General features: G+C 33.1%; 1 protein-coding gene and 1 pseudogene across 7 annotated transcripts; one reads left to right on the top strand and one right to left on the bottom strand.

Moving 5' to 3' along the window:
- Nucleotides 1–22,631: 22,631 nt before the first annotated feature.
- On the bottom strand, nucleotides 22,632–45,868 carry LOC107847707. Of its 7 annotated transcripts, none has more exons than XR_007046930.1 (3): nucleotides 44,268–45,868; nucleotides 31,815–32,100; nucleotides 22,632–22,926 (listed from the first exon to the last, which is right to left on the bottom strand). XR_007046930.1 is itself a non-coding variant. In XM_047399123.1 (3 exons), exons 1-3 carry the CDS (start codon nucleotides 45,489–45,491, stop codon nucleotides 31,816–31,818), a joined length of 366 nt encoding a protein of 121 aa, XP_047255079.1. In that variant the 5' UTR covers nucleotides 45,492–45,868; the 3' UTR covers nucleotides 31,478–31,815. The 7 variants fall into 7 exon arrangements, 2 of the variants coding, with proteins under 2 accessions (XP_047255079.1, XP_047255078.1); XM_047399123.1 differs by lacking the exon at nucleotides 22,632–22,926 and having other exon boundaries at nucleotides 31,478–32,100; nucleotides 44,268–44,331; nucleotides 45,475–45,868; XR_007046932.1 differs by lacking the exon at nucleotides 31,815–32,100 and having other exon boundaries at nucleotides 22,693–22,926.
- A 4,550-nt stretch (nucleotides 45,869–50,418) lies between these two features.
- LOC124888934 lies at nucleotides 50,419–51,452 on the top strand (annotated as a pseudogene).
- The last annotated feature ends 20,637 nt before the right edge of the window (nucleotides 51,453–72,089 follow it).

Genomic DNA, 72,089 nt, shown 5'->3' on the forward strand with positions numbered 1-72,089 from the left:
TCAACAAACACATAATAACCCTCATTCCTAAGAGTAGTTTCATAAATAAGGCTAATCCAAGTTAAGACTCTACCCAATGCACTAGCCATCATCAAGAATGGGATTACTCCCAAGTCATCATCAGGGTCAAATACAAAGGCATGTCCTAAACAAATGGGCACACATATCACATGAAATGTCATAATGAATTGATCTAACAAAACCAACCAAGAATCACATAAATGAAAAGAAGAGTTACTACTATATTCATCACATAAAGATGTTACCTCCATTGTATTAGAAAAACCCAAGAATTAGTATGAGTCATGTATACATACTTCCTTTGAAGGAAATTAAAGCATTAACTTCATAACAAACCATTGCACCATGGATCCTATAAATCAAACCACTACAACTTTAACACTCACCAGTGCTAAAAGAGAATGGTACCCCAAAATTAAGAACTATCAAAAGTATATCATTACACATTTCTAATAACATCATTAAGTAGTAATAAAAAAAGATCAAATCAGTGCTACGAAAAAGTTCAAGAGTATTAGATTTAACCTTCATGGCTTTTGAAAGCTCAAGAATAAGTACAAGTCATAAATACATACCATCTTTAGTCTTATGAACATATAAAGCAATACATCGGATTTGTTCTCAAGGTGTCTTATTCCATTGGTCTTCCTCTTCAAGAATATACCTTTGATAGGACTTCACAAACATATTAAACATATAATAAAGTCAATCAGGAGAGAAAATTGTATCCTTAAGATCATTGGTCCAATGCCAAGCTTCAAGTAACCTTTCTCCACCATTTAGGTTTGAAGTTTTAGTATAGTACACATCAAGTGAATGATTTTTTACCTTCTCATTGTTCCCCTTCTTTGAAGAGATTTTTTATTTATTGAAAATTTTTCCAATACTCAACTTTGGTCCATCAATAGGATTGTAAACCCTCAATAAAGACTTTTTTTCATAGGCAAGGGTGCCAACGACTTTACTCAAGTCTTGCTTGTCTTGACCAAACTAATCACCACAATTCAAGTGGACACTGGGGTTAAATGGGAAGAATATAAATAAACATGGGTAAAAGAAACACCCATTTACCCCCAATAGTACTCCTATAATAATAAGAAATACTCTCTACGCAAGTATGAGCATTTTTATATGCAAATAGAGTGTAAAAAAAGGTGTCACATAAATTAACTTCACCTGAGGTGTCCTCATGTATATTCTCACTATTAGATTTAAGATCATCATCAGGAATAGTTTCAAGAATTGAAACACATAAAGAAGAAGTATAAAGTTGAAAGAAAAGAGTACCTTTTTTTCAACATTCCATTGTGAGTTATCATAAAAGATATAGCCAGCAAGAAGAACTATATTACTTCACAATTCATACCACTACGAATCACAAGTGAACTTATCATCATTGAACAAGACATTGTACTTAAACATAGATCTATCAATCAAAGATAACAAACTAAAGTATGTATTCTCATTCTCAATAAGTTCATATTGATTTCAATCTCATGAGTTCTATGAGGAAAAAGTACTAGAATCTTCTACCAAAGACATGCTTATAAATCACTCTTTTGCAAATTATCAACTTTATTAATTTCATCACCAATTTGAGGGTCATTAATTACATTACAAAATTTCTTAATTATCATATTAGAATCTTAAATAAGTTGATCAGAACAAGTATCATGTGATAATGTACTATCAATCATATCACAAACGTCAATACTAGGCAGACACAAATTGATCTTACAAGAAAAATCAACTTGGTCATGAATAGAATCAACTAGAGCATGAACACTCTAATCAAAGACATTATCATTAAATAGTAAAGAGCTACATGATAATGTACTATCATTCAAAATACAAGTGTCAAAACTAGGTGGATACAAATAAATATTACAAGAAGAATAATTCAATCATCAATATGATCAACTAGTGTACGAACACTCCCTATCAAGACATTATCATTACATGGTAAACAATCATTAAGATTATATGAATACAAAATATCACTCACACTTTGATTGTGGAGAAACTTTAAAGTATTAAGTTTAGCTATTTTACCTTGAAACTCGTAAAAAAGATACTCTTTACATTGGGATGAAACTCCCTCAAAATGTAGGAACATACTTTAAGTTGTTTGTACAAGGAGTCAACCACAATCAAACATACTTTATTAATAGTAATCTCCTTGTTGGGATTTTATTTCCCTCCGTTTGCCAATCTTATACCTACATAATTATTCTTACAATGAGAAGGACAAATAAGAAGGTTAGACTAGTTTTGTCGTGATCCCCTTATTTCACTTCTCACATCCTCTATTTTTTCCACTCTAAGATTGACACTTTGTACTCTCTTACTCCTCTTAATTTTTTGTCTCTCATATTCATATAACTGTAATACGAGTTTTTATTTCCTTAATAAGAATTTGGAAAGTAGATGGCAAGATATGTTTTCCCCTTTGGTCTATGGCATACTTAGACCATTTTCACTCATTTACAACCCCATACTTGTTAAACCAATTGACTTCCAAACATAAGTGACAAAAGTCCATGGAAAAATATATCACACTAAATCTCCTCATAGTATTACCATACGAAAAGGAAATCTTTACACTCTCAGTAACTCAAAATCCCTCCAGGTATATGAATTTTGCTTCAGCACACCAGTTATCTCAAGTATTCTACCATAAAAGGAGTGACATAGTTCTTATATCACCAGTCATCAAAGACAAAATAGAATCTAAAAAACCCACAAATATCCACCTTTGTTTTAAGAACTTGTCTCCTTAGTTATCATTATAAAGCTTCATGTGTTGTTCTTACTTATACTCTTTTGGTACATATCAGAATCTCACAAGTATCTTTTATGCACTCTATGTTTGGGTTTTGCCATCATAATTATTCTTTTGAAATCCACTCATGGATTCCCACCGAGCAGAAGCAAATCTTTCAAATTGTCCAATAATATATGTGACTTTTTTGTACTATTGTAAAATTAGTAGTTTGAAATATCCATTCAAATTGCAACTCCCAATTAAGGTAAGCTTTAGGATAACTACCTCCTAATTTCCACCTTAATTCTCATATCTTGACATATGTTTATTGGAATAAAAAAGATAAGATGTAGTAGCTTTTATACATTGGAAATGCACACTCTATTCTTCTCATTAGATGACTTTAGCTTGAACTAACAAAGCCACACACACCATTTTGATAAGCATAAGAAACCACAAGGCATCAAATATGAATGTAAGCTATATTGATAGGTGTTTTCATTAAGAGACGTATATGGTTGTATACTCGGGAGTACACCCTAGATGCCATATGATGGTTACAGTCACAAGTGACCACAACCTAACCTATGAGCCAGTACCTGCTATGAGCACTAAAAAAATTGCTAATACAAGATACATATATAAGGAATAACTGAATTCGCCATAAGGTTTTAAATCCAAAAACATTTCTAAGTCATAAATCTCAAATCAACTACCGAAAAACATTTATCTAAAAATTGCTAAAATAATGGCAAACTGATTAACTTACTGAAGTGTCTGAAAGCCTCTAAAACTGACTAACTGTGGAGTTGATGGGACAAATCCCCAACTAACTCTGACTGACTAAATAACTAAACTGCTGACATAATTGAATATAAGATAAACTCGTCCTAGAAGTATGAGGACTCACTGTGAATGTTATTGCTGATGTATTGAAATGTCTAAGTATAGTCAGGAACCTGAGTGTCCAAACCAATGATATGAGACATCATAGCACAAGAAATGAGTATTCGATCAGTACTTTGAATGTACTAGTATGCTAGATAAGGTTAGGCTGTTATGCATAGGTTATGTGCATGAGTAATAACTAACCGAAAATGAGTAGCATGAGGTAAGTGAATAACAAATATAAAAGCATGAATGTTGTAAAATCTGAGAATGCATGACCAAGTATATAACATGATTCTAAAATAGTCTATAAACTAAAATACTGAAATCTAGTATCTGAATAATTATAAACTGTATGCTATGATCAAGCAAAATTGAACTGAATTCTGTACTAAATATTGAAACTAAAACTGTGAGAGGTATCAACAAACTGACATGCCCCAAAACTGAGCTGATCGGGGTCCAACCTGTGACCCCAGTTGGAAGGGTACTAGTACTGTGCCACGGGTACTAACAATGGTTGTGTCAACCCTAAACTAGAAGGAAGACATCTCAAAACTACATTGGCTACATAGTTCTATAACTCAGGGATTGGTACTAAGGGTCAAACCCTATACTAATAGGAATGCTCGCATCCTTGGGTTCACTCGGTGCTGAATCCTACTCCCAACTGAATTGACACTGATTATGGGACTGAACTAAGTTTAATTAAAGAAGGAACTGACTCGAATTACTGAGCTGATCTAAGTTTAACTGACATGATAACTGGCTAAACTGATAATGCTCATACATGTCTGAAACCATTTTGAGAATACTGAGACAAGGTAAACAACTAAATTTTGGGTACTCATAACCCCCAGGACTCGATAGAAATAACAATAAAGACACATAAAAGCATTAAAAATCATGGAAGGGAAATCATTGTTCACAATTATTTGCTAAAGCATTTCATCAAAAACACATGGGAGACGTGAATTTAAACATGGGAATACCTTTAAACACGATAAGATAGCACGATCACATGACAAGATCATAAACTGAGGAATTATTCTAAATTCTCATGAACATGATATAAAAACGACCATATTTAAAACATTCTATAATGCATTCCACTTGAAAAAATTTATAAACTTAACTTGAAATTTAAATGCTAAGAAATTCATAGACTTAAGCATGGGAATGAGTGAAACATATGGGAATAGCATAATTGTAATACTAAAACCATACTTGGGGATTTAACAATGAAATTTAATGCTTCAAACGTGTAAGGGATGCTTTCAAAGAAAATTGATTATAAGCATCATGTATAATCAAAATTTATAAAGCTTCATGGAGATAAATCATTATAAACATGTAATTTCATAATTTAAAAATAAAATATGGATTCTTAGACTCCATGGATGAAAAGGGCCTATGGATGAATATCTAACATACCTTAATTAAAGAATTCTTAAAGGTTCTTAGTGGTTTTCTTGAACTTGAGCTTGAATCTTGAAAGGGCTAAGGTTTGTTCTTGAGAAAGAATTACTTTCTTGGAGATAAATTATGAATAATGGGGCATATAATGCCTCTTTATGGTTTTAATTTTGTGTTTTGAACGGATTTGGGTGAGGCAAAATAACAAGACTACCCTTGGAAAATTAAAATTCATAACTGGAACCCAAATTGACCCTCACCGCGATGCATCAAGGCTATCATTACAATATTCATCGCGGAACTAAGATAAGTTAAGAGGCCAAAAATAAAACTAATTTTCCAACACTTACCTAAATTTTTAGGTTCTAAGTCTCTTATGCTTGCACTATGAGCTGAACTAAGCTACGAAAAGTACGGGGTATTACAATATCTCCCCTTTGGGAACATTTGTCCTCGAATGAGACTGGTTAGACTGAGAGTACTGATCTAAGGCAACTGAGATCACATATTGAACATGCTTGACTGGGAACATGATTACATGACTAAGTTTGAAATATCTTGACTGACTGAACTGATTTATGAATGCATATAATGACATAAAGGTGAGTATATGACTAAGATAGAAATAAGAGAGTCAACTTATAAGTGACCACCACCTCATGCTGGATCTGGTTTTGTGAAGAAAAGTTGAGAGATTTAGTACATAAAAACTCAAAGGTGTTACAACATCTCCCCCTAGGGTTAGTTTGTCCCCCGAATGATACTGGTTTGATTAAAATACTAAGGAAAGACTAAGATAATGCACAGGACTCTTACGAACTGAATCATGACTGAATATCTAGAATCTAAAACTAAGATTTGAGGAATAGAGGTTCAATGACATGAATTCATTAAAGAGGTTTGAACTTATGACATGAATCTAAATTTCATTGATTATTAAGAGTGTAGCATGAGTACTAAACCTGAACATACTATAAATCATGAGTACATGAGTCATGAGCTACATGACCTGAATTTGGAGTTCATAAATTTATGAACATGATCCGTACTGCTGAGCAAACTGGAACTTCTTATACTAAAAATTGGAAGAGCATATAATTTTTTATAAGATGTACGAATATGAGCTATGATCATAGAGTTGACATGTAAGGCAAAAGTAGATATCGTGATAACTAAAGTATAGATACTAAAATAAGCATAGGTCGGGCATCTTCCTCCCTAGTGTTGTTCTACAACACACTGGCATCACTACTAGAATCTGAGAACCTGACCTGGTTTTCTTGTTCTATCATCTCTCCCTTAGCTTTAAGCTATTACTCTAAGTCTATGGTACTAGACACTAAAAAGGGCTCTACTAGAGTTTCAGAATTGATGCCGAATTTAACCACTATTTAGGAGGTCACCAAAAGGAAGTGAAGTTTAAGGGTCTACTAAAACATACACACGAATATAAAAGGCTTATCACGTACCTGTAACCACATCAGGAGAACTTTCCTGATCATGTCGGGACTGGAGTGCATAAAGTCTGTTCAAGCATTGACCACTGATGGCACTGAAAGTGGTGCCCTGCTGAGTCGGGTAACCTACTGGAGCTGGAGGACGCTGTGCTGAATTCGTGGACCAACTTTAGGATTCTATAACTCTGTGGACTGGGCCGCCACATCCAAAACACATATCACTGCCATCTCTATACATATATTTATGATTCCGACCACATTGACCGTAAAATGGATGGGTACAACCACTATTCCCACTAATCGGGTCTTAGAACCTGGCACCCCATCCCGATTGTCATTCCTGAACTTTGGTAGTAGATCACTAGCTGGAGACGAAATTGGGACTAAAAACTTTTGACTGAACTAAAAATAGCTACCACCCTCTGACCTTGGTTGAGAAAAATTAAAACTACATGTCCTATCCCTCTTATTCTCTCTTTCCTTCTCCTTAGCTTTCTCCTCCTCATTCTGCTGAGCATGAACCATGAGCCTAAACAAGTCCATCTCCTAAATCAATATAGTAGTCCTACACTCCTTTACTATACTATCAGCTATACCAGAAATAAACTTACTCATTCTAGAACAGTTATTTGACACCATATTAAGAGCATACCTAGCCAACTGGGTAAACTTAAGCGAATACTCCCTCACACTTATATTACCCATATTTCAAATTAATAAACTTCTACATCTTATCTTCCCTTAACTCCAAGGGAAAAAACCTATCTAAAAAGTTTGTAGAAAACTTCTCCCACTTAACAGGTCCTACATTTGTGCCTCTATCTCTCTTTCACTACTTATACCAGGTGTAAGCTACATCCTACAACTAGTAAGCACCTAAATCTACACTCTCACTAGAAGTCATACCCATAATGTTAGTTACTTTCTGAACCATGTCGAGGAACTCCTACAGATCCTCAGACTTGGATCCCAAAAACAATTGAGGGTTCATTCGGGTGAAATCTTAAATCCTAGCTGCGTCGGTATTAGCCACTGGATTGGTTGGATAGCAGCCTACTAATTATTCTAAGTTGTTACTTAGTGAGCTAGAGTGGTAAATACAACTTTGAATTCAGCATAAGAAATATGCTCGTTCAGGGGATCTTCCTAAACAAATAGAGGTGAGGGTTGATTTATTTTTCTCCTTCCTTTAGTCTTTCTGGGAGGAATGTTCAATAAATGGGAAGAAGATTGAGTTATAAAGAGAGCTTAAATTGAGCTCATGTTAATTCGCACGACATGAATGTTGAATAAATGGAAATTTTCCTAAAGCATTTTGTAGCCTCTTGTCCATAAGTGTGGTGCGCTTCACACCTATGAACAAGACTCTACTCAATGCAGCTTTCAGACTCCCTAGAAAACTTTAAAACCTTAGGCTATGATACCAATTTTGTAATGCCTCGATAGTACACCCTGGATGCCACATAGTGCTTGCGGTCATAAGTGACATAAGCTAACCCATGAGCTGGTACCTTTTGTGAGCACTGAAAAAAACTGATAATAAAAGACACACATATGTGGAATAAATGAATTCACCATAAGGTTTTAAATCCTAAAACATTTCTGAGTCATAAATCTGAAATACTGCCGAAAAACAACTGTCTGAAAATTGATAAAAATAATGGCAAATTGATTGACTATCTTAAGTGTCCAAAAGCCTCTAAAATTGACTGACTGTGGAGTTGATGGGACAAACCCCCAACTAACTTTGACTAACTAAATAAATAAATTACTGACATAACTGAATATAAGATAAACTTGTCCTCGAAGTATGAGGATTCACCATAACTGCTATTGCTGATGCGCTGAAATGTCGAAGTGTGCTTGGGAACTTGAGTATTCAAACATATGATATGAGACATCATAGCACAAGAATGAGTATGCAATTAGTACTTTGAATGTATTAGTATGCTAGATAAGGTAGGCTATTATGCATAGTTTATGTGCATGAGTAATAACTGACTGAATGAGTAGCATGAGGTAACTAAATAACTGATATAAATATGTAAATATTGTAAAATCTGAGAATACATGACCAAGTATATAACATGATTCTGAAATAGTTTGTAAACTAAAATACTGAAATCTTGTAACTGAATACTAATAAATTGTATCCTATGGTCAACCAAACTGAAATGAATTCTGTACTGAATACTGAAACTAAAATTGTGGGAGGTTTCATCTAACTGATATGTCCAAAAGTTGAGCTAATCGGGGACCAAACTGTAACCCCAGTTGGAAGGATTCTAGTACCGTGTCATGGGTACTAACAATGGTTGTGTCAACCCCTAAAATAGCAGGAACACATCTCATTAACCCTAAACTAACAGGAAGACTCATAAGATATCTGTCAATCCTAAACTAGTAGGAAGACATCTCAAAAATACACTGGCTACGTGGTTCTATAACTCAGGGATTGCTACTAAGGGTCAAATCCTATACTAAAAGGAATTCTCCCATCCCTGGGTTTGCTCAGTGATGAATCATACTCCCAAATGAACTAACACTGATTATGATACTAACTAAGTTTTACTAAAGAAGGAACTGGCTCAGATTACTGAACAAATCTAAGTTTGACTGACTTTCTAACTGTCTAAACCGATAATGCTCATACGTATTTGAAACCATTTTGATAATACTAAGACTAAGTAAACTACTAAATTTTGGGTATTCATAACCCTAATAACTTGATAGAAATATCAATAAGGACACATGAAAGCATTTGAAACCATGGAAGAAAAATCATTGTTCACAATTATTCACTTCAACATTTCATTAAACACATGGGAGACATGAATTTAAACATGGGAATACCTTTAAACACGATAATATATCATGATCACATGACAAGATCTTAAACTGAGGAGTTATTCTGAATTCTCATGAACATGATATGGAAACCACCATATTTAAAACATTCTACAATGCATTCCACTTATGCTTACAGTCATAAGTAACCACAAGCTAACCCATAAGTTAGTACCGGCTGTGAGCATTAATCAAAACTTATAATAAAATATACACATGTAGATTAACTGAATTTGCCATAAGTTTTTAAATCCTAAAACATTTCTGAGTCATAAATCTGAAATCAACTGCCAAAAAACAATTGTCTGAAAACTGATAAAAATAATAGCAAATTGACTGACTGTCTGAAGTGTTCGAAAGCCTCTAAAACTGATTGACTGTTGATTTGATGGGATAAACCCCCAACTAACTCTAACTGACTAAATAACTGAACTACTGACATAACTGAATATAAGATAAACTCATTCTCAAAGTATGAAGGCTCACCACGGATGTTGTTGCTGATGCGCTGGAATATCTAAGTGTGGTCGAGAACTTAAGTATTCAAACCTATGATATGACACATCATAGCATAAGAAATAAGTATGTGATACGTATTTAAATGTGCTGGTATGCTAGATGCAGTTAGGCTGTTATGTATGGGTTATGTTCATGAGTAATAACTGACTGAATGAGTAGCATAAGGTAACTGAATAACAAATATAAATGTGTGAATACTGTAAAATCTTAGAATGCATGACCAAGCATATAACATAACTCTGAAATAGTTTGTAAACTAAAATACTGAAATCTGGTAATTGAATACTGATAAATTGTATGCTATGGTCAAGTAAAATTAAACTGAATTCTGTAAAGAATACTGACACTAAAACTGTGGGAGGTATCATCTAACCAACATGTATCAAAGCTTATCTGATCGGGGTCCAACTTGTGACCCTAGTTGGAAGGGTACTAGTATCGTACCATAGGTACTAACAATGATTGTGTCAACTCAAAACTAGCAAAAAGACATCTTGCTAACCCTAAACTAATAGGAAGACTCATGAGATATATGTCAACCCTAAACTAACTGTAAAACATCTCAAACCTATGTTGGCTACGTAGTTCTATAACTCAGGGATTGCTACTAAGGGTCAAACCTTATACTAACAGGAATGCCCCCATCCCTGGGTTCACTCGGTGCTGAATCCTACTCCCAACTGAACTGACACTGATTAGGGATTAAACTAAGTTTAACTGAAGAAGAAACTGACTCAGATTCCTGAGCTTATCTAAGTTTGACTGATATGATAACTGACTGAACGCATAATGCTCATACATGTATGAAACCATTCTGATAATACTGAGACTAAGTAAACAGCTAAATTTTAGGTATTCATAACCCCAGAACTTTATAGGAATAATAATAAGGACACATGAAAGCATTCAAAACCATGGAAAGAAAATCATTGTTCACAATTATTCACTTAAGGATTTCATCAAACACATGGGAGACATGAATTTAAACACGAGAATACCTTTAAACACAATGAGATAGCACGATCACATGGCAGAATCATAAACTGAGGATTTATTTTGAATTCTCATAAACATAGTATGAAAACCACCATATTTAAAACATGCTATAAAAAATTCCACTTGAAACAATTTATTCTCCTAACTTAAAAAATTAAATGGTAAGAAATTCATGGAATTAAGCATGGGAATGAGTGAAACATATGGGAATAGCATAATTGCAATACTAAAATCATACTTAGGGATTTAACAAAGAAATTTCATGCTTCAAACGTGTAAGGGTTGCTTTCAACGAAAATAGATTGTTAATATCATGTATAATCGGAATTCATAAAAGTTTCATAGAGATAAATCATTATAAACATGTAATTTCATAATTTAAAATATAAAATATGGTTTCTTGGACTCCTTGGGTGAAAAGGGCCCAGGATAAGCAACTAACATACCTTAATTGAAGAATTCTTGAAAGTTCTTAGTAGTTTTCTTGAACTTGAGCTTGAATCTTGAAGGGGCTAGGGTTTGCTCTTGAGAGAGAATTACTTTCTTGGATAGAAACTATGAATAATGGGGCATATAATGCTCCTTTTGGGTTTTAATTTCGTATTTTGCATGGATTAGGGTGAGGAAAAAATGACAAGACTATCCTTGGAAAATTAAAATTCATAACTGGTGCCCAAAATTGACCCTCATCGTGACGCGGTGAAATCACGGTGACTTGCTGGAAGCTGACAATTGTCATTTTGGACTTCACCATGACGCGGTGAAGTGACCACCGCTATAGCCACTATGACGCGGTGTAATCGCGTTGAGCTACTGATTTGGAAATCCAAACGTGGTCTAAACCTCATTCTAAAAATCTAAAACTTACCCAGGATACGCTACTTACACCCCTGAACATGAATTAACTTAGAAACCATAGTCTCGGGGTCGAAAAGGTCACTTTAAAAATCATCAAAGTTAAGAGGCCAAAAATAAAACTAAGTCTCCAACACTTAGCTAAATTTTCAGGTTCTAAGTCCTTTATACATGCACTATGAGCTGAACTAAGCTAAGAAGAGTATGGGGTATTACAATGGTATGTAGGAGAAAGAACTCAAGTCATTTTTATCCTCATAGTGGGAAACGTAAGACCCCTCACATGCTCCATTAAGAATCATCACAAGGCTCTTTAATATCTCCATCCTCATCATAAGATTTATGATTATCGTTTCCTAATATTCTCCTCCAGAATATTAAATCTCATGTCCATATAGATAATGATCATGTTTATTGTCATTACCTACATAATCATCATCACCATCATACTTATAGCCTCCATCTACAAGTATAGTCTCCTATTTCATAGTCATAAGAATCTAAAACTATTGATGACATTCTTTCTGATAATTCATTTGTACCAACAAAATGAGCAAACTAGGTTAATAATCCACTTATATTTCTCACCTTTGATTGCCTCAAAAATTGACATGGATAATATTGATGATACTTCAAATCCAATTTTATGCAAGGTGTCAATTATTGATCTTGGACAAAGTGAATCTTTCTCAAATAAAATAACAGACAATTCAATTAAAAACTAATAAACTTGAATCACGAAATTAACAACGAAATTGAAAAAGAAAAGCTCACAAAGAACTAGCATGAATATATGATACACTCAAGAACTAACCAACAACCAATAGGTCAACTACTAGTTGAGGATTAACGTAGGACTCAAAAAAAGGATTATGAATCAAAGTAATGAAACTAGGAAGTTAGAACCTAAGATTCATCAGAGAGAAAAAGTCTTCTTATCTTATTTTGTGGAAGGAGTTTGTTGGTCATGTTTTAGATGTGAGTCAATCTGTGTGAAAGTGGGTCTAGTTCATTTGCACACTATTTTTGGATGCATTACAAATTACGGCAGTAGGTTGGCAAAATTGGCGTATTTTAATTGTGGACGCTACTATGCGAGATAACCTAGACTTCTGATTTTTGGTACTTTTGACTTTTTGTACTTTATTCCCGTCTAGAGTTGTCCTTTTTACAGAATATTCCTTGTACCAAAACTTACATACTTTATTTTCACTTCTCTTTTAGTTCAAACACTAGTTTTTAATTTTCTTCCTTAACAAGTTATACAGAATACCAAAAACACCTTATGAACTTCAAATTTTGGAAATTCTTCAAATCAAATTGGATTGATCCCAAATTTTAGCTAGCTTCTCCTCAAGTTAGAGAACAGATCCCAGTAAAATATTAGGATCAATCAAACACCAAATCGAGAAGATCCAATTTCTTGTTCTTCAAACCTCCAAAGTTGAAAAATGGTAGTTCCTTCAATTCAATTCTAAATTTAACAATTTTTAAAATTCAAGATCCCCTAGATATGGAGAACAAACCCCTATACATTTGAAGCTTCAATTACAACATAAAATTTTTGTATGTAGGAACCCACTTGTTTGTTCCTCAAACCCTTTCACCCAACAATATGAAATATTCAAATTTTGTCCAAACAAGATGAAATCTTATATCTAGACTCAATAAATACTAAGAAATTCAAATCTAGTAAACTTCAAACAAGACACAATTCAACCCTATTTTTGAGATTTTTTATTTTAATTTTTTAAAACATTTTCCTCTTTTTTTGTAGTAACAAATTCCAAGATAGATTCATGAAAACAAATCTAAACTCGGTTGTCATACTAATTTGATGCAATATGAAAATGGAAATGAAAAGTAATGTGAAAATTAGAGATACATAGATAGAAACAAGAAAATAAAACTAAAAGCAACCAAAGAGTATATTAAAACCTAAGACCTCAATAAGTTGATTCAAATCAAGAACCAATATCTTACGAAGACCAGTAAAAGAAATCGATTACCTTGCAACCCCTTTTTCTAAACAAGATTTAAGAGAAGATTCATCAACAAGCTATCAACTCTCAACAATGAGAATAATTCAACACCCATCAAAAATTAAGGGATAAAAGACCTATTCTAGATATTCATATTCTATTCTAATTAATAAATAAAAGGACCCAACGTGACCTTTGCAAAAATACCCAAATAATCTGTTCGGCCCATTATTGGGCATTTTATAAGTATATATGGTTGTGTATACTAAGGATGCCCCAGTCATTATTATTTTACCTTTCTCCTCATCTATCTTGACCTTTACTCATTATATATCTTTATTTGAGTCATTTCAAGAATCTCCAAAGATTTCTTCTTCATAAACATAATTTTTAATTCTTAGCGTCTTGTGACTTGGCTACATGTGAATGATTTTGAGGTGGTTGTTCTGACTAGAGTCTTATCATAATCAGTAACCACATTATATCTTGATAATATGTCCTTAACCAAGATATTATCGGAATTAGTAGCCATACCATATCTTGCTACAATCTCAACCATTGAAACTTTTTGTTTCCACAGTCTTTATAGGAAAATGATATCTTAATTGAAACTCCCTTGACTCACATCATATTATAGAACCACTATTTTAGTTCTCTTTGTCTCATCACCTTCTATTCACTCTTCATGAAGAACCTTTCTAACTTTAGAGGCAATCCACTAAGGATAGTGCCACAAATCTCCTGAATTAACAATTGTCAATTATGTGCATATGTAAGCAACTATATCACTAGGAAAATAGTAATGTACAAGAAGTTGCTTCTAGTTACCATTCTTTATTAAGTAGCTTAAATCTACAATTCTCTCATCAAACTAAAAATTGGTAGGCAAAACCTAGTAGGGGCTAAGCCTGGTTCAGTTGTCAAACCACAAATAGAAGAACCAATGTTAGGTTCCCACCACGACCCCTTCTCTATCTCAACTCGAGTTGTCGATATCCTTTTCCACAGTTTTGACTATCCCTTCCTTTGAACTAGTGTTAGAATATGCTTTTTACTATTCTAATTCCACATGAAGTTGGTCCATAGGGTTGTAATGGTCCTAAATTCTCACCAAGGTTTTATATAGAGAGATTTAGAGAAATCAAACAGAGATCTAAAGCCTAATCCACCTTCTGCTTTAAGGTAGCAAATTTTCAAACATTTAATCCAATGTCTAGTCTTACTCTTTTACTTATTACTCTAATAAAACTTGACAAACATCTTGTGTAATTCATTGATATCTTAGTGTACGTAGTAGGTTCCAGAGCTGATAACATGTAGATAGGCAATTTTGAAGCATACTATTTATGAACACAACCTTATTACTATATGAAATAAGCCTTCCCTCCAAATTTTGAAGCCTATCTTTAATCTTTTTGATTATACTATTATAGTAGGCTTTCTTCTTTCTGATGTGAAAAATAGGACAACTTAGATACTTTAATGGGAAATTACTTTTTACAAAGCTAGTCTATTGTGCAACTTCATGTACCAAAGCATTAGAAACATTTATGAATATGTGTTTGCTGGTATTGCCCTAAAACCTTCTAATATTAATTTAAGTCTGTGTATAGCCAAATCAATTGATTACTTGTTAGCTATTGTAACGATAATAGTATCATCTACATAAGCAAGATGATTTAGTCTTACATTTCACTAAGAAATTTCATAATCAGTCTATGATAGGAACTGTACTATAGAATCTAAGGATTGATACAAAAAAGAAAGGATAATCAATAAAGATAGATAATTAGATACAAGAAAAAGAATTAATTAAGAACAAAAGAGTATCTTAAACTCTAATACCTTAACTACAATCTTAATTAAACATCTAATTCTTACAATGACCAAGAGGGAGATGATTATCCTCAAAACGATGTTTCTAAACCAAGTTCTATACAAATTTACCAATTCTCTATCTCAAAGGATAAACAATCATCAATAATAATAAAAACCTAGAAAATAAGCTAGGCTCCCAAGTATTTATAGTTTAGGGCTAATTATTACACATTTAGGGGCCCAAAAGTGACCCAATTACAAGAAAAGTCCCATCCCCTTGAGCGGGTTTAGAGTAGATGAGGGGGAACCCAGGAGCAACTCAAGTGCAATACAGATTATTTTGACCTACTCTTGAAATGCTAGAGCAGGTCCGAAGTAAATCCAAAGTGCCTTGGGCGCATGTTCCTCCCTAGGGGATTTCTAGCCCCACTTTGCATTCCCTCAACTCCTCCAACGATCCTTGGTCCACTGTGTGCAATCATAAAATGACACCCGCTTGATTGTAAGAAGACTTCTTTAAGTACCTCTTATTTCATGAATAATCCTTGGATTTTTTGGAGCTCTCGGGCTTGACTTTTCGTAAATGGCTTGGAGCTAATTCAGATTGTATCATCCTCTCCACCTTGAGAAGAATTTGACATCAAATTAAAGGGTTGATCAACTTCTATCATGTCAAATAGTGAAATATCGCACACATTTAAGGTATTGTGCCCTTGATATTCTAGAGGACGTTCAATCTTATAGGGAGTTCAATAATGAAAAGAATTTCAGCTTGTTAAATAGCTAAGGAAATCTGGGACTGCTTGAAGATTGCTCATGAGGGAACTGGGATGTGAAGGATTCTAAAGTTGATATGCTGACAACATAGTATGAAACCTTACTATGAAAGAAGGAGAGATAATATAGGAATTCATACAAGATTCACTTCCATCACAAATGAGCTTTACTGCTTAGGAGAAGTGATTCCACTATATAAGCAATTAAGGAAGATTGTTGGTGTTCTTACTAAGTCATGGTAAAGTAAAGTGGATGTCATAACTGAGGCAAGAAACCTGAAAACCCTCACTATGGATGAACTTATTGGGAACCTGAAAACCCATGAACTGAAAAAATAGTAAGGAGAAGAGAAGAAAGAAGTAAAAAGGAAAAAATCTTTGGCTTTAGAAGCTTAAAAACTAGAGCTAAATAAAGAAAACACTGATGTTTCCTACTTTTCAAAAAGAATTGTTAGAGCTATGATGAAAAATGGCTAGTTCTAAAGAAATGGAACTAGCAGCAGAAAAGGTGTCACTATAGAGGTGTATCACAAATTTGTAAGTCCTAAGCATTTCATTAAGAATTGTCCAATGCACAAACTAGACTATCATGAATATCTCAAGATAGGTGGTGACAAAGGAAAGAATAGGGACCAGGTCCCTGCAAAATTAAGCAAAGAGATTGCAGCTGCTTATGCAGTAAGCCAGGCCTTAAAAATATGGGGAGATTACTCTAGTGAATTTGAGGAAGATAGGAAGCAGGAAGATGCTTCCATGCTGGCAGTGGAGGATGAGAAAGTGACCTTTGATTTCTTATTTTATTTATGGTAAACACTGAAAATAATGAAGAAAATGAGGAAACATTTTCTGATATTATAGAAAACTTAGAGAATTACTCTTCTAGAAAGATAAAAAGGCTTACAAATGTATTGATTAACTCTATGTGTAAATGGATGAGAAAAAATTTTATCTAGAAGAAAAAACCATCCTTGTGCTCATTGTTTCCTTAAATCTTGTTGTATCCACTCCTTCTCTTATCAAAAAGGAAAATCCTAATCCCAAATAGGCCTTCTAAGAAAAAGAAATTCTTGATGGTTTTAGCTTTCCTATTCTTATGTCCTTTAAAGGATTCTGAGCTTAGAATAGTTAAAAATTTCTTCTCAAACCTTCCTTAAAAACATCCTTCTTCTCTTAATCTTCCAAATCCTACCTCCTTCATCACTCAACCTACTGATGAAGAATCATCCCTGAATCCTTAAAATTGTTCTGATGAAGTTGTGGTGGATGAAATCTGGGTTTCTGAAAACCTCATTTTATTGTCAAATACCCCAAGAAAGAGCATAGTTGATCACAGGAAAAACCAATGTCAGTAAAACACTAAGAATTTTTTAAAATGGTCTAGAAGTTTTACTGAGAAACTACTGACACGTGAGGGACTTGGTCCCTTAAAACGAAAGTAACTAAAAAAGAATATATGATCACTTATACTAGAAGAATGAATGGGGAGAACAGTAAGGTGGTATCCAAGGAAGTTAGAAACAGTTCTTGAAAAATCAAAAGGTGTTAATTGGAAGGATTTTTAATTCAAATATACTAACAGAATCTGGTATGATGGAACTAGTTGAGTTGGTAAAACATCAAGGTTGGATGCATCTCATGAAAAGACCTATTCCGACTATTTTTGGTGAGATAATCAGGAAATTCTATTTTACTTTGGAATTCTCAAAAGATGGGTTGAATCTAACTACACAAGTCCAAGGAAAAAAAATAAAGTTAAATTAAGAAACACTTAGAAGAATTCTAGAAGTTATTATATATGGTGTGAGAACTTCTCAAAGTAGTTACCTTTAATAGAATTCTTATTAGCTAATGCATCAAAGCCAAAGGAAAATTTATGGCTACAGTCAATAGGAAATCACTCAAGAGTGAGTTTCAATTGGTCTTTGACTTTGTGAACAAGGTGTTTCTACCTAGATCATAAAAGAAAAACATTGCCTCAGCCAATGATTTGTATGTGATAAATGCCTCAGTAGCTTTGAATTCATTAATCTACCTGCTTTAATGATGGAATACATTTACAAAGTGGTTCTTGAGAATAATAACATGGTATGCCTTTTGGATATTAGTTGAACAAGGTATTTAACCAATTTGGTATTATCTGTGAAAATAAAACCTAAGGGACTATGCAATAAATGCTTGGCATGAACACATTAGTCAAAACTGAATATGTTAAATTAGGTAGCAATTCTCAGAGGGAATTCAACTAGGAAATAGAAGAACTGAAGTTTAACCTAATTGTCAAGGATGAAGAAATTAACAAACTCTAGGTGACAATTCCGTATCTCTCCAAAAAAAAAGCCCATGTGTCTCTGAAATGCTCAGAATTGAGAATGTTGAACTGAATAAGAGGGTGTCAATCTTAACTGATAAGGTCCTTAGCGTGAATATAGAGATAAGGCATCTTAACAATAACCTAACCATACTCCTTCAAAATCTTTTTCAAAATTATTCAGTTGTTAATCCTTCTTGATTCCTGATTCTTTTTCCCTAGAACATTTAAATTATTCACTATAATGATACTTATACTCTACTTATAAATGAATCTTTGCTTTATGTTTTCTATTTGTTTCCTTTAAATTACAAAGTTATTCTTCATATTAATGTTGCCCCAGTATCCATAAGTTAACTGATTAGTGCTTATTTTACTCTTGATTTACTGTACTCACTTTTTAATGATGCCAAAAGGGGGAATACTGAGTTCATATAGTAGGAACCAGGTACCAGGCACATATATAGTACAACTGATGAAGTGCTTATGATGAGTTGAGTTACAAATTTTATGAGTTGCAGATTTAAATAGCATATTGATACTGGAAAGTAAGTGGTGTGCTAAATAGATGAATGAAGAAAGGCAGAATGACTGAGAGAAGTATGTAAATGCACTAAATAAATAATGGTGCATAATGACAAAGGGAAGCAACAAAGAAAATGTGCCCATATGATCAGAGTTTTTGCTGCAAAATAACAACAAGGGGCCAGGTCCATATGTTGCATAATGGTGAAAGCTTGATAATAGGGAGAACATTTATCTTAAGAGTGGTAATCACACTAATTAAATATGATGGATGTGTATTGATGATCAAAGCTTTGTAGTTGGTTTGTCATCATCAAAAAGAAGGGAAATTGTTATATGTAGTTTTGATGATGGGCGGATAACTACAAGGGACCAGTTCCCTGGATATTCAAAATAATAGTACAATTGGCACACGTCTACACAGCCTTGTCCATTTGTGTAACAAACTAGCAGGTGTTTCTTGTACTAATTAGTACACCTGGTCTAATAATATTTCAACCCTAATCATCACTCATCTATAAAAGAAAAAATATGGTTCTTCGTCAAATGGGTTTTAGCATATTCCAAATGCGAGAGCTAAAGAGAGAAAAAGGCAAAAACCTAAGTTTAACTCAAGTTTTTGTTTTTATGCTAAATTATAGAGTATATTGAGTGAATTCTAATTTGTAAATGAATTTCTCAGTCTATAAGAGTAATGAACTTTTCTCTTTGTTTAGAGAGTGCTTAGATAGAGTTGTCTATGTTTGATACCGATTAGAGTTAATCAATTTAGAGAGTGCCATGGCAGAGATGTCAAGATGAGCTTGGTAAAGTTATTACAAGTAGAAAGAGCCTAGAGTTAGGTTCATTCGAGGCTGTAATCAATAGTTTAATTATAGTGAATTTGGAGAGCTTGTGAGGATAAGCCGTGGTTTTTCTTCCTTGAGCAAGGGGGTTTCCACGTTAAAATCTTGTGTTTTTATTCTTTATGCACTGTCTCTTACTTCTTGGTTTCTTTATTGTGTTTTGTCTGTGATTGACTTTGAGAGACCTGGTCTCTCTCTATGTGGTGCAACCCTCAGGGTTTCTATATGATTTTTCTCAAGGTGAATCCTCATGTTCTCATGCATCTTCTTCATGTCTTCCACCCTCTTGTTTCCATCTAAGCTTATCACAGCATCACTAGGAAAATGAGTGAGATCTAAAGGGGTAAGGGGGTTAAAATCATAAGCACATTCAAAGGGATTCATAACAATAGTTAAATGGATAACACATTATAAGCAAATTCGCCAAAGGTAGGTGGTCCTTCCGAGAGGCCAATTTCCATCAAACTAAAGTGCGTAACACAGAACCCAAGGTCCTATTTACCACCTCCATTTGACCATTAGTTTGTGAGTGGCATGATGTTGAGAAAGGAAATTGGTGCCAAGCCTACCCCACAATGACTTTCAAAAGTAACTAAGGAACTTGCAGTCCCTAACACTAATAGTGGTCTGAGAGATTCCATTCATTTCAACAACATGATCAATAAATAAAGAAGCCACAACAAAAGCATCATCACTTTTATGACACGGAATGAAATGGTCCATCTTAGAAAACCAATCAACAACAATAAAAATGCTACCTCTACCCCTTTTTTCCTTAGCAAACCTAAAACAAAATCCATAGATATGTCAAGCTAAGGCCATTGGGGAGTAAGAAGTGAGATATACAGTCCAGGATTTCACTCTTCTACAATCCATACATTGGCCACAAATTCTAGCAACATCTTGATGTATTTTGTGCTAGTAAAATTATTCCTCTAGTATTCCAAGGATCTTGTCATTAAAAACTGATCGATCATACCTTCATCATGTGCCACTCTTACAGATAATTCTCTCTATAAACCTAGAGGGCACACACAACTTTCTTCCTTTGAACAAGAAACTATCAAACTTGGAATATGGCATAGAATCATTAGTTGAAACACTCTGGGTTTTGGTCCTTGAAAAAATTTTAAGCTCACTGCCCTGACTACGACTCTCTCTACGGGCCATAAGGTGTCATTATAGGTCATAGGACCCAAGTTTAAAGGTAATCAGTGGAGGTTGCCCTTGGTTTTTGCTACGATTACAATTGGCCCCTAGAGAGTCGTAAAGACTCATTATGAGTTGTGTTGTAGAGGTCGTTGGGTGTCCACTATTTTCCCAAATAGTTTCTGTGTTGACTACGACAGGACTCTATAAGTCGTAGGGTCTCATTATAAGTTGTGGGTCTCAGGATGTAAGGTCAATAGTATATGAGCCCGGGGACATTATCCAGCCTACGACTCAATGATATGGGTCATAGGGTGACCCTACGAGTTGTAAGGTCACCCACAGCAACTGGGCGACAAATTTTAATTTTTTATTAAGGGAACTTTTGACATTTCCCCTTTTCCCCAAATTATAACCCATGACTTAAAACCCTTTTATGGTGTCATTATCACTCCAAAAACAATTGAAATAGCTTCTTAAACTTTATCAATTCTTCAAGGTCAAGATACTTAGGGTTTTCAAGAAGTTGATCTATTAGGGCTTCCAAGGGAAAATTCTCTCCATAACTCTTGATATTTCAGGCATGTTACTATTCCCGAATTATTACTTTATCAAAAAAATGTGTTTATAATTGTACCTATGTGATTATATTATGGGTTGTGAATATGAGTTTGAGGGTTTTGGAATAAATATATCTTGAATTGATTTCCCATGGTTTTAATACAATTGTTCATGCTTTGTTTTCATGTTTTGAACTAGTGGGGTGCATGGGTGTGGGAATTGGAATGGGGGTTGAGGGTTTCCCCCAAATTGATGTTTTAAACTTGGAATTGGTTTTGAATAATTATGTTCCCTTAACCCACTTATGTAATTGGCCTTGAATTATGAAATTGTCACTTGGTTTAACTTACTCACTAATGAATTACACTGCATAAATAGTTTAACAATGAATATGGATTTTAAAAGTTGTGTTGGCTATGTTGGATTTAATAAACAAAGAGGGTCGAGGCATTCCCCCAAGAAAATGTGTTTGTTATGGTATAAAGATAAGTTTCCAAGTATAAGGGTATGACGATACCTAGGGTGTGACTTAAATTTTGATTCCTTGGATAATAAATGAGCTATGTGAAACTTGTTATACTTTGGGCTTAATGGTGGTTATGTAGCTAAGTCGTAAAGGTGTAGGTCTTGAATGACTTATATTGGAAACTCTTGTTTACCAACATGAGGTTTGGTATTGATTACCATGTGCACAGTTCACACTAGTGATATATATATATATATTTGTATCTTGGATTGACATGGGGTCAAGGCATTCCCTAATTGTAATACCTCGAGACTACCTCTTAGACGTCACAAGATGCTTAGGACCACAAGTGACCCCAATCTAACCCTTGTACTGGTATAACTCATGAAAAACTGAATAAGATACATAAATCTTAAAGAAATTAGTGAAAGAAAAGTCTTTAGCTGAATATCTTCAAAACAAAACTATTAAAATGATTAAAACTCTGGTTATACAAGACAAAACTAAAATCAAATACATTAACTCTACTAACTATTTATGAAGCCTCTACTAGTATTGACTATAGGTAGCCGGGACATGACCCCAGCTATCCCGAATCAATAGGACTAAATAAATAAAACAAGATGTTACTCAAACTATGATTGAATCAAGCCCTTGAATCAAAAGGGACTCATCACTTGATGACTGGAGGCTGCAAACTGTCTGATTATGATGTGTCCGTTACAACTTGTACCTACATTATGAGAAAATGTAGCACATAGACATATATATGGATTAGTACTTCTGGAATATACTGAGTATGTGGGGGTGAATGCATAAGTAAAATAATAGCATAATATATTCATAGTTTTCAAATAATTCATTCTAAGTGTAAGTGACTCACCTTGGGCTTGAATAAAACTGAAAGTTGAAAAATCATAAATTATGAATAATAAAGCATGCTAAATAAACTTTGTGAGCTACACACTTAGTTTCTAAAAGCTTTACTTTTAATCTTTCTTAGGAAGGTTCTTTTAACCGACATATACCATGTGAGCTATCATGGAGTCCAGCGTCTTACCCCCGGAGGGTAGAACTCTCGCTGGGGAAAGCTGTCCTATGCTTGCTATTGGAATAGAACCTAAACTTGAATGATCACTATACTGAATCCACTTATGGGTATTAAAACCCACGGTGGCACGTAGTTATGAAGTATGGTACCTTGGAATCATACACAACTCGGTGCTAAATACTACTCTCTTACTTATACGCTCATACTATAGGAAATCCACCTTAAAATAGCATAAGGGTTTATAATGAAAACTAGATATGCTCTTTTTTTCTTAAACTGAAATCAAGATAAATAATCGTGGATTCTATCTCTTAGCTAAGGATCAAAAGATCCATCTTTCTTTAAATCTTGGTATAAAACCATCAAGAAACTTAAGATCATAGTCTTCTTGAAAACTCAACTCATTCTTGATATAAACTTTTCAAATAAAACTTAAGAGCATGATCGTCTTGAAATCTCAATACTTAAACTTAGGGCTTAAAATACATGCTTTAATCTCAAGTCAATACATAACAAAACTTCATGCTCAATATCAATCTTGAAATAATTCAACAATATCAAGTCAAGATAGTGCAATCTCATGCATGATAGAAATCTCATAAGATAAAACATAAACATAAGCGCTTTATGATCAACTTAAAGCTTTAAATTTCATAATAATGACATGCTTTCAAGAATATGTAAACTTGGGTATAAACCCTACTTCAAAATAAGGAAATAAATCTTAAAATCGTGCAATTTGGGCATAAGGGTAAAAGAAAGCCCTTGTTTATAAGCCCACATACCTCATTAGTCTTAATTTGATATAGAAACTTGACTTTGAACTCTTAAAAATGTCCTTGAAGGCTTTTTATTAGAGTTCTTGAATTTGGAAACTTAGATTCTCGATTGTCTTGAAAAGGATGCAATGGATTTTTGAATTTCTTGGAATTAGGTTAGGGTTTATTCAAAAGAAATTTGATAAAGAATGAGGGTATCATGCTTAAACCGACATTTAATCTTCTATTTTTATGACTTGGGGTGAGGGTAAATAACTTAATTGCCCCTCTGGAGAATAAAGTCGCAACTGGAATGTCGTTTAGGGGCTTGGCATGATACGATGACATGTTCATCGCTATACTCGGTGCAACTGCTGGAATTGAAATCCAAACACAACCAAACCCTCATCTAAAAATTTAGAAATATACCGAGACATGCTCCTTACACACCTGAACATGAATCAACTCAAAAACCATCATCTTGGAGCCCTGAAGGTTAACTTAAAAGTACTTGAAGTTAAGTGGTCAAAATAAGGCTAAGTCTTCAACACTTAGCTAAATTTTCAAGCTTTAAGCCCCTTATGCAAGCACTAGGAGTTGGATTGAACTAAGGATAATACGGGGTATTACATTAGTATTCCTTGATACCTCTAGTTCAACAACTAACACTCACTGGGTCAATTTTAGTAGGGTCTAAACCCATATAGCCTGTGGGTGACTATTTATGACAATTGAGCTATATAGTCTAGGATAAAGTTTTAATTTATGTTGGGGGAGCTAAACCCATTTAGCCTGTGAGTGCCTATTTATGATAATTGAGCTACATATTCTAAGATAAAGTTTTAATTTATACTAAGACTTGTTCCCTTTCCCAGCATGACATGCATATATATACACATATGATTATGTACATTGGTTTTGGAATGATTTTGAAATGTGGACCATGGACTTATTTTATCCTCTATCCCTAAGTTACATGCTAGTGCTCAACCCACCAACTGTCTCTAGACATTGTATCCCTATATAATGCAGGCATCGGAGATACTTCTACTTTTTGTGTGCAGTGTTAGCTGGATCGATTTAGTTCACTAATTATTTGAGTGAAAAGTTGAGCTTTCATTCTTCAAAAGACCTGATCATTCCATCGATTTCCTTTCATAAACTATAATTGAAGAGTTCACATTAACATTATCATTGGCATTATCATTGTTAGAGTCAGGGGCTTGTCCTGACCTGGATTGTTTTTCGAATTAGTAGAAGCTTTGTGGATATTACTGTGCACATTGGTATTGGTGTTGATATTGGTTATTAGCATCGATTGTCGAATATTGATTTGTCTTAGATTCTTATAAGCTTTTATATCCTATTTTATTATATGTTTAAATTTTTACCATTGCTAGGTGTGTTATATGTTGTTTGACTAGGCAACGGGGGTGGTCTTCCATCCTCGGTGGACTTGAGATACCCATCACGGCCAGGCCCTAGTTCAGGTTGTGACAAAGTTAGTATTGAATACTAGTTTTAGTGTTATTGAGTGTCTACAAAGTCATGTCGAGTACAGTCTTTTCTATGGGTGTGTAGTGCGCCACACTTATAAGAGAGAGGCTTTGAGACATTTAGTTAGAAATGTTTTCCTTTCTTGTTATTGACTTTTGGGATATAGAGTCTATGGTGTTGAAACCTCCTCTAATTCATGTTTGTTCACTTTTCAGATCTTGTCTCCCAGAAGATCTGACACTCGTGAAAACTACTCTATCCCATCTGAAGACAAAGTGGGTGGGGGACTCGTCCTACTCATGGAGTTCAGACCTGATCTAGGGTTGTTACTTTTGATTGCCCTCGTGGAGTTCCTCCAATCCCCACTGATCTTTCTCACACTAGTTTCATCCCTGCCCAGTCACCTCTAGGAGATATTACTAATGCTTAGTTCCGTCATTCTATTTAATTATTGACCCAGTTAGTGACATCTTAATCAAATCAGTCAGGTCCTGCTGTAGTTGCTGTGAGTGCTTCTAAGGCCACTAGAGTTGGCCAGTTTATAAGGTTGAACCCTCCGATTTTCACTGGTACCAAGGTTAAGGAATATCATCAGGGGTTCATTAATGAGATAGAGAAAAATATTTGTAAGATGAATGCTACAAATATGGAGGGTGTGGTGTTCGTTGTATATCAGTTAAAGGATGTGGCATATTAATGGTATGAAGAGTGGGATCAGTCTAGGGATGATGAGGCTGAGTCAATTTTATAGGATAATTTTTTGGGTGCCTTTCTGTATTAATTCTTTCCACAATAATTGAGGGGGGCAAACGTTGAGGAGTTTGTGAATCTAAAATAAGGTAGGATAATGGTGAAAGAGTATGCCCTATAATTTCATCAGTTGTCCTGTTATGCTCCAGATCTAGTATCGAGCATAAGAGCTACGATGAGAAAGCTTGCTTTGGGCTTGTCTCAAGACTTGATGTTGGAGTGCAAGGCCACCTTGCTGAAGAGTGACATCTATATTTTGAGGCTTTTGGTGTATATGCAATAGGTCGACGAGGAAAAGAATAATCAAGCAGAGATGGGGAAAAGTTAGAGTAAAAAGATGGTCTAAGAAGAAGTGGGGCAATTCTGGTTCCTATTCTATAGCTAGTACTCTATATCCTAAATCGTTTGGTTATCTCTATTTCTAGAGAAACAGTGGATTTAAGGCACAAGGTTCCTAATTTCAAGACAGTGGGGCTCAATCAGCTCTATCCTATTCTCTTTGTAAATTTTATGGACAATTGTACCATGATTTTGCGATGAGAGGAGGAATAAGTGTTTTAGATATGGTCAGCCTATCCATATTCAGGGGAACCATTCTTTAGGCAATGTTATTATTGGAGCTAATAAGGTCCTGGTTGCTGTTTCTTCAGCTTCTGCCCCAAAGAGTGCTACTTCCGGCTCTAGCACTGGTCAAAATCATTTGTATGCTCTTGCTACCTATCAGGATTCAGAGGCATCTCCTGAATTTGTTACTGGTGTGCTAAAACCTTCTCTCATGATGTATGTTATCTGCTTGATTCTGAGTCTACACTTTGTTATGTGACCTCTTATGTGGCTATTCATTTTGGTTTTGGTCCTAAGTGTATTCTTGATGCTTTTTATATTTTCCCCCCGGTGGGTGACTCTATTGTGGTTTAAAGAGTCTAAGGGGTTATGTGGTATCTGTCTTTAGTAGGGAAACGCTAGTGGGTCTGATAGAGTTGGACATGTTAGATTTTGAAGTGATTTGGGGAATAGATTAGTTGCACTCATGCTATGATCCTCTTGATTGTAGGACTCAAAAGGCCAGTTTCCAATTCTCGAATGAACTATTGATTGAGTGGGACGGTAGTACCTTAGTGCCTAAGGAAAGGGTCATTTCTTATCTTAAAGCCCAAAAATTGATTTCCAAGGGGTGTCTTTATCATTTGGTTTACAAATTCTAACTTGGAGAGTCCTTCATTATTGTCCATTCCCATGATTAATGAGTTTCTCGAAGTGTTCTCTAATGATCTTCCAGGTGTTCCTCCCGATAGGGGAACAAATTTTGGTATTGATCTCCTATTGGACATTCATCTTATCTCTATCTCTCCTTATAGAATAGCTCCGAATAAGTTGAGAGAACTTAAGGAATAGTTGAAAGATCTTCTTGATAAGGGTTTGTCCACCCTAGTGTTTCCCCGAGGGCTGATCTGATGCTCTTCGTGCATAAAATAGATGGGTAATTTCGGATGTGTATAGATTACCACTAATTGAATAACGTAACAGTAAAGAATAAGTATCCTCTTACTAGGATTGATGACATATTTGATCAGCTTCAGGGAGCTAAGTACTTTTCTAAGATTAATCTTCAGTCGGGCTATCATCAGTTAAAGATTAGAGAGGTGGATATCCCTAAGACTGCTTTTCGAACTTGGTATAGTCATTTCGAGTTCTTGGTGATGTCTTTTGGTTTGACTAATGCCCCATCGGCATTTAGAGATCTAATGAACCGAGTATTTCTATAATTCCTAAATTTGTTCATAATTATATTTATTTATGATATTTTAGTGCGCTCCAAGAGTGAGGTGGATCATGATGATCACCTTTGCATTGTGTTTCAACCCTTGAAAGATCAGCAGTTGTATGCAAAGTTTTCTAAGTGTGAGTTCTAGATAAATATTGTTACTTTTATGGATCATGTAGTTTCTAGTAAAAAGGTCATAGTGGATCCACAAAAGGTCTCCACAAAACAAAGCTTGTATGGTGTGCCCTATTTGGTAGTGGGCAACTTTAAGAGTTCAACCATGGTAGCACTTGCCACATTAGCACAACTCCCACTATCAATGATTAAAGAGAACACGTTGTCCTTCATACGGCATTTAACATGGAATAGATTTTCCCTTTGACTAGGATCATATATTGCCTTACTAATCACTGCATGCCTCATAACAAAGTTAGAAACCTCAAACTCTCCATCTTGAGGCCAAGCATCTTCATTTATCTTCTTTTTCTTGTTTACCTTCTTCAGACCCCTCTATATTTTAGACTTTTTCATCATTCTTATCTTTCAATCCCACCTCTTTTCTAAGGTAATACTACTTTCCTTCCTAAGGATCATATTTCTCCGATTGGGATATTCACTTGCTTTAGGTCCCATCCTTGACATTTAAAACATTGAAAACCTTTAGGATTGAGAGTAGGATATTTGTTACCTTCATTCCTTGGTGGGTACTTTGGAGTGGTCTTCTCTACGGGGTTCTTGTCATTGTACTTGTAGTATTTGTTCTTGTTCCATATCGATGAAGATTTATCTACCTCTTTATTCTTACTCCAAGTGTTGGTAGATGAGTGCCCCTTTGGTTTGTAAGTTACCCTATCCTTGATATCCCTCTCAATTTTCAAGGCCGCTTGGAAGATTTCTTCTATGGTTTCAAACTTGTGGATGGCCATACATGAAGAGATTTTTTTATTCAATCCAACCTTAAAGCGTATGATGTGATCGTTCACGTTCTCACGATACTCGAGCATCAAGATCAATTATTGAAATTCATCATAATTGGCTAAGACACTCTTTCTTCCTTGTCTCAAGTTATATAACTTGGCAAGTAACTGATGTATATACCTCTTTAGCATATATTTTTGTCTCATCAATCCTTTCAATGCATCCCATGGGGGTGGTTGTCCGTCATTCAATGCATTTCCAAACCTCTTGGAATAATTCCACCACGTATTGGTATACCCTTTAAAGTGGTTTATGTCTTAGCAACTCTTATTCTCATAAGAGCTATGATTGACTTGAAAGATCCTTTCATAAGAAGACTCCCATGTGAGATAAGCTTTGGGATCACTCTTACCTTTGAAAGTTGAAAGACAAACCTTGATTGAATTGATATCCATATCTCGATCCCTATTACCTTGTTGGTTTCCCTAATCATAAGCTTGGGGTAAATTTTTCAAGTTTCGTCTTCCATTACCACAATGTTGGTTTCATTGATTATGACCTTGGGGTTGGTTTCCCAAGATTTCTCAACCATTAGATATCGGACCAAATCTTCCTCCTCGACCTTGATAACCTCTTTGATCCACTGGTCTATCCCTTATTTCACCTACCAATATGTCGTTTTCATCGAATACTTCAAACTCCTCTTGTTGTTGCTCCCTCCCTTCATCTTTTATTTGTATGGGTTAGTTTCGGTTAAGGGGTGTTTGGAATAGGGGAATTTGGTTTAGTGGAGGTTCAGGTATTCAATTTTAGGATTCATCTTGTAGTGTTTGGTTGAATTGAGGTTGGAGAGGTCGAACGGGATTTTGGTTTAATGAATATGTAGTGGATTAAGGAATGGAATCATGTTCTTATATTGGTGGATTGATCATTCGGTGAAGATTTTTGGGGAAATATGAACGGAAGGATTTAGAGCATGCCCACTAGTCAAGTCATAATAGTGTTAAGGTGTGGATTGGGATGAATTTAGTCGACCTTCCATGCTATCCACTCTTCCGCCTATGTTGGAAATACTCCCTTTAAGTGTATCTATCTTACGTTCAAGTGATTCCTATCTTAGCGTCCATGGACTCAATTTTATGAATGGGAGTTTCAATGACTGCTAAAATAACATTTGTTGAGTGTTTTTCATGATTTGTGAAGTTTATCCTTCCATAGCCATTGTACCTATGAAGAAATATACTCACAAAAAAACAACAAACACGTTAGCGTTAGAGAAACTAACCTCACAATTCTTCACACCTCTGTTTACCTCACACTTGGTGCACTAATGTTGAAAGTGGTTTATACTCCATATAGTAGTCGAGGTGTCAAGTGCTACTCTTGATCGGATTGGATTCTTGTTTAAGAGACTAAAATAAATATGTAAGGATTTGGATCAAGAACTAACAATGATATGAGAAAGAGAAAATCTTGAAAAAAGTAGGACATTGAAAGAATTCAAACTTAAGAACTAATCAGCCAACTTAGTAGGTGAATTACTAGTTGTTGAGTAGTTTTAAGAATCAAGGAATGAATTTAAGAATCAAGGAATGAAACTAAGGAATCAAACCTGAGCAAAGAAGTAATTAAAGTGTTAAATAAGTTTGGAGACTTGAATCAGTGTTAGAAAACTTGATATGCATTGGAGGTGGGTTATCTACGTTGAGTGGGCTAATCTGTGTTGGCCAGCCTGTTCTAGCAGGTGTGGCACATGTCCAAGGTATCCTGGATGCAAGAGGGATACCCATCTACTGGTTTGACCTGCGTTAGAAGGTCTGGAGCAGTTGCAACGCAGCTTGGGCACAGGTCACACACAAGTTGGCTGCCCCTCCCTCTTGAATGGTCCAAATTGCCCTTCTGGAGGTTCCCCCATGCCCTCTTCTCTTAGAATATCCTTGGAATCTTTTGAGATGCTCTATTACAAACACTTTTTGCTCTTTATTTTTCATTCTTTTAGGATCAAACAACCAATTTAGCTAAAAATTCTTCTTGAATATAATAATTTCTTCAAGAACACCAACTTTTCCAACTTTTTCTTCTTAGCTCAAAATAAGTTGAAATTTCTAACCTAATCACTTTTCAACATTCAAAACTCATTCCAAACATTATTTTGCTTACATTCTTCACCAAAATGTTCCAGTCTTGCAATCCACTTCAAACACTTCAACCTAAGCTTCCAACAATAGTAGAATCCTCAATATAACTTCAATTTGATTCAATTTTGATTTATAGACTCTTATAGTGTTAGAGAACACAAATCTAACACTAGAAATACAAGAAGACTCAATAATCAAAAACTCAAACTTGAAAAACCCTAAAAACACTTTGGCACTCTTTTTCTTTTCTTTTTTCTTTTTTGATTTTCTATATAACAAACCCAAGACTAGAATCGTGGAAAAGATCCTAAGCTCGACTATGATACCAAATGGTAGGAATCAAACTATGAAAACTAAATAATGATATGAAAAAGTAAAGATAATCGATAAATATAGATAATTAGACATAAGAAAAAGAAGTAATTAAGAACAAATGAGTATATTAAATTCTAATACTCTCAACTACAATCTCAATCAAACGCCTAATTCTTATGGTGGCCAAGAAGGAGATGATCTCCCTTAAAACCAATGTTTCTAAACTAAGATTCAACACAATTTTACCAATTCTCTCTCTCAAAGGAGAAGAAATCATCAATAATCAAATAAAACTAAGAAATAAGCTAGGCTCCCAAGTATTTATAGTTTAGGGATAATTATTACACATTTAGGGGCCCAAAAGTGACCCAATTGCAAGAAAAGACCCACATCATCTGCTTGAGCGGATTTGGAGAAGATCGGGCGTACCTCAAGTGTAATAGGGACTGTTTTGAACTGCTCTTGAAATGCTAGAGCAGGTCCAAAGTAGATCTAAAGCGCCTTGCACGCATGTCCCTCCCGAGGGGCTTCTAGCCTCCTCCGATGATCCTTGGTCCAATGAAATTGCAATCATCATTAGATGACACCCTCTTGATGGTAAGAAAACTTCTTCAAGTACCTCCTGCTTTATGAACAATCTTTGGATCCTTTGGAGCTTCCGAACTTGACATCTAGTAAACAGCTTAGATCTAATCCAGATTGTATCAGCGTACACCTATTATCGAAAAGAGAATTAAAATACCTTGTGAAAACATCGACAACTAATACAAAGAAGATTGGAAAGACGGTCACTTTTCTTAATCCCCCGACAGAGTGAAAGTAACTTTATCCAATGAATAACACTGAATAACAATTATTGACAAAACAATATCCAAATTTGGTCTGCAAAAATTTCTAAGAACCTTATTTTTCTACAATATTTGATGATTCACGAATTTATTACCTAATATATACAAAGGAATTTAAATAGTTAACCTTGAAGAATAAAAGGGCTTGGACAAATACATCATTATAGCTACTTTAAAATTCTAATACAAAATTTATGATCCCAAATATACTTTACAAATGTGTTAGGAAAATTACAATTATATTAATATATACATGGAATTAACAATAGTATTAAAATAATCACAAATACTGTGTCGTGGCAATCCACTGCCTTGAAAGCAATTTGGATTTGACTCTAATGCAAATCCTTCTAGTCGGTCGCTCCCCAAGGTTCCACAGCTACTTTAAAACATGTACCCTCGTGGATGAAATTTTGGAGGTTGCCCAAAATAATTCAAGAAGAGGAAAAGAGGAAGACTCTTTTTCTTTTCCTTTCTATTTGTTGTATTTCCTCTTTTTGGTGTGTTTTTGTTCTCTAAAGATATATGATTCTATAGTGATATCAAAAAGTGGTTTGTAAGATGAGAATTAATGGTATTAAAGTACCATTAAACCAAAGTGCAATTAAATCAAGTGTTACAAATTTTTGTTATTTTCATTTGGAACGGATATGTATGTTCATTTTATTTGAAACATACTTCTTTATTTATTGCATTGCACAAAATGCTTTAAGAAGCATTAACTCCATAATCCCCCACTATTGCAAAGATAAAGAATATGAATAAATTTGGGGAAAAAGGAAGGAACATGTACTTAAGTGTCAATATCTTTCTATTTGAATTGACAAGTAGTGATATGAGGCAACAACAAATATCCAAAAAGTGAAGTACTCTTGAATTAGATGGACATAAGTTGAGACCCTCACAACAAATACCATACACTTGATTTTAAGCAACCTCTGTGATACTACAAAGTGCTTTTATGGTCATGCATACAAACCTTGGGTCTCATGAGTGCTCTAGAAAGATAACCCAAGCCTTTCATAAAAAGGTGACCAACCTTTTACACTCACGTAGGTGATCCATCAAGTCTATCTTATAGACCACCTTAAGGCTATGGATTATTAAGAGGAAAAATAAGCTCAAACTTATAATAAACTACCTCACGCCATAAGGATATGATATGTAGTGTTTATTGAAGGCCTATATGGCTTCGATTGACCACAAATAGGTATCCATCATATTATCTCAATCCATGGGCTTTAGCCCCATCCCCCTCGATGATTTAAGGACTATTTTTCTTGTCAAAGCCTTGGTCATAGGATCCGCCAAATTTCTTTCAAACCTTACATATTCCAAGGAAATAACACCATGTTTCAACAATTGTTTAACTGCACCATGTCTGATGCGAATATGTCTCTTTTTACCATTGTATACTCTAATTTTAGTAATTTCAATTGCCACTTGTGAGTCATAATGTAAAGAGACTGGTGACACTTGTCTTCTCCATAAAGGCACATCTGCCAAAAGATTTCTCAGCCACTCATCTTCTTACCCTGCTAACTCGAGAGCAATGAATTCATATTCCATGGTAGAACGTGCTATACAAGTCTGCTTTAAAGACATCCATAAAATAGCACTTGCACCTAAAGTAAATACATAGCCACTGGTAGAGTTAACTTCATCATTGTCAGTTACCAAGTTTGCATCACAAAAACCTTCTAAAATAGCAGGAAATTTATTAAAATACAAACACCAATCTATAGTACCTGGCAGATACCTTAAAAAGCGGTGAAGAGCATTCCACTGTTCACTACTGGAATTACGAGTATATCTACTCAATCTACTAATAGCATAATCTATATCAGGCCGAGTATAGTTCATGAGAAACATTACACTCTCAATTATTTTAGCATATTCAGTTTGAGAAACACCAAAATCTCGATTATTTTTTCAAGTGTATGTTAGGATCATAAGGAGTTCTCACTAAAATTACATCAAAACAATCAAACTTTTTCAACATCTTTTCAATATAATGAGACTGACATAAAGAGAAACCATTAACAATTCTTTTGATTTTTATCCCTAAAATCACATCAGCTTCTCTAAGGTATTTCATTTTAAATTTAGAAAATACAAATTTCTTAGTCTCATTTACAACATGTCATCCACATATAAACATATAATCACTCAATCTGATCATATTATTTTAGAATAAACACAGGTATCAGATGAATTAACAACAAAACTATTATTCATTAATATGAAATTAAATTTTTCATACCACTGCTTAGGTGTCTGCTTAATTCCATATAAGGAATTTCTCAATTTGCATACTTTATCCTCTTGTCCTAAGACCACAAACCCCTCAGGTGGAGTCATATAGATTTCTTTCTCTAAATCACCATTCAAAAATGCAGTTCTGACATCCATTTGGTGTACAACTAAACTATGAATAACAGCTAAAGTAATAAGAGTCCTAATGGTCCCTATTTTAAACTCAGGAGAATAAGCATCAAAATAATCAACACCTTTCTTTTGGTTAAAACCCCTAATCATAAGTCTAGCCTTATATTTATCAATTGTACCATCACGCCTCAATTTCGTCTTAAATATCCACTTACTATTTATGGGTTTACAACTTTTAGGAAAATCATACAAGTCACATGTGTGATTAGAGACTATAGAGTCTAATTCACTTTTAATAGACTATTTCCAAAATATCATATCTATTGAACTCATTGATTCACCATATGTCTTAGGTTCTTCTTCTATTAAGTGTATAGATATTAATTTATCATTTAAAGTATCGATATCAAAATCCTCAGTTAAAAAAGTGGTGATAAAATCAGGACCAAAATTAGTCTCAGTTCCACGTCTTTTACTCCTTCTAAGTTTATTTTCATGTTCATTAGCAATAACATCAGATGCAGGCAATACTTGAGAGTTAACATACATAGATATAGAAGTAGTATTTTGCACATCAACAGGCACATCATTTTTCAAAAGAAAAACATGCTCAAGAAATTCTCCAGATTTAGATTCACAAATAGAATAATTATTTAATGACATAAATATATATGCAATACTATTTTGAGCATAACCAATAAAGATAGTGTCAAAGGTATTAGAACCTACATTTACTTGTTTAAAAATCAGGTAGACCAACCTTATCCAAACACCCCCACACTTTCAAAAATTTCAAGTTAGGAGTAAATCCTTTCCACAATTCATAAGAGGTCCTGTCTAACTTTTTATGAGAGACTCTATTAAGAATATAACATGCAGATAAGACAGCTTCCTTTATATGTAGTCAGGTAGACCCAAGCTTAAAAGCATAGAATTCATCATTTTCTTAAGTGTTCTATTCTTTCGTTCGGCTACACCATTTTATTGGGGAGTATAGGGAGCAGTAAACTCATGAATAATACCATTTATTTCACAAAAATCTTCTAGAGTTTTAGTACTATATTCACCGCCCCTATAAGATCTAAATCTCTTGATTTTCCTATTTAATTGATTTTCTACTTCTATTTTAAATTTTAAAAACATGCTTTCAGCCTCATCTTTAAACTTAAGGAGGTATACCTTAGTGTACCTAAAAAAATCATCAACAAAAGTAATGTAATATTTTTTTCCACCTTTACTAATAGTATTCTTAAAATCTGCTAAGTTTGAATGTACTAGTTCAAGCAATTCAGTCTTTCTACTAGTAACATAGTTAAAAGGTTTCTTGGCATGCTTTGCTTCTTCACATAGAGGACATTTAGAAAAATCATCAATATTTACTATGGGAATTAATCCCATTTTTCTAAGTCTTTTAATAGAATAAATATTAACATGACCTAGTCTATCACAAATTAATAAACTCAACAATATAAGCAGAATTAGAAACATTTGCATTATTGACAATCTCTTGATCAATGTTCAGTACAAGTAAGTCCCCACTAAGGTATCTCTTCCCAACAAAGTTTCCTCCGCGGGAGATAATTATTTTATCAGCTACAAAAACAAGTTTAAGGCCTACTTTGTTGAGAAGTGCTCCAGAAACTAAGTTTCTACGGAGCGAGGAAACATACAGAACATTGTTCAAGGGTAATATTTTTTCAGAAGTTAATTTAAGTAAAAAATTTCCTTTACCCAAAACTCTAGCAGTAGTGGAGTTACCCATGTAGACACACTCACCATTGATGGATTCCTCAAAGTTATTATCGCGCCTAATTTTTCACTCGCAAAAAGCGGGATTCAATGTGACTACTTTTTTTGGAATAGTTTTGAGGGTATGAATGTGAAGAGTCGCCACCTAACGAATTAAGGTGAGTTAGGACACCGGTCTAGGCTACTACAAACCTATTTTGTTATTTAGTCTCAGATTGCCAGATATTCGGGTAAGGGTTCAAATTACCTCAAAAGAAAAGCGTTAGGTACCTTTCGAGGTCCACAAAGATGGTTCCTGACCGAATTTGTATTTTACGTGGGGATGCTATGTGTTCAAATAAAAGTCTCTTATTTTAACTTAATTGTTAACTAAGTGAAACAGTAATTGATAAAAGAACACATGTTATTTGATTATTTCTAATTGTTGATTATCTAAGTGACAAAAGTCAATAAAACATGTAAATAAGACAAATGAGGGGAAAGAAATGACATAATTTATAACACAAGGGGGCTGCTTATGTAACAAACTAATTACCCCAAATAAATAAGTGTGTAAGGTAAATAAAAGAATAAAAAAAATTCATCAAATCAAACAAAAAAATATTTTTGGACTCGTTCGAATCAGAACCCCAACTTGTTTAATCATCATCCGACCCACTGGCCGAACTCTTAGACAAGTCATATGTCTTATCTTTAATGTTTGTTGGAGATCATCACTTTCGAATGACTACCCGTCCCACCCCACCTAGGCTGGCTATCAAGTCTAAAGGCATTCTAAGACCAGGATAAAATTACCATCTTTAGTAATACTTATCGTCATACCTATCGTCCAAGAGGCATCCTTTTCTATTTTGGCTTTGTGGTCTAGACAAAAATAAAGCTATGTTGCCTAGGAATCAAAACGCATAACAAGTAGGACGTCACATAGCGCACAATTGTCCTAAATTAGCCTCTTGGTTAATTAAAGTTGATTAATGTGATTAACATGCAAAGACAGACAATTATTTATTTTGATGTCATTAACCTATAGGCATGATATCTAAGTGTTCAATAACTGTCTAATATGACAAAAGATAACTGTGATTCATATCTAAACAATGTGTTGTCAACTTGTTAAAAGAGGATGTAAAAGTGCGGTAAATATGTCAAGGAGTTGTGTTCACGACTTTCATTGTGCAAGTGTTATAAACTAATGAGAGTGTAAGAAATTAACACAATATTGAAAATACATTAACATGCTAAGGCACATAATGATGTACTTAATCTAGGGTTTAACATGTTGAAAATGCTCAAAAACCTACATTTTTAACATGCTGGCAATTGGGTTAGTGCGCAGGAATTTCATGTTTACATGCTAAAAATGCAATAACATGCTAAAAAATGCCTAACACCTAATCTTTAACATGTAGAAAATTATATTAATGGTGCAGAAATTTCATATTAATATGCTGAAAAATGCATTAAAATGTTGAAATATGGGTGCAGAAATGAATATATTGTTTACTTGTGAAATTTTTGAGGTTTTTGAGAACCAAAAACAATATGGGTCTCTTCATTATTTTGATAAACTTGCATTGGAGGTATGGAGGGTGATGCATCCTCTTTCTCCCCCTTAGATGGATTCTTTGTTTCATATTCTAAATTCTTTCCAATTGAAATTAGACTCTCAAAGCTGTGAATGACCAGGAAAAACATTTTCTGAAAGTATATTCCATCTAGTGTCTTGAGAAAAATTTGGATCAATTCCTCCTCAGGTACAGAAGAACGTATTTCGGAAGCCTCTAACCTCTATCGAATTGCATATTCCTCAAAAGATTCATGGATCGTTCTCTTCATCTCGAATAACTCCTGCATTGTTGGACTAGTAGTGATGTTAAACTTGTATTGCCTCATGAAATCTTAAGCCAATTCTTCCCAATTATGCCATTTGTTGAAGTCTTGTTGGGCGAACCATGTGAGTGTCATTCCTAACAAACTCTGAATAAACAATCTCATTAGGAGAGCCCCATTGTGTCCTACGCCAATTAGTCTGCTGCAATAGTCCTTCAGGTGTGTGATTAGACCTTATGCCCATCAAATACATTGAACTTTGGAACTTTGTACCCTGGAGTTAATTCAACCCTCGAATGTATACATAATTTCTCATAACTCAAGTCATAGATACTGCTAGAAAGCAGTTCCTCCTTCATCCTCCTCTCTAAATCACAAAGCCTTTGTCAACGTTCATCTAAATTGACCCTTTCACTTCCAAAAGTCTTACGTACAAAAGAAAATTACTGAGAAGGGGTGTGGGTAAGGCGAGAATAAGGAGTCAGAGTGTTTTGCCTTGGGCGATGAGAAGGAGGACTGAAAACTTTTCGAATATTGAGCATATTTGTCATATTGTAGATTGTCACTTGAGTTCAATTTTCAAATGCTAGACAACCTTAAAATAAAGTAACACAAATAAAAATTACCACATAATGCATCAGTTCAAAACATAATAAAATGAATCAAAGGCATTCTAGGATGAAGACTAAGATTTAATAAGTGATCTAGGCGTAAAGATTTGAGCTCCTAATGCACGAAACATGATAGTGATAGAACATAAATGTTGAATTTGCAATTATGAATGTAAATAAGATAAGAAAGATAGGAAATGAGTAAGGTTGACTTTTGTTGAACATCAGATTTTTTGATTCAAAACATCACATTGTTGATTCATCCAACTCCATATAGAAAAGGACAACATAGAAAATTTTATTATGATGAGACCGAACTCATTAAATGAGCGCCTGCATATCCCTCATATAGGGGAATCAGGTCGACCGTAGTTCACATTACATAGGCAAGAAAAACATAAAAGAAAACTGCCAACTGTAAACTTGAATAAATTTCAAATGTTTGAGAGTCTGGAGCGGAGAATCAACATGATATCCTCTACACCAATGTCGAACCATTGGAAGTCAAGCCTAGTAAATCAATCATCACGATTCAGCTTCATCACACTTATCACTTTGGCATCAATCAGTGCTTGAATTTTGTCTTTAAAAGTTCGACACTCTTCTGTAGTGTGTCCTTTCATCCTTGAATGATAAGCACAAGTTTTAGAATGATCAGCCACGTTGCACGTGTGTTCATGATTATTGTGAGAATTGGAGTGATATAGCCAGCCATCCTAAATCTCTCATAAAGTTGAGCTATAGGCTCAACCAAGGGGTGTACTGTCTTGGTGGATTTTTCTGAAGCTTATATCGAGATCTGAAGGATCGGGTGGATCGTTGATTTGTTGGTGGACTTGGGTAAGAAACTGAAATATCATTTGATGTTGGAGCAGCAAATGGAAGTGGGTACCAAACAGTCTGTGAAAGAGGTTTTATAAAGGAATGTGGATGATAGGCTTGGACATAATTAGAGGTTGGAATGATTTCTGGAGGTGGGTACCATATCAATTGAGGTTGAGGTGCGCTTACTTCAGGCATCGAAGGTTTAAATGTCTTGTTGGTGATTGTCTTTCCCTTGTTCTTGGATTATGGCTTAACCAAATTTACCTCAACTGTGAACTTCCTTTTTAGCTTATTGTTGAACCACCTAACAAAGTTAGTTGCTAAATAATCCCAAGAAACCCATTTGCTAGTATCATTTTCGGTGTACCACATCAATGTTGGACCCTTAAGTGAACTAACAAAGAGTTTCGTCTTCAGGCTATCACTTTTTCCTATAACTGATAGCTTGTCGAGGTACTCTTTCAAATGGGAATGAGGGTTTCCCAACCCATCATATAATGGAAAGTTCCAACCCTTAATTCTCTTGTCTTCTTCTCTTGATTTGGATGACTTATTCATTTTGGGTTGTTGAGACAATCCTACCTCATAGTTAGGAACCTGTCCTTCCATATCCTTATCCTCACTCGTATTTATCAACTCAATAAGTGCTTTCAGAAATGCAATTGAAAACTGACTTGGGGGCATATGTGTATCACAAACAGGCACAGGTAAAGTTGTCAGTATAGGGGACTCCATGGTGTGGATGGGAGGGTTGAAGTCTGCTTCAAGTAGCGACTCTGGAAAACCTGGTGGCATCTCAACCGAGCCTTGAATATCAGTCATTATTCCCCTAATTAGCTCTATTCTTCTTCCTAACCTTCTAATGCTCGAAATAGCTCTATTTTGATGCAACCCCAAACTCTCGTGCTCAGATTCGCTATTGGCAAGATTGATAAGCATCACTTGACTGGCCATTTATGATGTTCAACTTAAGTCAACCTTCGAAGAAAGGATTTATAATTAGGAACAAAGAGCACGTGCGGGAGTCTAGAATAAATATTCTACTTATTTGAAAATAATGAGTTATGCTCATTCGGAGTGAATAGACGTTATGAGGGCTCTATATAACTTAGAGGTTGTGAAATCTAGAGTATGACATAAGTATGACAATATCAAAAGAATTATGTGGGACAATAGTATGTAAGTACTGGAAGCATTAGGAAAAGGATATCCTAAAATGATAAGTTGCACTAAGAGATTGTGAATGAAACTGACGCTCTTTATCAAAGCGAGAGTTGAGCCTAGAAATGATTAGTATACTAATGGATGAGTCAGGAGGATGAATTGAAGGTAAGTATTGAATAAGCCCTAAGAGTGTATTGTAAGGACCTAACATAACAAGAATTTTAGGAGTAACGAGATCTAAATTGAGGAACATTAAATGTAAGGGGAGACTAAGGCAAGAACGGAAACAACAAGATGTCAATACAGACATAGAAATGCAACGCATAGCAAGTAATTGTGAGTCTCTTTGAGGTTGTGAACCTCTTTGGACTTTGAATGAGACTAACATTCAACGCGTCAATGGTGTCAAGGCATCCTACGTTGAATGGGACGCATATTTCTCAATAAAAGAAATATGTAGACAAGATCTAAAGAAAAAGAGTGGGTTTGTGACATGGTTCCCTCAAGTGGACAACTCGAGAGTGAGAGAGCTTGTGTCGATGCACCGCTGATCGATCTATCCACAAGATATTTCTCGAAGGGTGTTTTAGGAAAGAATGTTCGTGTCCCCACACAACCATTTGTAAAAAAAATAAAGGAGGTTCCAAGTGGAGAAAAGTATGAGTGGAATGCCAGTAGTAAAAAGCAGTAACACATAGCAAAATACAACGTGCTAAACAGTATACATATAGATGAACATGATAACACATACACAAAAAAAAAAAGGACAGACATGGAGACACATAAAAACACATAAAAAGGGAAAGAAGAAAGGACTAATAAATCGTAATGTAAGTAAATGATAAAAGAAGAACATATATAAAATATATCAGGATGTCAAACATTATAAAAACAAATAGAGAAAATCCCACGCAAAGCACAAATTTGTAATAGTTAGAACCTAAGGTCCCTAACAGAGTCATCATTCTGTCGCGCCTCATTTTTCTCGCGAAAAGTGGGATTCAATGTGACTACTCTTTTTGGAATAGTTTTGAGGGTATGAATGTGAAGAGTCGCCACCTAACGAATTAAGGTACATTAGGGCACCGATCTAGGCTACTACGAACCTATTTTGTTATTTAATCTTAGTTTGTCAGAGATTCGGGTAAGGGTTCAAATTACCTCAAAAGGAAGGTGTTAGGCACCTTACGAGGTCCACAAAGGTAGTTCCATGCCGAATTCGTATTTTACGTGGGAATTCTACGTGATCAAATAAAAGTCTCTTATTTTAACTTAATTGTTAACTAAGTGACATAGTAATTAATAAACGAACACATGTTATTTGATTATTTCTAATTGTTGATTATCTAAGTGATAAAAGTCAATAAAACATATAAATAAGACAAGTAAGGGGAAAGAAATGACATAATTTATAACAAAAGGGAACTACTTATGTAACAAACTAATTACCCAAAATAAATAAGCATGTAAGGTAAATAAAAGAATAAAAAAAATTCGTCAAATCAGACAAAGAAATGTTTTTGGTCTCATTCGGATCAGAACCCCAACTTATTTAATCATCATCCGACCCAATGGCCGAACTCTTAGACAAGTCATATGTCTTACCTTTAATGTCTATTGGAGATCATCACTTTCGAATGACTACCCGTCCCGCCCCACCTAGGCTGGCTATCAACTCTAAAGGCATTCTAAGACAGGGATAAAACTACCGTTTTTAGTAATACTTATCGTTCCACTTATCGTCCAAGAGGCATTGGACTTTGCTATTTTGGATTTATGGTCTAGACAAAATAAAGCTATGTTGCCTAGGACTCAAAACGCGTAACAAGTAGAACGTCACGTAGCACACAATTGTCCCAAGTTAGCCGCTTGATTAATTGAAGTTGATTAATGTGATTAACATGCAAAGACATACAATTATTTATTTTGATGTCACTAACCTATAGGCATGATATCTAAGTGTTCACAATAACTGTCTAGAATGACAAAAAATAACTGTGATTCATGTCTAAACAATGTGTTGTCAAGTTATTAAAAGAGGATGTCAAAGTGCGGTAAATATGTCAAGAAGTTGTGCTCACGACTTTCATTGTACAAGTGTTATAAACTAATGAGAGTGTAAGAAATTAACACAATATTGAAAATACATTAACATGCTAAGGCACATAATGGTGTACTTAATCTAGTATTTAACATGTTAAAAATGTTCAAAAACCTACATTTTTAACATGCTTGTAATTGGGTTAGAGCGCAGGAATTTCATGTCGACATGCTAAAAATGCAATAACATGCTGAAAAATGCGTAACACCTAATCCTTAACAAGCAGAAAATTATGTTAATGGTGCAAAATTTTCATATTAATATGCTAGAAAATGCAATAACATCCTGAAAATGTCTAATCTAATATTTTAACATGCTGAAAACTAATTGTTTTAACATGCATGAACTATACTATTTTGGCATGCTAAAATGTATTAACGTGCAAAAGTCTAATGTTAACATGATCTAAAAAATATTAGCATGCTTAAATTTGTGTTTACATGCCAAAACATGCGACAACATAATTAATTTCAATTTTTGGCAGTTTTTAACATGTTGAAGAATTCATTAACATGCATACAATTAATTGTTAACATGTATAACATATTATCATGCTTAAATATTATTTACATGTTGAAAACACGCAATGACATGCTTAATTCGAGTGTCTAAACATGCTAAAAGTGTATTAATGTGCAAAAATTAATTATTGACATGCTCACAATATTAACATGCTTAAGCTTGTTTTGATATGCCTCAATTGTGTTAACACGCCGAAACATGCAATGACGTGTTAATAAGTCATAGTGTTTAAAATGCAGAAATTTAATGTAGTAGGCCAATGTACTGAAAATATTATCATGCTTAAATTCAAAGTGGACATGTCAAAAGAGGCATTAGCATGCATAAACTCAATTTAATATGTCGGGTGTTAATTAAAAAATCTTAAAGCAAGATTTCTAAGCGAATCAATTAATAAAAATGTCTAAATGATTCATGTGTTAGTAAATCCTAATTTTGTGTGCCTAAATAATCCACGTAGCATGTATGCTACACACGTAAAAACCTAAGTTGTGTCTACTAAACTATTCATAAAGCACGTAAGTCCCCGCCCCCCGAGCATTCTCCCAAATTTATTGTTACAATAATAATAATGTTTATACAAAATTATTACAACACCATGAATCAAAAATAAATAAATGAACAAAGAAAGAAAAGGTGTTGCCCTCCCCCACGAACTTTTCGGCGATTCTTCAAATCCCCGAGACTGTCTATTTATATCTGTGAGACAATATATAATAGCAATACAAGCGAGAACATAACATAACACAGGCGTAGCAAGCAAACACTGAAGGATTCCTATAAACATGTTTACTAGCATCATCATATAAGGTATAAAAGAAAATTACGTCGACAGGGGACTAACCGGTTGATGATAACAAATGATAATAACAATAAGAAAATCAAACAGCCAGAGATCCGAGAATGGATTGCCATCGAAAGGTCAAGATTAATGCTCCAAAAATAAGTGCCAAAAATAATAAAGTAAAATTACCTCTTCTTTTCTTTAAGCTTTTAGTAAGAGAGAGTGTATGTCGTATATTGTAACTTCTAAGTTGTCTGTTCTTGAGAGAATAAAAAATATAAAATTCCAGTATTTTGTATATGAGAGAATCGAGAGGATTCGAAGTACTCTTTAAGAACTGAAAAAGATTATTTATATAGTAGAAAACGACTATGATAATCAAGGCACAAAATCAATCATGCTATGACAATTAAGGTAAAAAAAAATATATTCGCTATCACAAAGTCAATCATGACATTAAAGAAAGGAAGGAAATTTTCAATCACACAATAAGATATGGCAAATTAAATCAATCAGATTGAGGATGGATTAATGTTTACCATAAATAGATAAGTATAAAATCTTTTCAAATCAAAAAGGGTGAGAGGATAAATAAGGAGACCATGGAATATAAAGATACACATAATTCCAAATCAGTATAATTACCATAATCTCGAATCTCTATTTAAAAATATACTATAATTAGGAGCAACCCTCTAATTGAAATCAACTCTAATTGAAATCAAATCGACATGCTTAAAGGGAGACATCACAATATACCAAAAGATCAATCAACCAAATCAAATTTCCGAAATCAAAGTTATGAGAGTAGGCAATGGTATTGCATGTATAGGGGAAATCAGCCAAGGACATACTCATTCCTCCAGAAATGGGAATAACAGATTATCGCATAGTAAAGAAACTAGTCCAAATTTCACAAAATTCAAGCAACATATCAAGCAACTAGGCCAAATTATACCAAAATAGTCCAAATACATGCAGGACACTTATCATAATTTAGAGTTCAGGAAAGTGGGGAATGAGCAAGTCAAATCTACTAAACTCCTAACTTAATTTGCGACAGATTGGGGTCCAACAGTCTACAAATTTTAGGGCTTTTAACATATGTCAACTAAAGAATACAAACAAACATGAAATTAAAAGAATCAAATTAAAAAACAAAATTGAATATCACTAATTTCAAAATTAATAAACTGTTAAAAGAAATAGAATGAGAGAAAGATAATAATATTAATTTGGGGTACAAGAATTAAACGAGGATACAAACCTGGACGGATTCGTCATGAATTCGTCATGATTCGCTGGTGACAAGTGGGGTGGCGGTGTTGGTTTTGGGGCTAGTTTCGCCGGTGAGGCTCCATCAAAAATGGTTTTAGCGGTGGCTAGAGGCTATTTTCTTGCTGCTACTAGGGAAAGGAGGGGGTCGCCGATCGGAGCAGCTGATGGTTCCGATGGATATGGAGGAGCTAGGTGGCGGCTTGGCGGTTGTCTCGAGCGACGTCGGTGGCTAGTGTTTTAGAGAGAAAGGAGGGTCGGGGGGGAGAGAAGAGAGGCGGCGTCGGTGTTGATTAGTCCACCGATGGTAGATTAAGAGAGACGCAAAGGGAACGAGTAGAAAAAGAGAGGGGGGCTCAGGTGCGGCTGATGGGAGCAAAAATGGGGAGTTAAGGTTTTGGTTTTTTATTAAAAGAGAAGAAAAAGGGGAGTTGATCTCAGCCATTGATCATATGAGATTAACGGTTGAGATTTAAATTCAACATGGATCAGATAATGGCTTATATTTGAAATTGAGAATTATCAATTTGTGGTCAATTTAGGCTGAAATTGACATAAATTTGATAAAAATGTGGCTAAGAATAAAAGGCATAAAAAAATTAAATAAAAATTATTATTTTAATAATAATAATGATGTAATAATAATTAAGAATCAACTACGCATGTAAAATTAATATTATGTAAAGACATTATATAAAATAATAATAATAATAATAATAAAAGACAATGCATTTGTAAATTGTGAGTGTACATATTTACGAAAAATAATTTAATAAATATTAATAAAATATATAAAATATCGTATTTGAATTAATAATTTGTAAAAATAATACTAAAAAGTAATAAGATGATTTGTGCCTTTTTTAAATCATGAATGTGACACGTCAATATTTGTTTGATACAAGAATAATATATAAATAATAATAATATTTAAAATTAAATAATTTTGATAAAATAGCAGTCTAAAAGGAGTAACGGGAGGTCAAAATTGGGTGTCAACGGTCATGGAATAATTTTTTATTGGCGAAAAAATATCGTGAAACGCCTGTGCCCAGCACCCAATCATTCTTGTTAGCTATCAGATTTGCTTTGATGATTACTGTAGCAATTACTTCATCACCCTTACTAATTAAGATAAGATTAGACATCATCTTGTTCTCCCTATTTTGGCTTTTGTCCTTTTCTTAGATAACACTGGACAGCCTTGTGGCCAAGTTTTTTACAGACAAAACAAGGCTCCTTTGTTTTTTAATTTGACTCTCTGTCTTATTGAAATTATTTTTCTTCTTCACTTGTTTCTTATTTTTGTCATTCTTTTGTTTGCTTTCATACCTGTCTTTTGCAATAGTACCAGAAGATTCCACAAGGTTAGCTTTAGAAGAATTAAGAGAAAGAACTTTTATCTTATCTTTAAGACGGTTTGCCTCCTCTGTTCTCATGTAACTAATAAGCTCTTGGAGTGTTAAATTCTTTTTCTTATGTTTCAATTGATTTCTTTAATCATTTCAGGATGGTGAAAATTTTTCAAGTAGATTATTCGCCTAAAGAATCTCACACATCTTCATGCCCTCATTGAGAACATCAATAGTTAAATTTTCATATTCGTGGACTTGTTCCATGATTGATTTATTGTCAACCATTTGAAATTTAATCCATTGTCCGACAACATATTTTTTCTTTCCTGCATCATCGACACCATATTTCTTTTCTAAACTATTCCATATTTCTTTAGCAGATTTATAGTAACAAATAAATCAAATAAATGATTAGTTATATGGTTTAACAAATGTCCTCTAACTATTTTTTTATCCTTTTCGAATTTATTTTTAGCAATATCATCGACCACAACAGTGTTAGATCTAGTAGTAATGTTAGAACCATCAGTAGGAGGTTCATTAAACAAAACATAATCAACTTCTAATTGTTCGAAGAAAATCAGAAGTTTTTGTGACAACGTTTAGAATTATTTTCGTCCAATGGCTCAAGTTTTGACAAATCAGAAAAGGTTTTGTTCAAAGATATAGCCATTTATCAATATTGTATGTAAGTAAAATCGCTTTCAAATTGTTTGAAAAATTATTAAAATATTGATATGGACATGGAATTAACAATATTATTAAAATAGTCACAAATACTGTGTCATGGCAAGCCACTTTCTTGAAAGCGATTTTGGCCCGACTCTGGTGCAAATCCTTATAGCCGGTCACTCCCCAAGGTTCCACAGCTACTTCCAAATATGTACACTCGTGGCTGAAAGTTTGGAGGTTGCCTAAACCAATTGCCCAAAACAATTCAAGAAGAGGAAAGGAGGAAGTCTCTTTTTCTTTTCCTTTCTATTTGTTGTATTTCTTCTTTTTTGGTGTGTTTTTGTTCTCCAAAGATACATGAATATATAGGGATATCAAAAAGTGGTTTGCAAGATGAGAATTAATGGTAATAAAGTACCATTAAACCAAAGTGCAATTAAATCAAGTGTTTCAAATTTTTGTTGCTTTCATTTGGAATGGATATGTATGTTCATTTTATTTGAAACATACTTCTTTATTCATTGTATTACACAAAATGCTTTAAGAAGCATTAACTCAAAAAATTTACTTTATAGGAATAATTAGAGTTAAGCAATTTAGGTGATTTGAGAAAGTTGTAGTAATGAGAAAGTAGAAGAAGTTATCAATTCACCCATCCTACTTATTGTAATAATTGAATATTAATTTGTTGCTTAGGTAATTCAAATATAAACTTTTTATCTTGCAAACAAATATATCTATATGTATTCTATATCTATATCTATGCTTTATTAAAAGTGTGAAGGACATAGAAATATTATTTGAACTTTTTGTCCTTCATTAAAAATCTTTGCTTTAGACAAATCATTTTTTCACTATTTTTGTAATATTTAAAAGTTAAAAATTAATTAAATATTTATAGTAAAATCTTTCCTTAATGAAGTAATCAGAATAAATACAACTAATATTTTTTCATTAGTTTAAGAATTCTAAATCAACTAAAGTTAATTGTAAAAAAATTTGAAAAATCTAGAAATAAATATGAAAACCTAAGAATAAGAAAAATAAAAGAAATATCAAGTTTTTATATGTTTAAGTAATTAATCAAAGATTTTCTAAAGATTTAATTTTAAAAATGACGAATGATTTTAAATATAAAAAAAATAATCGTACTACAAATATGATTCAAATCGATGTGTCTCTCTTAGCCTCTAGCAGCCAAAAGAAGAGGTACTGCCTGACAAACGCAAAAGCGACGATCCATTAACCACTAGAAACGTACGATGGTAAAATACATATGTGCTTACAATAAAATATGTTATGTTTTCATTATTATATTAAAGTATGAAGGATCTTTGAGAAATGGTTTGAAATGTTTATGGATTCTTATTCCCGACTGTCTATGGATTCTTATTCTCAAGATCATATCTGCTACAGTCGGATTGTTAAGTCATTTTATCCTGGGAGGAAAATTCCACAACCTAGGGTACTTAAGGGAAATTATTTTCTTAAGGACACTCTATGAATTCGGAGGACTTGGCTTTTTCTGCTTCATTTAATTTTCTTTAAAATATTGAAAACACACTTCTTTGAAAGGTCGTTTTTTATCTTGTGTTAAAGGTGTTGAAAACTTCATAAGTGTTCTTGATTTATTCTTGAACTTGTGTTAAAGTTGTTTTGCCAAAATACAATTTTTTTTGTACCCAAAAATAACAATCTTAAGGAAATAACTGGAAAAGAAATTAAAAAAAATTTTGCTTGTTTGGTGAAATCTTCATTTCACTAAAGTTTTTTTTTTCGTAATCTGTATTGTTTGGTTTCTGGAGATTAAAGTTTTAAGCTTTCTATTCCGTTTGAACTTAACAAGTAATTTGAAGAAATAAAATCTTCATCACAAGTTAGAGGTCATTCGGTTGTCGATTGAAAGTCATAAAAACTTCATCGTTAAACTAGAAACAGGGGTGTTTAAAGTTGCTACAACTTTATAAGTAATATTTTGAAATACTTAAAATTTACTTTCTTGTTGTGACAAGAAAATGACTACTGACAGTCATGTGAATGATACTGCAACGACTGTGGCAACAACTAATGTTGCCATAATGAGTCGTACGAATGCTCCGCCGGCAATGGCACCAGCGGAGAAACCCAAAAAGTTCACGGGTGTAGATTTCGAAAGGTGGCAACAGAAGATGTTCTTCTACCTTACAACTGTATGTCTTCAACGATTTATATCAGAAGAAGCTCCTGAGGTGCCCGAAGGAACTTCTGACCAGGAAAAATTTATCGTTATGAAGGCGTGGAAACACTCAAATTTCTTATGGGGGAATTACATTCTAAATGGCCTCCAAGATGAACTATACAATGTGTACAGTTGAATGAAAATGGTAAAATATTTGTGGGACGCGCTGGAAAGAAAGTACAAGACTGAGGATGCGGGAACCAAAAAGTTCTTCATTGCAAGATTCCTAGAGTTTAAAATGATTGACAGCAAGTCTGTTATATCTCAAGTCCAGGAACTGCAAGTTATCTTTCACGATCTCCTCGCGGAAGGTATGATTTGTAGGTTTGATTGTGAATAAAACATTTCAAGTAGCGGGAATAATAGAGAAGTTACCACCTATGTGGAAGGACTTCAAGAACTACTTGAAACATAAGCGAAAGGAGATGTCAGTCGAAGATCTTATAGTAAGACTGCGCATTGAAGAAGACAACAAAGCCATGGAAAGAAGATCGAAAGGAAACTTTGCAATAAGTAGAGCAAATATTATAGAAGACGACCACAATAACTCCAAAAAATGAAAGAAAGCTAGACAGGAAAGCAACCAACCTAAGAAGAAATTCAAGGGAAAACGCTTTAACCATGAAAAGATTGGACACAAGTCAACGATTGTCGTGCCCCAAAGAAAGGCAAACAGAAGGACCAAACAAATATGGCTGAATCCAAGAAAGAAATGGACGATTTGTCTGTCATGCTGTCTGAATGCAACTTGGTGGAAAATTCTTGAGAGTGGTGGATGGATTCTTATGCCACCCGTCATGTTTATGCAAATAAAGAGTTATTTGTTGTTTTTTCTCTGGCTCAAGGTGAAGAAAAGATATACATGGTCAACTCTGCAACTGCAAAGGTTGAAGGGACAGGAAAAGTCTACCTGAAAATGATATCAGGCAAAATGTTGACTTTGAACAATGTCCTGTAAGTACCAGAGTTGCGGAAGAACTTGATTTTTGTATCACTTCTTGGCAAAAATAGATTCAAATGTGTATTTATTTTCGGAAAAATTATACTTAGTAAAGGAGAAGTGTACGTAGGAAAAGGCTACCTCATTGAGAGCCTATTCAAAATGAATGTAATGAATGTTAAAATCAATAAAAGTTTAGATTTTTCTTACTTGCTTGAGTCTTATGATTTGTGGCATGAACGATTAGGACATGCCAATTATAAAACATTGTGAAAACTGATTAACTTAGAAGTTTTGCTAAGCTTAAATGTCAAACGTTTGTGGAATCAAAGTATGCTAAGCATCCGTATAAGTCCGTTGAAAGGAATTCCAATCCCTTAGACTTAATCCACACTGACATATGTGATTAAAGGCAACATCATCTTGTGGTGGGGAAAAGTATTTTATAACTTTTATTGATGATTGCACTAGATATTGTTATGTCTATTTGCTAAATAGTAAGGATGAAGAAATAGATGCATTTAGGCTATATAAAACAAAAGTTGAAAATCAGTTAAAGAAAAAGATCAAAATGATAAGAATGATAGAGGTGGAGAATATAAATCTCCCTTTGCAGAAATATGTGTAGAGAATGGAATTGTCCATCAAACTACGGCCCCGTATTCACCTCAGTCTAATGAAAATGCAGAAAGGAAGAAATGAACCTTGAAGGACATGATGAATGCCTTACTAATAAGTTCAAGTTTACCGCAAAACTTGTGGAGGGTAGCTATCCCTACATCTAACTAAATACTCAATAGAGTGACCCATAGGATGACAAAATCAATTCCATATGAAAAATGGAAAGGAAGGAAACCCAACTTGAAATATTTCAAAGTGTGGGGGTGTCTAACGAAGGTCCAAGTTTTCTATGCCTAAAAGGGTAAAGATTGGACCTAAGACGGTGGACTGCATATTCATAGGATATGCTAAAATTAGTAAATCATATTGGTTTTTGGTTCATAAAGCCGAACATCTGAATATCAATGAAAATACGATTATTGAATCGAATAATGTTGAATTCTTTGAACATATTTATCCATATAAAACTAGACATGAACAGTCTAGTGGGGGATCTAAACGACCTAGAGATGAACCAAGTGGGGATGTACATAATAATGAGAATCCAAGATGTAGTACACATCAAAGAACGTCAACTTTATTTTGATCGAATTTTGTAACATTTCTCTTAGAAAATGAGCCTCAAACATTTAAAGAAGTGATAGCATCTTTAGATTCATCCTTTTGGAAAGAGGCAGTGAGATTGATTCAGTCTTAAGCAACCATACGTGGGAATTGATTGATCTTCCTTCAAGAAATAAACCTTTAGATTATAAATGGATCTTCAAAAGAAAAATGAAGGCGGATGGTACTATTGAGAAATACAAGGCAAGACTTGTAGTAAAGGACTTCAAACAGAAAGAAGGTCTTGATTACTTTGATACATACTCGCCAGTAACAAGGATAACGTCAATCCGAATGTTAATTGCCTTGCAGGCAATATATGGTCTTGAAATCCATCAAATGGATGTGAACACAGCATTCTTAAATGAAGAATTGGAGAAAGAAATCTACATGGAATAGTCTGAGGGTTTTATGGTTTCAGGAAAAGAAAATAAGATGTATAAACTTGTTAAGTCACTTTATGGACTAAAACAAGCACCTAACAGTAGCATGCGAAGTTTGACCAAACCATGTTGGCAAACGGGTTCAAGATAAATGAATGTGATAAATGTGTTTACATTAAAGACACTCCAAATCACCAGGTTATTATTTATTTGTATGTGAATGATATGTTGATCATTAGTAGAGACATTTCTGACATAAATGCTATGAAACAAATGCTTGAGAGCAAGTTTTGACTTGAAAGATCTTGGAGTTGCCGATGTGATCTTGGGAATAAAAATCCACAGAACTCCACAAGGATTGGCATTGTCATAGTCTCATTGCATCGAAAAGGTACTTGACAAATTCAAGTATTTGGAATTTGGTATTGCTAAAACTCTATTGGATGTGAGCTTCGCACTTCAAAAGAATGAGGGTGAAAGTGACTCACAGTTGAAATACGTAAGAGTGTTGGGATGTCTAATGTATATCATGAATTGTACATGGACAGACATAGCATGTGTTATTAATAAGTTGAGTTAGTACATGAGTAATCCCAATAAAACTCATTGGATGGCAATGAAAAGAGTTTTGGGGTATCTTAAATACACTCAAGACTATGTTTTGCATTATAATAAATATCCTGTGGTACTTGAAGGATATAGTGATGCAAATTGGATCACCGGATCGGATGAAGGAAGATACATGAGTGGATATGTATTTACTACCAGTGGAGGAGCAGTCACTTGGAAATCTCCAAAAAGACATGTATTTTTTGCTCTACAATGGAATCAGAATTTATCGGATTAGATAAAGACGGTGAAGAAGCAGAATGACTCTGAAATTTTTTGGAAGATATTCCTTATTGGCCTAAACCTGTGCACCAGTATGTATACACTATGATAGCCAAGCGGCGATAGATAGGGCAGGGAGCATGATGTACAACGGTAAATCTCATCACATAAGACGAAGACATAATACCGTTTGAGAACTTCTCTCTAGTAGAATTATCACTGTTGACTATGTGACGTTAAAGGATAATATGTCGGATCCACTTATAAAAGACCTATCTAGAGAAGATGTTGAGAGAACATCCAAGGGAATGGGTTTACGGCCTAGGACAAGTCAGCAGGGCGGTAACTCTACCTAGCAGACTGGAGATCTCAAGAGCTAGGTTCAAGGAGATCAAAAAAAGTTGTGTCTGACAAGTTCAACATTGTCAATACACCCAACCCATTCTCATGATGTAGACAATATTTTATACAAGGATAAGACTTATGGAGTGAAGTATTTTAATGATTATCTAAATTTGGCAGATCTGACCAAATAGTGTAATTTACATGATTGAACGTTTAGAAATCACCTATGTGAGGGCAAAGTCGAAGACGTTTCAAGGAGAATGTTAGTAAAGTTCTATTCTCTAAGCTCTCATGAGACTGGGAAGTGTTCATGGCTGAAACGAACAAAACCATGAGAATCATAAATGGTAAAAGGATGATTGTGTGACATGTGTTGTCTAGGTGTACATTAAAGATCGACGGTTTAAAGATATCAAATCTACCAACTAACCGAGTACATCCAATGCATGTTCACTACGGAAAGTTCAAAGGGTAACCCAATTATCTAGATGCAATCAGTTTTTGCTTGATGATCACATACTTGTCCGTAAAGGTTTACAAAGAGTAGTCATTCCCCATTCATGTGGGGGATTGTTGGGTTCAATTGGTGTGAATGAAAAAATGAAAAGTTGCTTGAAAGGGAGACAACTCTATGAGTAAAAGACACACTATTTCGGGAAAAGGTATGACTGTTTGGATCGTTGTGGCTATTCGAAAAAGAAACACTCTTTCGAATGGACAGACATGACTATTCAAAAAGGATACACCTTTTTGGTGAACCATTGCCACTTTTCAGAAGAGGCACTTAATGCTATATAAACCTGTATTTTTCCACAGGTTTACTATGAATTTTTCTACACTTGAAAATATTTCTTATCTTCTAAAATACTCCATGGGATCATCTAACTGTTGAGTGAGTTCGAAGAGAATCCGATCGTTTAAGGTACCACTACAGTCGGATTGTTAAGCCATTTTATCCTGGGAGAAAAATTCCACAACCTCGGGTACTTGAGGGGAATTGTTTCCTTAAGGACACTCCGTGAATTAGAAGGACTTGGCTTTTTCTACTTCATTTAATTTTCTTTAAAATACTGAAAACACACTTCTTTGAAAGGTCATTTTTTATCTTGTGGTAAAGGTGTTGGAAACTTCATAAGTGTTCTTGATTTATTCTTGAACTTGTGTGGAAGTTGTTTTACTAAAATACAGATTTAGGTGTACCTGAAAACAACAGTTATCATGCTATATATTATTATTTGGAGTACTGCTTTCACTAAATCTTTTTATTTGGAGTTTTTTCATATTCTTACATAATTAGTTGGAGGCGTTGTTAATTTTATAGTGTGGGAGAGGAATGTCTCATGTATTTTGCTCTTACCTATGTTGGTAAGACTTCAAAAAATGCCTTTGGATGTAGGTTGCATCCTCCACACATAGTCCCTTTTTTTGGAGGATCGACACGGGTGTGATAACTTTTTTGAAGAGACCAAGCTATATAGGTTGGAGGTGCAATTAAGCATACTAGTTAAATCACACGTACCTCGCACGTGTAATTTTTGATTATTTAAAATTTGATGGTTTTGTCTATTACGGAGATTTTTAATAAAGTACAAAAAGTTCAAATCACTTCTCAAAGATATTTCTCACTTTAATTTAATAATATAAACATAACATGTATTTTATTATAATCACATATATATTTTACCACCAGAAGTTTTAAGTGGTTAATGAATCGTCACTTTTGCATCTATCGTGTTGTACCTCTTTTTCTTGCTACTAGAGGCTAAGAGAGACGTGTCGATTTGTACCATATTTGTAGTACAATTATTTTTTAAATTTCTTTTATATTTAAAATCTTTTCTTATTTTTAAAGTTAAATCTTTAAAAACTCGTAATTACTTACTTAAATTTTTAAAAAATTGGTACTTCTTATATTTTTCTGAGTCTAAAACTTTCATATTTATTTCTTAATTTTTAAATCTTCTCAAAATCAACTTTAGTTGATTTAGAATTTTTAAACTAATGAAAAATATATTAGTTGTCATTAATTCTTGTGAATTCTAATAAGAAAATATTTTATTATAAATATTTAATTAATTTTCAACACTTAAATATTAGAAAATAGTGAGAAAATGATTTTATCTAAAGCAAAGACTTTGTGTAATTTTTTATTATTTAAAATTAGATGATTTTGTTTCTATTTTACTATTTATTTCTATTTTATTATTTCTTATTCCTTATTTCTATTATGTTATCCATCTCCTTGTTTACTATTTTTTATCTTGAGTCGGAGGTCTATCAAAAATAGTCTCTCTACTTCTTTAGAGGTAGCGGTATGGACTAAATACATCTTACCCTCCTCAGACCCCACTTTGTGGGAATACACTGGGTTTGTTACTGTTGTTAAAATTAGATGATTTTGACTATTCCGAAATTTTTTAATGAAGTACAAAAAGTTCAAATCACTTCTCAAAAATCTTTCACACCTTAATTTAATAAAATAAACATAACATGTATTTTATTATAATCACACACACACACACACACACACACATATATATATATATATATATATATATATATTACCACTAGAAGTTTTAAGTGGTTAATGAATCGTCACTTTTGCGTCTGACGTGTTGTAGCTCTTTTTCTTACTGCTAGAGGCTAGGAGAGACGCATTGATTTGTACCATATTTGTAGTACAATTATTTTTTAAATTTCTTTTATATTTAAAACCTTTACTTATTTCTAAAGTTAAATCTTTAAAAACTCGTAATTACTTACTTAAATTTTTAAAAAATTTGGTACTTCTTATATTTTTTTGATTCTAATGCTTTCGTATTTATTTTTTAATTTCTTAAAATCTTCTTAAAATCAACTTTAGTTAATTTAGAATTTTTAAACTAATGAAAAATATATCAGTTGTCATTAATTCTAATGACTTCTAATAAGAAAATATTTTATTCTAAATATTTAATTAATTTTTAACACTTACATATTAGAAAAATAGTGAGAAAATGATTTTGTCTAAAGCAAAGACTTTGTGTAATTTTTTATTATTTAAAATTAGATGATTTTGTCAATTACGGAGATTTTTAATGAAGCACAAAAAGGTCAAACCGCTTCTCAAAAATCTTTCATACTTTAATTTAATAATATAAACATAACATGTATTTTATAATAATCACATATATATTTTACCACCAGAAGTTTTAAGTGTTAATGAATCGTCACTTTTGCGTCTGACATGTTGTACCTCTTTTCCTTACTTCTAGAGGCTAAGAGAGACGCATGATTTGTACCATATTTGCAGTATAATTATTTTTAAAATTTCTTATATATTTAAAATCTTTCTTTATTTTTAAAATTAAATCTGTAAAAACTCGTAATTACTTACTTAAATTTTTTTAAAATTTGGTATTATTATATTTTTCTGATTTTTATGCTTTCATATTTATTTTTATTTTTTTTTAAATCTTCTTAAAGTCAACTTTAGTTGATTTAGAATTTTAAACTAATGAAAAATATATTAGTTGTCATTAATTCTAATGACTTCTAATAAGAAAATGTTTTATTATAAATATTTAATTAATTTTCAACACCTAAATATTAGAAAAATAGAGAGAAAATGATTTTTTTCTAAAGGAAAGACTTTCAATAAAGAGCAAAAAATTCAAATAATATTTCTAAGACCCTTCACACTTTTAATATAGTATGGGAATGTGCATTGCACGTTTGTCCCTTTTCGTTGATATAAAATTTATGTACATTAAAAAGTAGAGCTATAAATTAGGAATTTCTAAAATTAATTTTACCATTTGTCGATCTAGTAACAATTTTAGAAGAAACTAAAATCAGCTAAAAAGCAACTGAAAATTTTGAGCCGCTTTGATAATGATGGAAATTGAAAGCTAGCTATATGAAACACGAACATTATGAAATGCAAGATATATGAGAAAAGAAGAAAGCAAACAAATACCATTAATTATACTAAAACTTACACAAATGCACAACTTAAGTTTCACTTATTACAAAAAAATTCATCTCTCCAAACATATTACAAAAATTCCATTTTTCTCTAAAAATATATATACGTCGCTTTCTAGGTATAGGTCGGTCCTTGTTTTGTATATGTCGGCCTTGTCATACACTTGTTATGTATATAAATCAACTTTGTTATGTATATGTCGGCCTTGTCATACTTGTTATGTATATGAATCGGCTTTGTTATGTATATGTCAGCCTTGTCATATACAATGGTTTCTATGTATATATCGACCTTATTGTGTATATGTATCGGGAGAGAGAGTAAAGTAATTAAGAAAGTGGGAGAGAGTGTAGATAATTTTAATAAGATTGAGATTTATTTTATTTTTACTTAATTATATTATCCTGGGTCACAATGTACAATATCTATGACTATGCTTTTTCATTGATAATCATATTTATTTAGCAAGAAACAGCTATGAAGCAATGTAACAAAAGAAAATAAGGAAACATTTTAAACATATACCCAGACAATATATAGTATAAAATTGTCAACATTATTAATGAGAAACAAAATTAAAACACAATAAAGCTTGACACAAACTTCTAAACCAATCAAAACTAATTCAAACAACTTTTTTTTTAATTCATAATTTGTTCAAACACATGCTAAAAGTTCATGTGATACCATAGTTTTGTTGTCAACTACTGATTTTAGATCTGAAAAACCTAATTAGGTCCACTATTACGAAGATGACCTTAATTACACTTCTCTAAAGGAAATATTTGTTAGAGGTTTATAACACTAAACTAATCTTATAAATTATACTTTAGAAATTGATTTTAGGCTATAATAAATCTTTCTCTTAATAGATCTTTTCTTGTTCCTCAATTTTCAGAGAATACGATAATATATTATTGTAAGTTCTTTCAATTACTTGTAATAAATTAACAATAATAAAATAGATTATGATTAAGTAGAAGATGACAACCTGAAATTGAAAATTATGATGTACAAAAATTGAAAGTCTCTAATATCATCGTACTTTCGACGCAACGCCCATCGCAATTATAGAAGATAAATAATAAAAAAACAAAATTAATTCTTGATACAAAATTTTACATGTTGCAAAAACCTTAAAAAGTAATGAAGAAAGAGTAATATTTAGAGAAAGTAATCAAGTAATTATAATTGCTTTTATAAAAGTGAAAGGATTTATAAAGTAAAAAGAATTTGAAATGTGACAACATTAGGACATCAAAAATAGTGGGACAAGGATTACTAAATATCAGGACCTTTTCCCCTCTATAAACGTTTTTTTTTCTCCTACTATGACAAAATAAGTTTTTTGTCCATAATTTGTCTTCTTGATAAACTCACGAAACTAAACATTCCTACGAAATCAGTATTCTTTGTCTAATTAACCTACTTGCTTTCTTTTTTCCTTTTTATTATGTGAAATTTTATTTTTACCATATATGTTTTATTTTTGTCATATATGTTTTATGATTCTTTAATTTTTTAAGGATTAATTGATTATTTATTTCAGATAATTTTAAAAAATAGTAAATATTAAATTTTGACCTAATTTTTATAACTAAAAACTTCTAAGGGAAGAATTATTACTTCGACTCCGGACTAAGTCTTATATTATGAACACTTCTAAAAATTAACGTCCTTGTTGATTTATATAACCAAAATTTCTGAATATAGTTAGCCTTTTTAGATGGTAAAAATGAAATTCTATTTTTGTGAGGAAAAGTTTTTTCTTGGGTAATATAGTTAATATTTAATATTATTAAAATAATAAAAAATGGTGAAAAGATGATTTTATCTAAAGCGGAGTTTTTTAATAAAGGACAAAAAGTTCAAACAACATTTTTAAGGTCCTTCACACTTTTAATATTATATTATAGATAGAGATTATAGATATGGGTCAAAATCATTTTTCCTCCCTAACTTTGTCTCAAAAATCAAACTCCCCACTCAACTTTGAACAATAATCATACTCCCCCTTTATCCTAATTGACTTTTAAAATTCCTATTTTACCCTTTATCATCAATTTTTTGATTCTTTTTGTTAAACTTCTTTAAAATCATCATATTTTCATTTTTAAAAAAAAAATCATATAACAAAATTTTCATAAAAATATAAATATTATCTTCTGGGGAAAAAAAGTAAGAAATATTAATTAAGTATATAAGCTAATGATGATCTTTATGAAGAAAATTAACATGATAAGAAAATTAGTTTTATTAATAATAACCAAAACTATAATATTTATTTTACAAGTGAAAAAATAATAAGTAATACTAATTTTATAAACATATTTCAATGCAGAAAATACAAACAATAAATGAAAGCGATAAGTCCCTAATACCATCCTGAACTATGGTCAAAGTTGTTACGACACACTCCAACTTCACAGGGATCCTACTATCCCCTGAACTCAAATTTAGCATATTTTTGTCATTTTTTGTGCTAATATGACACCTTATTACATAAATAGAGCCCACATCAAAGGTGTCACGCCATCTAAAATGATTGACAAAGGGTATTACGTTAGCTAAAAAGATTGACAAAAATACGCTAAAATTTAGTTTAAGGAGTAATAGGACCCCCGTGAAGTTGACGTATGTCGTAGCAAATTTGGTCATAGTTCGGGGGTACTAAATATTTTTGTCAAATAAAAATAAGGTCAAATTTTAAAGATTATATTTATTTATATAAATTATAAAATATGTAATACTCTATTAATGACAATCACAACTTATTTACCATTATAGACAATAGATGATATCATTTCGTATCACTTGATTTTCATACTAAAAATAGATGTTTTAATTTATCTGCTCAATTTGTGAAATCAAGACAATTGTATTATGTTTTTCTTCTACCCTTTAGTATTAAATAAATATATAAAATAACAGTATAGATAAATTTAAAGTTTTAAATTATCATTAATAAGGTTAATTTAGCAAAATATACCTCTAAGTAAAATTTTCTTAAGGATTGTGTTATATCAACAAAAAGTTAAGTAAAATATGAAACGAATTTAGTAAGAAAGTGATAAAACACGAAAATATACGCACATGCATGTACATACATATGTATATATACACACTTAGGGGTGGGTTGTTTGGAAACAAGTTATTCCGGGATTAGTTATCACAAAATAAGTTGTACTAACATGTATATGTGATAACTTAGCTCATTACTGTGGTATAAACGGTGCAACAAATAATTTTGAGACTACCTAATACATCTAATTAAACGCAGGATAAATAATCATGAACTTTATCCCTGAATTATTATAATTATACCTCACACCAAATAACTCTTTAATATATATAATACTAAAATAACGATCTTAAAAAATAACATTGAATTTTGTGATAAATTTATAAAAAACATTAATTTGCTTATAAAGTTAATAAACTTAAATAAAATGCTACAAATATTCGTGTTAAAAATAAATTCATTACATATAATATAAAAAGATATTACATAAATATAGGATTAAAATTACAAGGACAAAATGGGCATTGCATGAAATAAAGGGGAAAGTATGATTATTGTTCAATGTTGAGGAGGAGTTTGATTTTTTAATCAAAGTTGGGGGGTAAAATGATTTTCACCCTTATAGATATAGATAGATATAGATTATAGATGAGTTAGTTAAGCATATTCATCTTCAAGAGGACATGTTTTATTGGATATTTTTATCTATTGCAAATTTTCATAAAACATGTAGGTTTTCAAGCTTTGTGCCGAGGATCTATAAAAAATAGTCTCTTGTGTTTTGCTTAGTGCACTATGTTTAATTGATCGTAGATAATTTATTTACGAATGGGAAGTACGATCAAAGGACCTATTTTTTGTGATATCATCGGTTAATATTTTTGTAAAAAAAAATATTTTTAAAAAATTAGGAAGTCCGAAAATACTTGGTAAAAGTAAAATATATGATAAAAGGTATTAGGAGAATCAATGATTAAAAAGTCTTAAAATATATGGTAAGATATTTGAAAAGACAAAGAATGATTAGGCTAGAAATTAATAAATTGTATCATTAAGGAAAATAAAATATGTCCAATTATTTTGGTTTACGTTTGACCAAAAATAAGGAAAAAAGGGATTGTGCCACTGATTAAAACAATAAGGAAAATTGAAGAATAAAATTGTGTCGTTTGTCCAACTATTTTGGTTTCCATTTTGCCAAAAATAAAGAACAAAAAGGATTTAATAGGAGAATAATAAGTAGGAATTTGTTAGTGGTAAACTCCTAATATTTAGAAATTAGGAATTTATTAGTGGTAAACTCCTAATATTTAGAAATTATTCATATGGTTTAGTTTACTCAAAATCTATGTTATTTTAATTATTCATAATCTATATCTATATATATATATCTATCTCTATCTCTATCTCTATCTCTACTATATTAAAAGTGTAAAGGGTCTTAAAATATTGTTTACATATTTTGCACTCCATTAAAAGTCTCCGTTTTAAATAAAATCATCGTTTCACAAATTTTTCTAATATTTAAGAGTTGAAAATTAATTAAATATTTATAGTAAAACTTTTTCTTATTAGAAGTCATCAGAATTAATGATAACTAATATCTTTTTCATTAGTTTAACAATTTTAAATCAACTAAAGTTGATTGTAAGAAGATTTGAAAAATCTAGAAACAAATATGAAAGCGTCAGAATAAGAAAAATATAAAAGTACCAAACTTTTAAAAGTTTAAAGTAAGTAATCAAAGACTTTCTAAAAATTTAACGTTAAAAATAAGAAAAGATTTTAAATATAAAAAATAAAAGAAATAATCGTACTTCCAAGTATGGTTCAAATCGATGCGGTTGTCTTAGCCTCTAGTAGCAAGAAAAAGAGATATTACATGACAAACGCAAAAATGACGATCCATTAACCACTTGACTTCTCGTAGTAAAATATATATATGTGCTTACAGTAAAATATATGTTATGTTTACATTATTATATTAAAGTATGAAGAATCTTTGAGAAGTGATTCGAACTCTTTGCATTTCAATAAAAATCTTCGCAATAAATAAAATTGTTTAATTTTATATAAAAGGAATTAAGAAGCACACGTGTGATTAAACTAGTAATTAAGAAACAAATGAATGACCTTAACTTTTACACTTTGGTCTTCTTTCATACGAAAAAATGTCAAAAATCATCCATTAAGTTCGAAAATTGATTTAAAGTAGTTCTTTAACTATTTTGTACAATTTTTGTTCATTTTTTTAAAAAAGTAAACAGTTTTGTTTTCATCAAATATTTCAACAAAATTTATTGAAAGGTTCGAGCAAAGGTATAGACAAAATCGAAAATATTAAAAAAAAAATTTAATAACAATACAAAAAATTTCATCAAACATCAAAAACAACGAATATTGCATCTTGAAAGTTATACCAAACACTGTAAATAGACAAAAGTAGTAAATCTACAAAAGTGCACCTTAAAATGTGAGATATAACTAGTCTTTTTCTTCACAATTTCCATCAAATTTTACATACAAAATTTACTAAATATATAACCAAAATACAAAGAATATTCACTTTAAACTAATTCACTAGGCTAGCACGGGCCCAATATATGTTATTTTTTTTATCTCAATTTATATGACACAGATAGTTATTAGATAATCAATCATATTTTTTCATATGTTTTTAAATATTTTAAGCTGTTAAATATTGTAATTTATAATACTTTTATATATTTTTAAATGATATATGTTACTCTCCTTTTTCAATTTTTGTGGCATTGTCAATTATATTTTAAAAATAATTTAAGTTGTTTAATTATTGTGATCTATAATACTTTTTTCTCTATTTCAGTTTAAGTGACACTGATATAATTTCGAGAGTTGGTCAAATATTTTATATCTTTTAAATTTTTTAAATCATTAATTATTGTGATTTATAGTATTTTCTTACGTATTTTTTTGAAATATATAATAATTTTTTTTTTTTTATATTTTAAGTTATTAACTATTGTAATTTATAATACTTTTTATGTAATTTCAAATGATATATGTTATTTTTCTTGTCCAAACTTTTGTTGCATTGATGGTCAATTATATTTTAAAATTAATTTAAGTCGGCATGCATGCTGATCTTTTAATTTTTTAGGTTGTAATTATGGTGATTTATAGTATTGATGACTTATAATAATTAATTAAGAGTGATATAGTAAAATTACAGTTGAAGCAACAGTAGAAGACATGTATAAACGTCAATTTATTTTTGTAGTTAAATATTATTAATTTTCTACTCCCTCCGTCCCATTTTACCCGTCCCAAATTGGGATGGCACAGCTATTAAGAAAACAATGATTGGTAATGTAACTTTACCATTTTTCTCCTCTTAATTGTGTCTTGTTGTTAGTTCCAATATTGATGGATGACTAATACCAAAGCACTATTTATATTCTTAATGGTTTGCTCTTAATGGTACTCCTCTTTGCAATATTTTTCAAGAATGTTAATAACAAGGAGTAATCAATTACACTAAGGTGTCGTTTGGTTGGGAATGTAGTTATGTTGGGATAAGTTATAATGGGATAAGTTATACTAGGATTAGTTATGCTGAGATTATTTTTATTGAGTGTTTGGTTTGTTGTTTTCAAATTAATATGCATGGTATAATTTATAAGAATAAAGTATTTGATTACCAAAATACCCCTATCTTATTTAACTTCTTTTTTGTTTATATATATATTTGTTTTGAAGCTTTAAATCTTTATTCTTAAAAATAAAACTTTCATCTTATTTAGCTTAATTTTTTTGTGTGCGCATTTTCATGTTTATATCGTGTGTATTTTAAAAATAAAACTTTCATCTTATTTAACTTTAATTTTTTTGCATGTGTCTTCCCATGATTATACCGTATGCGTTTAAAAAAAAATCTTACTACATCTTATTTAGTTTGAATTAAAAACTTCCAACTTAAGTTTCTTAAAGTAAAAGAAGATTTGTTGTTTATGTCTCTTCATTTAAATACATATTACTCATATAATATAGAATATTAAAATTCATTTTAATTGATATATACAATATCAATTTTCAAGTTATTAAAAAACTATTTAATTTAAAATATGTAATTGAACAATAGAGTCGATTGTGAAACGATAATGTGTATTAAAACTAGGCAACCCCTTTATATTTGTTAAAATATTTTATAGATTACTAGTGAATGATAATTATTATTATAAAATCTACTTACTTTAGTTAATCTTTTCATTGTAGTAAGAACTTTTTGTGTTATCAATTCACAAAAATAACACTTGGAAGGAAAAAGTTGATGTTGAATTCCATTTTTCTATGCTTAAAAAATTATAGTACCTACATTTTGTTGGATATATAAAAAATTATAGTACCTAGTTTTGATCCTTATTATGTATGAATCTAACATATTTTATTTTTTAATTTGTTAATTTTGCATTTTGATCCTTTATATAAGAAAATAGGGTATAAGTTTATAAAATTCACAAGTAATGGGATGAAAAAAAATACAAAGTTTAAATAATAAGAGGTTAATTTTTCTTAGTCATATATTTCCTTCGTTTCAAAATAAGATATTTTAGTCTTTTTAATTTGTCATAAATAACACGTTTTAGATAACCAAGTAGATATCAATAATCTTTTTTCAATTTCAAAAGCAATAATTAAAGATGATGAGAGAGATTGGAGAAATGTGTTTGTAATGGATTTGGGGTATTTTTGTTATTTTATAACTTATCCCGGAATAAATTAAGGTGGGATAACTTATACCACCAAATATATGGTATAACTTATCCTGGGACTATTATTAATCCCGGGATAAGTTATCCCAAGTATTGCCAAACCAAACGATGTAATTAAAAAGTTTATCCCGGGACTATTATTTTATCCCGGGATAACTTGTCTTGGTACCTCACACCAAATGGACCCTAAGGGTATAATGGGATAAAAAAATTGTCTTGTCTTGATAAGTAAAAAAAGACAAGTAAAATGGGACATCAAATTAAGAAATTTGGGATGGATAAAATGGGATGGAGGGAGTAGTATGTAAATGACTTATAATAATTAATTACCTTTTTTGCCCCTATCCATTTTGAAATTAAATTCCTAGATCCAAAGAATTCTTCACAAGCAAGCAATCTTGAAGACGACGGATTAACGGACAATAGTACACAAATTACGCGCCGAACAGAAATATCTCTCTCTCCATCGATCTTGATTAAGGATATCATCAAAGACCTCACAGACGGACTGATGGCATTATGCGAATTGACGGTAATCTCTCTCCGGTGATCTTTCTCCGACGAACTCATCTTTGACAGACCGGCCGAATTCGACATCGGCGATGACGTAGATGTGCCGGAAACAGGTAAAGGGTACTCTCTTTCTCCCTCCATTCTCTCTCTATCCCCTTCTCTCTTCCTTCTTCGATTTTTCCTGTCGGCACTGCTATCACCAACGGGACTAGGGTTTTCACCGACTCGACTTCGACGATGCTGTAAGTGGGCAGCACGGGTCAATATTCAGAAGACGCTTCAGTGACTCTACTCGATGACATTCCGATGACAACAACACTATTTAGGCGATAATATTTCGACAACCAATTTCTACCACAAATTGCCAACCCAACTTCGATCAGGTGCACTTGATCCATCTTTTCTAGTTGCGTGTATAACTCTCTTGATTTTTAGAGGCTGCTGGTAGTGTTACTTACTATTCCTGTTGTGATTCCTGTTTCGTAGCGTCTTGGTTGACTATCTGGATTATGGGTGTCGAATTACTGGTTGATTTTGGTTACTCTGTAATAGTGTTTTAATTGTGAATCCTATTTGTGTTTTTTGCTTTTTATTGTTCTTAGTAATTTGGAGTGTGGTACCATGTCTGATTACTGTTACTTGATTTACTCATATCTATTAATTGTGGTAGTATAGTTCCTGTTATTGACTATTGTTTATAAAAACTTGCGGTATATTATTGGTTTTATTGCTCTCTATCTATTATAAATTATTGTCTGTGTCCTTTTAACCTTATCTTGATCCCCTTTTGTCATCTTTCTTTCTTTTTTCTTTCATCATTTTCCCCTATTTTGTGTAGTGGCTGTGATTGGCGATGGTAGACTAGGGTCATGTCATAGGTTGGGGTCAGGGTCAGGGTTGAAGGGGGTTGGGTCTGGGTCAGGTCTAGGATCGAGTTTGGGGTTAGAGGCTAGGGGTAGTAAGGTTAGGTGGGATAAGAGAGCTTCTAGGTTGCGAGTTGGGTCTTGGAACATAGGTACTTCACAGGGTAAGTCTATAGAGTTGGTGAAGATTCTTAGAAAGAAGAGGGTTAGTGTAGCGTGTGTCCAGAAAACTAAATAGGTAGGCACTAAAGCGAGAGACGTGGATGGATATAAGTTGTGGTACTCGGGTAGCATGAGACATAGAAATGGGGTAGGTATCTTAGTATATGAAGATCTTAGGGAGCAGGTGGTAGAGGTAAAGAAAGTTAGTGATAGATTGATGTCTATTAAGTTGGTCATGGGAGGGCCTACGGTGAATGTTATTAGTGCCTATGCCCCGCAAGTAAGCTTGGACGAAGGGGAGAAGAAGGAATTTTGGAAGGTTTTAAATGAGGTGGTGAGGAGCATCTCGAGCATTGAGAAGCTTTTAGTGGGAGGGGATTTCAATGGGCATATTGGGTCTTTGCCGAGAGAATATGATGATGTACATAGAGGTTTTAATTTTGGTGAGAGGAATGAAGGAGGAGCTTCTCTGTTGGATTTTGCTAGGCCTTTTGGGTTGTGGATAGCAAATTTGAACTTTCTGAAGAAGGAGGATTACCTTATTACATTTCGTAGTTTAGTGGCCAAGACTCAGATAGACTTTTTACTTTTTAGAAAAGGGGATAGAGCGCTACGTAAAGAATGTAAAGTCATACCTAGCGAGAATCTCTCGACTCAGCATAGGTTATTGGTGTTGGACTTGGTTATTAATAAGGGCAATAAGAAGAGAAGTGGGGAGGCTCGGTCCAGGAATAAATAGGGTAGCTTGACTTTGGCTAGTGCACTGGAGATGGAAGAGAATTTGAAGAGTAGGGGGGCTTGGGAGAGTAGAGGGTGTGTGGATAGTATGTGAGAGACGATTGCCAGTTGCATTAGGAAAATCGCTAGAGAGGTAGTGGGTGTCTCTAGAGGTCGATCTGGCAAACATCAAGGAGATTTGTGGTGAAACGAAGAGTTCAAGAGAAATATAGAGTCTAAGAAGGTGGTTTATACTAAGTTGGTTGGGAGCAAGGATGATAATGAAAGGCAAACGAATAAGAAGGAGTATAAGGTAGTTAGAAGAGAGGCTAAGTTAGCGTTATGGCGGCTAAGTCAGCAACTTTTGAGAGCTTGTATGCGGCTTTAGAGGAGAAAGACGGAGATAAGAAGTTGTATAGGATGTCTAAGGCCAGAGAGCGGAGGGCTCGTGACCTTGACCTAGCGAAGTGCATCAAAGGAGATGATGGTACAGTGTTGGTTAAGGATGCCCTCATTAGGGAGAGGTGACAATCCTATTTTTATAAATTTTTGAACGACGAGGGGGACTAAAGTTTTGTGCTGGGAGACTTGGAGTCATTTGAGGAGGGTCGTGATTATAGTTATTGTAGGCGTATTGAGGTTGAGAAGGTCAAGGGAGCTATTCGTAAGATGCGGTGGGGTAGGGCGACGGGGCTAGATGAGATTCAAGTAGATTTTTGGAAAAGCACTAGCAGGGCAGGTTTGGAGTGGTTGACAAGGTTGTTTAATATTATTTTTAGGGCAGCTAAGATGCCTGAAGAGTGGAGATAGAGCACGATGATTCCAGTGTATAAGAACAAGGGAGACATTCAGAGTTGCAACAACTATAGAGGTATTAACTTGTTGAGTCATACTATGAAGGTTCGGGAAAGGGTGGTAGAGTTGAAGATGAGGAGGATCGTGACGATCTCTGAGAATCAGTTTAGTTTCATGCTAGATCGTTCGACTACTGAGGCCATTCACATTGTAAGAAAATTAGTGGAGCAGTTTCGAGAGAAGAAGAAGGACTTGCACATAGTATTTATTGATTTGGAGAAAGTGTATGACAGAGTTCCCAGGGAGATTCTATGGAGGTACATAGAGGCTAAAGGGGTGATCGTGGCGTACACTAGGTCGATTCAGGATATGTATAATGGTGCGAATACTTGTGTGAGGATGATAGGTAGAGATTCGAAACACTTCCTAGTTTTGATAGGGTTGCACCAGGGATCGACTCTTAGCCTATTTTTATTTGCCTTGGTGATGGATTATTTGACGCGACATATTCAAGGAGAGGTGCCTTGGTGTATGTTATTTGCAATTGACGTGGTTCTGATTGATGAGACTCGGGGTAAATTTAATGATAAGTTGGAGATTTGGAGATAGACGCTTGAATCTAAAGGTTTTTGATTAAGTAAAACTAAGACGGAGTACTTGGAGTGTAAGTTCAGTGATATGTTGCAAGAGGATAGAGAGGTTGTGAAGCTGGACTCTCAGGCCATTCAGAAAAGGGAGATTTTCAAGTATCTAGGGTTTATAATTCAGGGTAATGGTGAGATTGACGAGGATATCACGCATCGTATTGGGGTAGGGTGGTTGAAGTGGAGGCTCGCTTCAAGAGTCCTCTGTGATAAGTAGGTGCCTCCAAAGCTTAAAGGTAATTTCTACAGAGTGGTAGTCCTGTCGACTATGTTGTATGGAGCGGAGTGTTGGCCAGTTAAGAACTCCCACATCTAAAAGTTGAAGGTGGTGGAAATACGGATGTTGCGATGGATATGTAGACATATCAAGAAAGATAGGGCGATGAATGAGATTATTCGGGAGAAGGTGGGAGTTGCCTCTGTGGAGGATAAAATGTGAGAATAAAGAGACGTTGGTTTGGGCACGTGATGAAGAGGGGCCCTGATGCTCCAGTACGGAGGTGTGAGACTCTGGCTATGGATGATTTTAGGCGGGGTAAAGGTAGACTGAAGAAATAGTGAAGAGAGGTGATTAGGCATGATATGGAGCTGTTACAGTTTACAGAGGACGTGACCCTTGATAGGAAGGTGTGGAGGATGAGAATTAGCGTAGAGGGTCAGGGGGTGGAAGCGCGTCAGTAGTAGTAGGGGAGCGTTCCTTTGAGGCTGGAGTTTCTGGTTCGTAATATTGTGGCTGTAGTTTTATCTTGGGGCTACTGGTGTTGGTTTATTTTGCATCCCGTACTAGTCTATTATGCATTTATATTTTGTGTTTATTATACTATTAGTTTGATTTACGTACCATACTAGTTTATATGTGCTTACTTTTTATGTTTGTTATACTGTTATTAGTCCTAAGCTGGGGGTCTATCGGAAACATTCTCTCTACTTTTACTGAGGTAGTGGTATGGTATGCGTATACCCTACCCTCCCCAGACCCTGCTAGGTGGAAATACACTGGGTATATTATTGTTGTTATAATAATTAATTAAAAATAATATAGTAAAATCACAATTAAAACAGGGCAACACAAGCACACATGTCACCCCCTTTATTATTAAGTAGAATAGAATATTAGTACCAAAACTTTTAAAAATTTATTTAATGGACTACTTTTAAACCCATCTCCAAATGAGGCATCATTTTTATTGTTTTGGATAATATTCACGAGAATACCTGAACTTTGATCGAATTTTCAGTTGAGCATACTGAACTTTGCGGGGGTCCTATTACCTACCTTGACTTTTTTTAGTGGAATTAATTTCCCTCCGAATTTTTTTAAAGTGGAATTATTAACCCCTCAAAACGCAATACTCAATTTTTGGCAGCTGGAGGTGTAAACACACGCTCTTTCTTCTCCATTTCATCATTTTCACCATTAAAATCATATTCCTCCTACAAAAAATAATGGTAATACTACAAATAATTCTAAAATATTGGTAATACTACAAATAATTCCATATTTCTCCTACAAACAACACTGGTAATCGTTATTTTTTCACCATTTTCCCACTAAAATCTTGATTCTTAATTTTTGAAATTTGACTTTTATTTAGTTCATACTATTTTTTTAAGAGAATTTTTTTCCAAATTTAAATTCAAATTGAAAACTTTCTTCAAATAACAAAATCAGTAGTTTATGTTTCCCAGATTCGGCTGTTGCCGGAGCTCCGACGAGACCTGGCCGTCGAAAAATTGAGGAACGACCTGTTTTCCTCTCTTGTTTTCTCTCAATTTCTCACTGTCTCTCTCGATTCTCTCTCCCTCTATTGATTTTTCCCTCTCTCAATTCTATTGCAGTGTGTGTATGGTTAGTGGTCTTCATTGTATGTGGAATGAAGACAGTGATTATGTGAGTATTATTTAAGTATAAATAACATAAATACCAACTCTTTTGAACTAATTACACTCTCTCTCACTTTTTTAATTACTTTACTTTCTCACCTTATTAATATACATAACATAGCCGACACATACATAGTATTCTGTGTATATGTTGAGATTTTTGTAATATATTTAGGGAGTTGGGGATTTTTTGTAATATTAGTTGTGTATTTGTGTAATTTTTAGTTATTTTAATGGAAAAAATAAAATAAAGGTTTATATTGAACTAAATAATTAGAGTTCCGGAACTAAAAAATTGAACTAAATTTTATTCAACAATGGAAATACGTTATAAACTTTCGGAATACATTGAACAATTGAAGACTTCCGGAAGAAATTTTATTAAAGTCACTTCCTGAATAAAGTTGAAATTGAAGTGTAGTACATTGTTCAATTTCAATTCAACAATAGAGCAACCATTGTTGACGAAAAGAAAGAGAGAAGAGAGAAGAGAGAAGAGGGAGGTGAAAGAATGAAAAAAATAAAAAAATATTAAACTTTTAAAATTAAAAAATTAAAGGGCTGTTTGACAAAAAAAATAAAATTTTATAACGTTTTTAACACTTTTCATGCGCTCAATACACGTAACTAACACACAATGGGCCAAGTGACAGATATATGCCATTAAAATACCCCAAAAAAAAACTTTGGGGTAATAGAACCCTACAAAATTCAGTATACTCAACTGATAATCCGATCAAACTTTAGATATTTTTGTGAGTATTCTCTTGTTTTCTCTCTTTAGTAGCAGTAGTACTAAGTAGCCGTTTGGCCATAAAAACTAAAATTTTTCGGAGTTGGAGTTGAAGTTGGAGTTGAAATTGGAGTTGGAGTTGTGTTTGACCATGTCTTTTTTTAATTTCTTTTTGACTTTTGAAAAAACCTTTTTAAATATGATTTTATGCCCTAACTTTTATAAACTATCAAAATCACCCAACTAAAATTTACCTACTAATGAAAAAAGAACACAATTAGTCACTATTATAAAAATAATTACATATACATGGTCATATTTAATGAATTTCAATTATGGCATATATAATATTTACATTAATAGCTGTTTCTCATATTTGAAAATTTTAAATATGGATGTTATATTAACAGATCACTGCTTCCTGTGTTTTAGGTAACAAATATTATCTTTCAAACAAATTTATTTTTTTAGGAATTTATTTAATTTATTTCCTTCATTTTTCGTTCCTAAAAAATAGGAAATGATGAGTTGTTATTAAATTTTAGGGTGCCGCTAATTTATTTCTTTAATTTTTTTATACAAGAAAGA

The sequence above is a fragment of the Capsicum annuum genome, chromosome 11 (assembly GCF_002878395.1).
Source record: "Capsicum annuum cultivar UCD-10X-F1 chromosome 11, UCD10Xv1.1, whole genome shotgun sequence".
NCBI lineage: Eukaryota > Viridiplantae > Streptophyta > Magnoliopsida > Solanales > Solanaceae > Capsicum > Capsicum annuum.

Coding starts and splice junctions, on each gene's coding strand:
- LOC107847707 (XM_047399122.1), bottom strand. CDS start 40,590: ATGGCCAGTCAAGTGATGCTTATCAATCTTGCCAATAGCGAATCTGAG.